Source organism: Talpa europaea (assembly GCF_964194135.1).
Source record: "Talpa europaea genome assembly, chromosome: 5".
Classification (NCBI taxonomy): domain Eukaryota; kingdom Metazoa; phylum Chordata; class Mammalia; order Eulipotyphla; family Talpidae; genus Talpa; species Talpa europaea.
In genome coordinates, this window is record NC_140071.1 from 1,744,966 (window position 1) to 1,813,912 (window position 68,947).

General features: G+C 61.7%; 3 protein-coding genes across 4 annotated transcripts in view; 2 read left to right on the plus strand and 1 right to left on the minus strand.

Moving 5' to 3' along the window:
- Positions 1-13,534: 13,534 nt before the first annotated feature.
- On the minus strand, positions 13,535-27,801 carry NSUN2 (NOP2/Sun RNA methyltransferase 2; the record flags this gene model as incomplete). The annotated part of the gene is made up of 19 exons (XM_084233886.1): positions 13,535-13,793; positions 14,349-14,388; positions 15,208-15,346; positions 15,476-15,556; positions 15,903-16,038; positions 16,490-16,582; positions 16,682-16,863; positions 18,075-18,171; positions 18,488-18,618; positions 19,274-19,347; positions 19,809-19,939; positions 20,598-20,672; positions 22,170-22,362; positions 23,100-23,184; positions 23,767-23,838; positions 24,032-24,137; positions 26,919-27,023; positions 27,462-27,619; positions 27,700-27,801. 19 exons carry the CDS (start codon positions 27,799-27,801, stop codon positions 13,535-13,537), a joined length of 2,259 nt encoding a protein of 752 aa, XP_084090012.1.
- Positions 27,802-28,354: 553 nt separating this feature from the next.
- Positions 28,355-39,444, plus strand: SRD5A1 (steroid 5 alpha-reductase 1; the record flags this gene model as incomplete). Its single annotated transcript, XM_084233522.1, has 5 exons — positions 28,355-28,629; positions 34,298-34,464; positions 37,015-37,116; positions 38,091-38,241; positions 39,378-39,444. The coding sequence occupies 5 exons, from the start codon at positions 28,355-28,357 to the stop codon at positions 39,442-39,444; spliced, it is 762 nt and encodes a 253-aa protein (XP_084089648.1).
- A 26,662-nt stretch (positions 39,445-66,106) lies between these two features.
- TENT4A (terminal nucleotidyltransferase 4A) overlaps positions 66,107-68,947 on the plus strand; it is a gene marked incomplete at both ends in the record, with an annotated part of 26,388 nt that continues 23,547 nt past the window's right edge. For both annotated transcript variants that reach the window (XM_084234141.1, XM_084234142.1), the window contains one exon: positions 66,107-66,756. In XM_084234141.1, the coding sequence (XP_084090267.1) occupies positions 66,107-66,756 (650 nt within the window). The remainder of the gene's footprint in view (positions 66,757-68,947) is intronic.

Below are 68,947 nucleotides of genomic sequence, written 5' to 3' on the forward strand. Positions count from 1 at the left end.
CTGCACAATTAGATTACAGAACGATTAGATACGGCCGTGAAAAGTTATATAAAGTGTGAGTCTGAGCTAAGCCAACATCATGGAGCCTGCCCACAGCGTCTGCACCAGCAGGTAACTCAGGAACTGATTTAATGTGACTCAGCAAAGACATTCCCAGGAACATGGACCCCGGTGTAGGTGTGGAGAATGTGGTGGCGCTCGGGGCTGTGCCCGTGGCTGGCAGCTGTGCCCCTGCTCCCTGCCCTGGAGAGAAGAGCTGGGGTTGCAGGGGGAGGCCCCCGGGCCCCGTAGAGCCCTTAAGTGCCAGACCGCGTGGAGCCCATGATGGAGGCCACAGCTGGAGACCAAGAACTCAGCTGCGGTGAAGTCCATACTGGAGGTGCAGCCGGGAAGGGAGCGCTGGGGGAGGGCAGGCTCCCCGGAGCAGCAGCCAGATGTGCCAGGTGCTGCAGAGAGCCGGACAGACGCCGCAGCAAGAATGATCAAGGCTGGGAAGGGCCTCTGGACGGGCACTCCCACGGCTCAGCAGGAGGGGCCAACAGCAGGCCCCGCAGGGGAAGCCACACACAACACAACCCATCCTGCCTCCAGCGCAGGGGGGCAGAGACAGCCCCAGGGAAGCCTCCGCCTGGCCAGCTCAGCGTGCTGCTGCTGATGGTGATGCTGCTGCTGCTGCTGCTCGTGGTGCTGATGTCACTACGGGTAATGTTGATGCTGTTAATTATGCCAGTGATGCCAGAGGTGCAGGTACAACGCTGGCATGCAGGCAGCCAGCACTCACAAAGGATTCTGGAATCAGTAGTTCTGGTTTTGCCCCCACTTACAAATGAGGTCACTGGGCACAGCCTAAGCTGCTCACCCTCGGTGGCCCAGCTAGAGAATGGCCGGGGGCTCTGAGCTGTTGGGCTCTGGGGTGCGTCTGGGTCTGGAAACCCCCAGAACTGGGCCCCCAGGGCTCCACCCCCCCGCTTGTAGGCAGGAGGCAAAGCAAGGTCCTTGGTGGGCCGGGGCAGGAGCAGTTGGAGGCCCAAAGGCAGGTCTGGTCCCAGCGCTGAGACCGACCTCAGGCAGGACACCCGGTGCTCAGCCGGCTTGTGACCAGCGCGTGCAGGCACATGGGCACCCGCGCCACGCTGGGAAGGGAGTCGGGGCCGCTGTCCTCCCAGGGAGCAGGCGCAGGTGCTGACGGGGGAGGGACAGGGACACCTGCGTCCGGAGCCGCCCAGGGTGTTGGACGGGAGCGGAAGGCCAGCGGAGAAGCCCTGTCTGCTCCCATGGCTCCCGCTCCTGGTGATGAGAAGTTGGCCGCCCCCCACTGTGTCACCGGCGTGCCCACTGTCAGGGCTGTGACCACGAGGCGACAGCGCTGCCGGAGCAGGACCTGCGCTCCCGACAGCCGTGTCCGGCGCTGGGCCCACCTCGTAGGCGGGTGTCAGTGCAGGCCAGCCCGGCTGCCTGTGAACTGGTGTGTCACACACACTCCCCGTCACGCCTGCTTCTGAGCCCCCCGCCCGCCCCTGGGACGTCACTGCCTCCAGCCGAGGGCACTGCGGTCCCTGCTGTTTCACTCCATGCACAGAGACTCCGCGCACGCCACGCACGATCCTGTGCAAGCGTCTCGTGTCTGCAGGGCACACACGTGATTGTGCGTGCATCTGCAGGTGCGTGTGCGCAGGCATGTGTTTACATGGGTGTGTGTCCATACACACACGTGTGCACGCGTGTGTGCACAGAAAGGTCCTTTGTCACCGTTGACCTTGGAAGCCCGTCTGCGTCGTCCTCTTCCAGCGTCGCCATCACACTTCATCACTCGCCCACGCTGGACTGGCCGGGTCAGGGAAGCTCCTCCACGGGGATGCTTTCGTGTCAGCGGACAGCCTCAGGATGTCATCTGTCAGGTGAGACTGTGTGTGCATTCACGTTATTTCACGTTTTTAGTAAATGCTGCTTTCCAAGAAGCAATGGCTTGGATTTTTGGAGATTTGTTTCTCTAATCTTTGCCCACACATAATACTAGATGGTTTTCCTTTCCTTCTGGAATAGATTGCCGAAATTAACATTTTGTCATCTGTATTACAAACATTTCTGCGTTACTAATGCTTTTATAATACCAGCTCTCAACCTAGTATCTTGTTTATGACTTGTGCCATATGTAAATTTTTTAATTGCTGTATTAGCACCAGCTAATTACATTTCCTGATAAGATTCTGTTTCATTTGTGTACATATAAATCTTTATTCTATGTATCATTTACTGCTGAAAGATGAGGTTCTATTGTTATTCCCCCCCCCGCCCCCGTCGTGCTGATGTACATATTAAGAAATCCAGATTTCTTCCACTGAAAGAAACTATCGCATTTCTCAAGTGTTCGCCCCCTCATAAACAGGAATGTAGCCTGGCCCTCGACCCTGACGGTCTGTGACTTCATGGTGTCCCGACGTCGGTCAGGAGAATCTTCAGGCCTTCAGTGTTTTGGCTTTTCTCAGGATTTCATTTTCCCCTAAAATCTCAAGATCATTCTAGTCAATTTCATCAAATGCCCCTGTTGGGATACTAATTGCAATTCAATTAAATTTATAATAATAATTTTAAGATTTGATACTTCAGTGACATTGGACCTTCCCATCTTGCTTTATGTCTTTTAATAAAATTTTATGATTTGCTTCACATGAGCATTGTGCCATGTTAATTTTTTTTTTTTTTTTTAAAGATTCATCCATTTATACAAGCGCTGGGCACAGTCAGAAGCGGGGGAGGGTGAGAGGATTCACCAGAGCCAGAGTGGGGAGCAGAGCAGGCAGAAGGACCGAAGGACACTGCTGAGGGGAGCAGCGGGCGGCAGGCGAGGTCTGCGCGCCATCTGGGACCCTCGCCCGGTGGCCGGGGATCGAGCCGGCACTGCAGAGGCTGCAGGCAGCTTCGCAGCCCAGCGCTCAACCACCGCGCCACCGGGGAGGCCCCATGCCCTGTTAAATTTAATCCTAGCTACTTACAGCTTTTGCTACTATAATCATTTCTGGGAACACACTGCAGGGGTGGAGAGCAGAAGTGGCCACCTCTTATCTTGTACACACAACACTTCAACCCTCGCCTTGTTCAGACAGTGAGTCTCTTGAGTTTTCTAACTATACAGTATCTTTAGCAAAGAGATTCCTATCACCTTTTCCAATTTTCACACATTTTCTTACTGTATTTTAGAGCCTCCAAGATGATGCTGTAAGATATTAAAGAATTAGGCATAGCAAGACAGCAGCCATTTTAAGGAAAACAGTTATTTTGAAGGGCACAGCTATGCCCTAGTTTCGTTTCGGGACAAAAAACCACAAGACTGGGGTAAAAACCACAAGACAAGGGTAAACGAAACCTAGCTTGCACCATGAGAGCTATCCAATCAGGGTGGACCCTGCCCCAGGTGTGAAAAGTCCCCGCATCCTGTCAACAAAGTACAAAACAGCTGGTTGCTCTGGGAGGGGGTCCCTCTCTCAACCTGGTGAGACTGCTGTGTCAGTACTCCAGGCAGAGCTGGGCCCTAGCTTACGCTAGCAATGAAGCCTTTTTGCTTTTGCATCTCTGGCTCCGCGTAGTCTTTGGGAACCCTGGACGGAGTTGAGGCGCCAACTCCTAACAATGCTACATGTAATAGATAAAAGCTTGCTCTTCTGTCTGTATCCCAATTTCAATTACAACAGTTGGGGTACTTTTCAATTTAAAATCACTCTTGATTTTTAGTAAGAGTGGTTAAGCTGTTTCTACCCATCCTTATTTTGCTTACAAAATTGTTCTTAGGAATGGCGGTTAAAATGTTTTCACTGAGTAGACACATTTGACGGCCTGACTTTTCTCCTTTAATAGGTGTTGATATAATGAATTCTGTGCATGGTGGACATCTCCATCAAAGTATTTACATTAGTTATGTAAGTTTTTTGAACCACAGAAAAACAGCCATCTCTTTTTATGACCCAGAAGAATTTTCAGGGGAAATTTTCAAAGGTTTTATAGCCTTTGTAGAGCTCAAGTGAGACCAGGGGTCTCCAACCGCAGTCAGTGTCTAGTATGCAAATGTGTGTTCATTTCCTACTTCTTGTCTTTCTGCGGTTTAGTCTTTGCCCCCAGGCTCCGCCCAGAACCCAAGTCTTCCTTTTCACCCCTCCTTGTGGGCAGAGCCCCGTCTGGCTCCTCAGGGTGGGTCTTTCTTTACTGGCCTTCTGGAGGTCCCCGCGTCGCAGTGCATGACCCTTCCTGCTCTCCACTGTGCAAATTTCCCTCCTCCTTCAGGTGTGCTTTGCTTTGCTTTTTTTAAAATTGTAAAGTGGCTTCTAAGTATGTTTCCTTCTTCTTTAACCAGAAGCACCGGAGATTAAACACTTTGCTGGTGGCTTCCCCCACCGGTGTGGGCAGGAACTGTTCTCCTTGGTGTGGTTTCTAGACAGGCCATAATTCTCCATCAATTCTTTTCTGATCCAAGAGCATCAAAGAACGTGCTGCTTATTCCCAAGACTTTGAGTTGTTTATCATTAATTTTTTGCAACGCCCTTAGTTTATGATCTAGCGCGCGGCCACTGCGCTTTCATTTTTAAAATATCGTAGCATTTTCTTTCAGGCAAAACAGCTGTTTTTACTGGTGCTCCCGGACCTATGAAAAAACGTAAATTGCCCTTCCAAAGTAGGCCCGTGGCTTCCACCTGCTGCCCGAGGCTCCCTGACCGCGTGTTCAGTCCTCCCGGCGCCGGCACGTCTGTTGCCTGTTGACGTAATTCTGACAACGTGGCTGGAAACCCCGAGTCGCCTGCACCGCGCCCCGGCTCTCCTCTCACCCCAGGGCCCGCGGCCCAGCGCCGTCCGCGGCGTGACCGGCCCCGCCCAGGCGAGACCTCTGCGGGCGCGGGTCGGGGGCGGCCCGCGGGCGCCCGGCCCCCCCACCCAGGTCTGCACGGGGCCCGGCCCCCCGCCCCGGCCCGGCCCTCCCTCCGCCCGGCTCCCCCGGCCCGCAGGCGTCTCCGCTCGGGGCGCCGCTCCCCGCCCCGGCCGTCGCTGCCGGCCCCTGCCCCGCGCGTCCTCGGGCCCGCGTCTCCGGGGGGGGGGGGGGGGCACAGGGAGGGCGGGCGGCGGGGCGCGCGGGGCGGGACACGGCACCCGCGGGCCGCCCGGGAGGAGCCGCCCCGCCCCCGCCCCCGCCCCCGCCCCCGCCCGGGACAGCCCCGCAGCCTCGCCCGACGCCCCCCGGACGCCCGCCCCGGCCGCAGGCCTCACTGCGCGCCGCCGCCTCCTCACTGCGCCTGCGCCGCCGCCCCGCGCCTCCTCCTGGGCCGAGGCTCGTGCCCTCTGCCCCCGCGCCGCCGCCCCGCCCCCTGACGCCTGCGCCGACGCCCCCGCCGACGCCGAAGCCCCGCCTACCTCCTGTCCGGCGTCGAAGCCCCGCCCACCCCTGCTCCGGCCCCGACGCCCCGCCCCCTCTACGCCTGCGCCGACGCTCCGCCCCATTCCTGAGCTAAAGCCCCGCCTACTTCTGCTCCGGCCCCGACGCCCCGCCCCGACACCCACGCTGAGGCCCCGCCTACCCCCTACTCCTGCGCCGAAACCCCGCCCCCGACGCTGTGCCGAGGCTCCGCCCGCCCCGTCTCCTGCGCCGACGCCCCGCCCCTCTCCCTGCAGGACGCCCCGCCCGCCCCGCCCGCCCCGCCCCCGCGGACGCCCCTGCGAGCACCCGGCCCTCGGGCCCCGCCGCCGCTCTGGGGTCGGGGCGCCCCCGGGGGTGCGCGGCTCCGCGGGCGCGGGCGGGAGTGAGGCCCGGCCGGTCCCCCGCGCCGCCTGGTCGCGCCCCGGGCCCGCCGCGCCCCGCGGGCCGGCCGGGGGAGGGGGGGACCCCGAGACCCGCTGGAGGCCGGCTGCCGCGGGGCGCCCGGCGCGGGCTCTGCTGGGCGGGGCCGGGGCCGTGCCCGCCGCGGGTGGCCAGGGGCGCCGCCCGAGCGAGGGGCGAGCGCAGAGGTGGCGGGCGGAGGGGGGGGAGGGGGGACCCCAGCTCGCGGAGGAGGCGCCCCTCCCCCAGCCCGTCGCGGGGAGAAGCGGGGCGCCGCCTCCTGCCCGCCCGGCCCTTCGGCTCGGCCACGGGAAGGGCCCTCGCGCCCCCCCTCCCGGAGCACCCCCGCCACCCCGCTGGGGAGCACCCCCCGCCGAGCGCCCCAGTCCTCGCTCGCCCCGGCACCCACCCCTCGCGAGCGAGCCCAGGGCGCAGGCACGGCAGGCTCCGTCCATCCCACCCACCGCACCCCACCGCACCCCACCCACCCCACCCACCCCCAGCCCTCGGTGGATCCTCCGTGTCTCCAGCGCTCCCCGGGGACCAGGCGCTCCCGCGTCCAGGAGGGGGGGAAGGGGGGGGGCCGGCAGCCGAGCCCCCAGGCCCCGCCAGTCTCTGAGCTGCGCTGCGCTGGGCCCTCGGGTGTCTCCGGGTCATCCGGCGCCCCCTCTCCTGCGGGCGCCGCGTCCTTTCAGCCACCCCAGGCTCAGGGGTGCGCGCCCCAAACCCGCGCTCCCGGCCCACGGCCAGGTCCCGCGCCCCCCTGCATCCACGCGCCCCCCTGCATCCACGCAGTCAAGGCTGCAGGCCACGGCCACGGAGGCGGGTGGCGCACAAGCCGAGGAACTCGCCCTCCTGCAGTGAGGCAGCACCAACCCCAGTCTGAGCGCCACAGGGAAGGTGACCCCCAGGAAGAGCCCCCCAGCTCGCCAGTCACGCCCTCAGGGAGGAGCAAGAGGAACAATAATGCAGATAAAAACGATAATGACTTTTTTGCTTTAAGTCACTGAGCTTCCGGACGACGGTTGACTCAGCGTGACAAGCAGGACGGGCGGTCAGTGGTCAGGGCTGCGGCACAGGCAGCAAGCAAGGGCCTCCTGCCCTCAGAGCAGCCCCCCAGCTGCTCCGCGCCCCTGGAGCCGGCCAGAGCGCCTCTCGGCAAAACCACAGTCCTCTGCATGGCTTCCATCACCTCCGGCAGGCGCCACTCGGCCTCCCCAGCGCGAGCCAGAGCGAGGAGCGAGATCAGTTACGGGGCCTTTAAATTGTAAAATATCTGTTCGCTGGGCGGGCCCGGAGGCCACCCCGACGGATGCCCGGGCGAGTCTGTTCAGGCTGCTCGTTACTACAGGATTCTCTGCCAGGTTCGTTCTTTGACCGACGTAAAACTACTCCAGGACCCAGTAGGTGAGCCTGAACAGGCTGCTTTAATAAGTGATAATTAAATAACTTCAATATAGGATACAAGGTAGCGTGAAAAAGCAGGGAGTGCGTGAGTGACATCGAACTCGGCTGATGCGCCACCGAGAGCCGCTGACCAGGCAGCGTCACAGCCTGTGCCAGAGACGTGGCCGCCGCAGCCGAGGGGCCAGGGCGAGGCGCGGGGAGCAAGGAGCGGCAGAGCGCGAGGGAAGCCGCGTCCGTGTTTGCCTTAAATCCTTAAAGTTTTGTCTTGAAGTTTCTGTTTCTGATCAGAGCAGAGCTGACGCGCGTCTGGCCAGGGAGGGGGCTGGTCTCGGTGTCTCCTCCAGGCGGCCAGCGCCAGCAGGCATGGGGCAGGCTCACTGCCAACTTGGGCAGAGGATGAAGAGCTCGGAGCCCCGGTGCTTTTCCGCTTTGGTGCTCTCCCAGGTGCGCCAGCGGGAAGGTGGGCACGGGCTGGGCAAGGGGTGCCGGCAGGCAGGCGGGCGACCGAGCCTTCCCGCCCCCAGGGACCTTTCACGCCTCTGGCTGCTCCCACGTCACCCGTGGCCCTCATCCCCTGCCTTTAGCCCCGCCCCAGGCTCAGGTGTGTGCTCACGTAGGCCCCCACCCACGCTCCAGGTGTCCAGTCGGGCGTGTGTGCCCCGTGCCCATGCGCCTGCTGCCGCAACATGATCAAGGCCACAGGTGATGGCCGTGGAGGCCGGTGACACAAAAGCCTGATTCATTACCCTACAATGGGCCACGGGAAATTTCCAGCTCCATCTGCTGGACCATCTCCCAGGAGCGGTCACCCAGTGACAGCCCGCCAAGCCCTCGGGTGGGGGGCCTTGTCCTGGGGGCCCTGGTCTATCCGGGACTCTGCTCTGAATGCGGCTGACCTGCCAGTGTAGACCAGCTGTGTCTTAGCGACGCAGCCTCACACTGAGACACGGCCTCTGCTCGGGGGGCCTGTGCCCCTCTTCCTTCGGGTCTCGGGCCTCTGCCCCTCTGCCCGTCAGCGTGCAGGCGTCCAGTCCAGAGGGCCCCGTGGCGACTCTGACGGGGACAGGCATCCTCCAGAGAGCTATTTGGGGCAAAGTCACGTCTTTATGAAGTCCACGTCTGAGTGTGAGCAGACTTCCCACCCATGATTTGGGGCCCCTGGCCTTGCACGTGCGGGTTTTCTGTGAAGCAGTTTTACACGTGAGAGCCTCGTAGATTCGTTCCACAGCGCCTCACAGAGGCTTTTTCTATTACATTTTTGCTATTGACATTTGGAGGTCAATTTTATTACACTCCCCTTGCTAAACGCCTATTTTTCTAATCATGTGTATAGGCTTTTGTGTTATCTCTGCAAGAATAATATCGTCTGCAAATAGTGACAAATTTCCCTCTTTTTCTATCATAAGCTATTGATTCCCTTTTCCAACCAATGTTAAAAAGCAGCATGGAAACATCGATATCTTTGTCTCATTGCTGAGTTTGAAGTGGATACATCCATGTTCCATCGCTACAATGACTTGCATATTTTTAGGTACCTTTTAGCAGGTTAAGAACGTTCACTGTGACTCCTAGTTTAGTAAGAAACTTTAATTTTTCACATGAATAATTAACTTTATCAGATGCCTTTTCAACATCCACCGAAATGATTTTCTCTAAAACCAATGACAATTTTCAAATTTTCTAAGAATAAATCTTTCTTGCATTTTGCAGACAGTTCCTGGGTATTGATATTATCATTTTAAACACTCTGGGGTTCAGTTTGCGGACCTGAAACTTGCTCTGTCCCACCGTGGTTTAGCTTTGGCTCCCAGGTCGTCCCCATCTCCCCAAGAAGATGGGGCGGCTTTTGAACCAAAAGGTACTTTGCTGGAAACTTCACTCTTGAATAGCTGAAGTGGTTCTGTTGCATCTGTCTGTCCGTGACAGGTGAGGCTGGGGGAGCCACTTGCCCGGATGGGGGGCGCTGGGCTCACGGGGAAGGCAAGGCCCCCTCCTGGGCCTCATAAGGTGGGAGCGTCCCCTGCAGGACCTGAGCATCCAGCTCCCGGTTCTGCCCCAACTTGACATCTTCGTCCTGGGCTCCGAACGCCCCACACCCACACTCCCCCAGACATCAGGGCTGAGGACGTGGGCTTTTCCTTCTGGCGAAGAAAGGACCTTAAAAACAAGCAGCTACTATGTAAGCATTAGCTTTCGTGTTTTTTTCTTTTCACATGAGAAATTCCCATGCTTTTCGAACAGGCTAGAGGGGGAAACTGGAAAAGCCAGGAGAACAAGCGCTGCTTCAACACAGAGCAAGAAGATGTGGTCCATATACACCATGGAATATTACTCAGCATTCAAAAAAGATAAACACATGCCATTTGCAGCCACATGGATGGCTCTGGAAGGGATCATGCTCAGCGAAATAAGCCAGAAAGAAAAAAAAATCCCGGATGGTCTCACTCATAGCAGGAATCTAGAAAACTTAAATAAGGGACCAGGAAAAAGAATAACCATAAGAAAGTGAAAATCAAAATCAACAAACAACTATGAACCAGAGACACTTTTAGGGGGGCGGGGGCGGGAGGGGAGGGATTGGGGTCAGAATGGGGGGGCTGCAATTGTATGGGGAATATAAAAATAAAATTTATTATTTAAAAAATAAATAAATAAATAAACTTTCAATATATCTATTAAAAAAAAAAAAAAGCCGCCCCGCAAATGTTCACTGCCAAAGAGTAAATGTTCTCGCTTTGGGGGAGTCCGTTAAGCCATGGGGCGTCCCAGGGCCGAGGACCCCCAGCATGGGCCGCCGTGCTGCTAGGGCAAGCCAGAGGGAGGGGCTGCGAGGACAGGCCCTTGGGAGCCAGCAGAGGGACCAGAGGTGGAACACGCCAGCAGGGTGGGGTGAGACGCCCTCGCGGGGTCCCTGCAGATGAGGACAGCCCTGGAGACTGGAGCGGGCCCTGCTCCCAGCTCTGCAGAAAGCAGCCCCGGCCACAGGCAGGCCGAGGGTCTCTGGGCCCAATGACCCTCTGAGGCCACCGTCGTCCCCTTACAGGTGAGGCGCAGGGGGCATGGAAGTGGGGACACATCCTCAAATTCACTGTACCCCATGTGCACCCCTGGGCCCTCGCTCAAACCCACGCACCTCCAGGATTCCACCTGCGGGCACTGCCACCCTGCTTCCCCACCCCACCACCTGCACACCTGGCCCCTACCCTCTCCCCTCTCCCGCCAGCACCTCTCCAAGCCTCTTCTGAAGGCCGGCACTGACGTCCGACCCCCCCCCCCCAGCCTCGGCCCATGCCATCCAAATAGCCACAGGCGGTTCTGCAGCCCCCGCCCCGGCCGCCTGCCCCTGCTCGGAACCGCTGCCTGGCTCCCCGAGACTGCAGCTCACATGTCGTTCTCAGAAGACTCTTCCCCAGAGCTCCTTGGGTGGGACGCAGCTTGGGGACGGCGGCGCCAGCTGCCCTTCTGGGGCGGGACCCATGGAGCTCATCCAGGCGCTGAACTGAGCGCAGAAACAGGCGTGGTTGTTTGAACTCAGTTTCCCCCTTGCGTGGTAGCCCCAGGGTGGCAAGCCCCGTGGCTTGAGTCTCTCCAGCCCGGCCCTGCCCACCTGGTCCACATTCAGACATCCCTCTCAGCAGCTCCTAAGAGCTCCCGAAATGCGTGGGGCGCTCTCCACCCCGGCCTGCCGGCCCCCAGTGAATCTTTACTCCGTCTGGGTCGGCTCTGCCATTCTCTCGTGTTCTCCCCGCACGCTGTCCTCTGCCGCCCGTATAGCCTCACCCTCCAGGCCCAGGTGCGCCCACCCACGCAGGCCCACCTCACACCCAGGTGTCCACCATCAGGCTGCGAGCCCCGTCTAGCTTCCCAGCGCCTCCCGCGTTCAAGGCCTCAGGTGACTCCAGAAGCCAGCGGCGCAGAGGCCTGAGCGTCTTCACTTACCGGAACACGGAACATCTTCATTTTCACAGATGCTTCTGGAGGCCTGGCTACTCCGAAGATGCCAGGAGCCCCTGCAAGGTGCAGGCAGCAGAAAGGGCCGTGCCAGAGCCCAGTCCTAAGGGAAAGGTCCCCGGAGCCTTCACAACCTGGCTCCAGTTGCTGCCTTCACTTGAACATCAAAAACTGGGTCAAACAAACAATTCCAGGCATCCGGAGCTGCTCTTTCTAATGCGCCTGTCTGTCCCGGACACCCCCAGCACTTGGGGCCGGGAGGCCAGTGGCCTGCACCCAGCTGCCAGAAGAACCACCGGGCCCACACCGAGCCCACCGGATCCCCTGGGGGAAGGCCGCTCAGGTGATTCTAGTGGGCGGCTGCGCTGGAGACCCGCTGGGTTGGGTAATCATTGGGGGAACTAGTTTAATGACGTACCAGCTGGAATTCAGGGGGTTTCATTGAAGGGGTGTTCAGGAGTGGAGCGGAGCCCTGCAGGGAGCGGGACGCATTTTGGAGACATTGGTCGAATGCAAGAGGGGAAGGGCGTGGCCGGCTCCCAGCACAGGGTCACCAGGTGAGGGTTTAGGCGCCGGGCTCCCAGGGGCAGGGGCTGGAGCAGCAGCATGGTGCAGAGCTGCGCGTGGGCTGCCCAGCAGGGCCTCCCCCCAGCTCCTGGGCACACGGCAGCGACGCGGGGTGTCCTGGAAGCTGCAGTCTTTCTTTCTGAGGCACCACAGGATTCAACTCTGTGACCTCGCACCCTCTCAGGTGAGAAAATCCTGTCGTGGTTGTGTTAAGAGAATGAGCATCTCTTTTTTCCCCTGGAAATTTATGAATGAAGTGATAGAATGTCTTGGGTCTGCTTTAAAATCGTCTGGGGCACGTGTGTGCCTGGGCCTACGTGCGTGTCTGCAGGCGGGCCGGGGGCGCGGGGGCGCAGCCTTAGCCAGGTTGCTTGTGGGGCGGTGGGAACTGGGCTGCGTGAGGCTCACGGCCCCATTCTCCCCACTTCCATATGCTGAAAGTGTGTTCCTACAAAAATCCTGAATCAATCAAAAGCCCGAGGGTGACGGAACTCAGAGCGAAGGATGAACAGCCGCGCTCCGCCCGCGAGGGGCAGGAGTGGGGTGAGAAGGCGCCTGGCGGGGCCAGCCTTGGGCCGGCGCGCTGGACTCTAAGCAGAAATCCGGGAGGTGGGGGAGGGGGACGGGCGAGGCGCGGGGCCCGCTAGTCTGCTGTCGTCTGCTCCGGTGCTCACAGACACGTCGACCCAAGGCCGGGATCATCCTTTTGCCGGAGACCGCGGCGGAGGAGCCCCTGGGGCTGAGCGCGGCCGATGAGCGCTCACCCCCGACGCCCGCTGGCCACAGGGATGTCTTCTTTGGGAAAATGTCTATTTAGGGTCCTTTGCCCATTTTTCATGGGATATTTGGTTCTTTGCTATCGCGCCAGGTCCTGACGTGCTGGATTTGAAGCCCTCGTCAGATACTGGGGTTTAGGTGTTTTCTCCCGCCCCAAGGGTCACCTTTTCATCTTGCTGACTTGCTGAGGTTTTTGATTTGATGCTTGATTTTATTTTGGCTTTTGTTACCTTTGCTTTTGATGTCAAATCTAGAAAGCCGCCCAGGCTGACGGAGTTGGCTGCGGTTTCCTTTCGCCTCACGGTTTCGGGGCTTACACACGTGTCGTCATCCTTCGGGGCTCGTTTCTGCGTCGGGTGTGAGAGTCACGCCTCATCCCTGCGCCTGCGGCAACGCCATCTCCCCGAGACCATTTCATGAGACTTTGCTTCCCTCTGGAGCACCTTGGCTTGCCGAAAGCCCCGCCAGCTGAGATGCAAAAGCCCCACGGGCATGTCCTCTGCACTGGCCCCAAAGCAGGCCGGTCCTCCTGCCTCCCAAGGCGAAACATGAGCCTCGCACAGGTGTCTCATGAATAACTCTTTATTTAAACTTTCCAAGGATCCCAAACCCCATTTAAAAATTAAAATTGCAAAGCACCCCTGTAAAAGCAGAACACCCTCAGCATTAGTATCCCACGTCAAGAGACAGCTCTTCCTCGAGAAAGCGCGTTTCTCCCTTTCCCACAAGGCACAGAAGTCCGCGGAGGCCCCGCGTGGAGCCCCCCACCGCCCGCCGCGCAGCTGACCATGACAGCAAGCGGTATGTTTCCCGACGACTCACAGGAGTTATAGATTCTCTCTATAAATAAAGACCGATATAGGCAATAACAGAAGGGACCTGAAAGCCAGGAGCAGGCCCTCGACGGCCAGGCCCAGCCCGGGGACGGCACGACCAGCGTCCCCAGCACGCGTGCCTGCCCCGCCCGCCGCTCTAAGACACGTCCTGTGAGGCCAGGGCCCTGCGTCTGGCTCTGGACACCAGGGTGGCTTGGCCTCACCGGGCCGGCGTGGCTGGGTCCCTGCCCGGGCTGGCATCCGGCTCAGCCTCGTGCAGGGCCTGCTCCTCCCCGGTCCCGGCGTCAGCCGTGCTCCCGTCGGCCGGCTCAGGCGCTTCCTTCTTCTTTTCGGCTAGCGCCTCGAGCCCCATCATCCTGAGGTAGTGGAACCGCTCATTCTTGGGCACAAAGGTCCGGACAGAGGCCTTTCCCCGCCATCCGCACATCACGATGGGGCACTGGAGGGTGTCGGGCTGCCTGCGACAGACGCCCTGGTGAGCCCCCTGCCCCTAGACGTCCACGCGAGCACCTCGAATGGACGTTAGCCCCTCCCTGGTCTCCCCTTTGCAGACAGCACCTGCTCAGCTCAAACCCCAGCAGCCGCTGCAGCTGCGCCCGCCCTCCGGCCACAACCCCCACCAGGCACAGCCTGCGGGCCACCCGGGGCGCTCCACCCCTGCTCTGCCCTCGGACAATGGGGCTGCTCCTCCCAGGAGGCCCAGGTGGGCGTGGTCACCTGCTGGCTGTCCCTGACCCCCAGTTGGGCACCTGTCCCCCTATCCAGCAGGGCACCCCACAGCGGGGTGGAGGCCAGCCCCCTTTGGTGGCCCAGCGCTGCACTCCTGCCCAGGCGGGAAGCAGAACCAGGTCTCCAAGCTCCGTAGGGCAGGGACTGGGCATTTCCGGCTCTGGCCGGCTGGGCCTAGTGGTATTTCACAACCACTGCGCGAACAGCACTCCAGCCCTGCGCCCTTCCCCAGAATGCTCCCAGGGCGCCCGCCACCCGCAGGGCCAGCGCAGGGCGCCACTCACGTGGGGTCCGGCTCATACTTCAGGACGATGCTGCCCTTCGCTGGAAGAAAAGCAGATGCGCGTTTGCCAGGCCCCGCCTGTGACGAGCCGCCCTCACGCACCCCAGGAAGGGAGCCCGCACGTAGCACTGGGGTGGGGAGGAGCCTGGGGCCGGTGCCCAGTGATCTGCCCAGGGCAGGACAGAGCGTCCAGGGGCTCAGGGGTGCCACGCAGCAAGGGCCTCGGCCGCGGGGGTGGACCAGCGACAGGCTGATTCTCAAAGTCAAGATTCAAGGAACAGGCTCCGTAAACCCCAGACGGCAAGAGCGAGGAACTGTCAGAGGTGCCGCAACCATCCGAGTGTAGGATTTGGCGGCAAAGCTGAGGAGTCGCAGTCACGGGTCCCTGCCCTGAGGCTGACGGCCACGCACATCGTGCCCGAGAGGCGGCAGGAGCGCGGGCAAAGGCGAGGGAGCCCGCCCACTCGGCTGCAGGCACGGGCTTGCCAGGTTCCTGCCCGCCCAGCCCAGAGCACACGGATGAGACCGAAACGAAGCTCCTGGCGGGAGACTCATGTTGCCAGGGTGGCCCGACCTCGTGGGGTGACCCAGTGGGGATCGTGAGACCCGTGGCCCGCGTGGCTGGCTAGGAGCCCCGAGGGGTGGCTGGGGGAGCAGAGAAGCCCCAATGGCCAAGCCGTGCAGGCTCAGCAGCGAGCCCGAGCTGCCCCGGGCCGGGCTGTGGCCACCAGAGGTGCAAGACCCTTAGTGTGCTCAGGGCCCGGGGTCCTTGGGAGTGGCCACAGGCAGCAGGGGAGACCCGGGGCCAGAGGTGCCTGCGGACGAGGGAGGGAGGCCGGGCTGCACGCGGGGCTACTCACCCAGGTCCTTCACCTGGCTGAACGTCTCGCTGCTCAGTTTTCTGAAGAACGGGTTCTCTTGGGTTAACAGAACTTTCACGTCTTCCATGGTGACGGTGACAATTCTCGAGTTGATGAACGGGTACAGTGTATAGATTCCCTGCGCAGACAAAGAAAAGGTCGGCATTAGGAGGTCGACTGCCGCCCCGCCCGGACCCCGACACACCCCACCAGCCAGCCCCGGCGGCTGCGAGCCCCCGCCCCTCCCGCCGGGCCTGGCTGCAGTCACCTCCTGGGCCAGGCGGAAGGCACAGTCGAACTCCTCGCCGCTGCTGTTCCGGCACCAGACTTTTATCCCCGTGTTAATAACCTGGAGCAAGCGCCGGAGGACACGTGAGTCAGAGTCTGGGCCGGGGGGTCCAGGGGGAGGGGACGGGGACACATGAGACCCTCGCTAAACTGGGTCCCGGCCCGTCGGGGAAAGGGTTTTGGTTCAAGCGGCTCCCAAGCGGTGACTCCGACCAGGCACCCCGAGCACCTGCCAGTCCCTACCAGAGCCGGGAGGAGCCAAGAGGAACGGAGGCGGGACAGCGAAACAGTAGACGCGGGGCCCCGAGCAGCACCTCGACCCTCCCGGGGTCCCACCCCGTGCACGGAGGGGTGGGAAGGATGGGTGCTCAGCCTGCACCAGCCCGCGCAGGTGGGGCCCAGCGCACCTTCATCCGCTCGCTGTTGTTCAGCAGCACATTCCTCAGCTCCTTGGACACCATGTACAGCTGCCTCTTCTTGCCCTCCGCGGTCCGGGTCAGCAAGTTCGTCTTCGGGAACGAGGGATCCAGAGCGTAGAACTTCCTGCGCACCAGGCAGTGCGTTACACGCCCCACCCAGAGCGTGGCCCTGGCGGCCCAGCGCCCTGTGGCAGCCCCCTCCCCGCCGGGGCAGGGGCTGGAACAGGAACAGCCCCTCCCGCAGCTGCCGAACGCTCCCCGCCCCCATCAGCAGGCAGAGCTAGTCACCCACACGCCAGCAGGTGACTGGGGGGCAGGCAGGCGCCAGCGCTCCAGGACCAGCACCTGAGCACCCTCTCCTCCACCTCCGTCCTGCCCGGAGCCGAGGCCACGGCCTGGCCTACGATCTGAGGGCTCCTGGGTCCTGCCCGCAGTCGGGCAGCTCCCATGGGACTGCGGCTCAGATTCACATGCAGCTCAGGAGAGAACCCCCAAAGCGCCCCAGCTCCAGCACACAGCTAAACCAACCAAAAGCCGCAGCTGCAGAGCCCCCCTCCCGGCTGCAGTGCGCGTACTGAATGGGCGGGAACAGGGGGTCGTCCTCGGGAATAAACACGAACGGGTCTTCCTTAAATCCGAACAGCCTCATTTTCTTAGATGGCGGAGGGCTAGGAGGGAATCGGGGTGCAGTAACGTTAGGCACCGGGAGCTGAGCCCGTGTGCTGATGCCCCCCGCCCTGGCAGGTGACGCTGGCACCAGGACGCACCCACACACGCCATCCTTCCGGTTTCCGTTACTCTCTGTGTCCTCGGTTCTTCCGGTCACGTCAGCGTCCAGCTGGGCGGCTGGCTGGCCATCGGGCGCCGAGGTGGGGGCAGCGCTTCCTTCTGTGGCCTCCGCTGTGCTGGGCGGCCGGGGGGCTCTGGACTCCGCAGACTCGCTGGGCAGCTGTCAGGGGAGCAAGCTCACTTGGGCTCCGCAGTCGACTGGGCATGGCTGGCACCCCACAAACACTTGCCCACCATTGACCACTCGTGAGGACACTCGCCTGCGAGATGTCCCCCACCAGCACCGCACGGCGTCCACTGCACAAGAAGAGCCGTGGGCACCGCCTCCCCCAGGCTAAAGCCCCAGCCAAGGACTTGCAGGCTGTTCCTCAGCAGCGCCCCAGCCTGAGCGGGCCTTGATTCAGGACGAGGGCGGGGGATGTGTGGGGACGCAGCTGCACTAGCGCGGCCCCTGACGCCAGCAAGGGCCAAAGAGACAGCGCAGAGACAGTGCGTGGTCAGGAGGGCTGTTCCAGGGCACCCGGCGGAGCGGCCAGAGAGAAGACGAGGAGCCAGACAGAGCACCCCCTGGGCTGAGGGATCCTGCCAAACACACCTCAGAAGCTGGGACAGGACACGCAGGCCCTGCGGAGCTCCTGTACAAGGAGACACCCCGCAACAGCGCCCGGGCCAGAACTGGACAGCTCGCCTCCAGACGGAGGCAAAGTCCAGCAGGTAACGCCAGGAGAGGACTCCCGGGCCCGGGTCTGGAAATTCGGCTGGACGGCCAAGGCTCCGCCGACCAAGCTGGTGGTGGCGGGTGTAGACCGCTCGCCCAGACAGCAGGCCGGGCCTGGCCTGCCGGACTCCCGGCTCTTGTACCGTAGGCCCTGACAGTGTATCTAGCCGAGCCGCGGGGACAGCCAGCCTGCGCCTCAGCACCCCTGGCCCTCGGAGGCGATGCGCTCTGGGAGCGTGACAGCTTTCAACTGAACAGCTCACCAGCTCTTTGCTCCCCAGATCCCGGAAACCCGCCAGCTCTCCCTCTGCCAGTCACCGGGTTGTCCATGACGACACAGGAGACTGGTCAGTGCCTGGACAAGCGTGCCCAGCAGCCTCCATCCTGCCAGCAAGAGCCAGTGTGGCACAACCGCACACCCGTCGCCTGGCAGTCTTGAGTGCCTGCCTGGCGCATCCCAGCAGCACGGCCTTGGGGCCCAGGGACCCTGGTGGGTCACCCAAACACTGCCTGTCCCACTTCCCAGCCTCGAAAGGAGGCTGCCTCTCAGACAGCCCACAGTGTAGATGGACACCCCACAGTCACACTCAGCCCAGCCCTCCCTCCACACGTCCCAATGACCCTGCGGGCCGCGCTGCGTCTGGAGCCGTCACCTTGGGTGGGCGTTTATTCCACGGCATTGAAGACTTCTTCACCAGCACAGCCACAAAGAACCCGCCGGTGTTCTGATGATGCGGTAATATTCTAAGACTTGAGAACAAAAATATGATTCACACATTCTAACTGACCCAACAGTTAACGGATCTTCTCGTATGAAGATAAAGACTGGGAGGGGTCAGTGATCGGGACAGTGCCGTCCTAGTGCGAGTTTCCACAGCACTCACTCCCAGATGGGCCAGCACGTGCAGGGGCGAAGCTGATGGTGCACCCAGAGCACTGCCAGCCGGGGTCTGGCCACGCAGGGCTACCTGTGCTCCACGCTTGCAGGAGCAGTCCCCCAAGGTCCTGCAGTGTTGAGCAGAGCCCCAAGGGCCCAGCAGGAGGGCAGGGCTGTCCCCAGGCTCACCAGCGCTCGAGGTGCATGGCCTGAAGCCTCTCGGGGTCCTTGGGCGGGAACATGGTGGGCCGGATCTGGGTGTGTCGGCTGTGGGGGACATCACTCCAGTCTGCAAACCACTGGCCATCCTTGGTCATCACCTGCAACACGAGGGCAGGACTGGACGCCAGCAGCAGAGGCCCAGGGCGGACACGTACATGCCCTCAGGCCTGGAGACAGGACGCTCCTTCCCCTCAGAGCAAGGAAGATGATTTGCAAAGATGAAAATGAGATGATCTTCTATCAACAAGGCCAAGCTCTTGTAAAGAGCACTTTTCATGTGAGTCTTTTACCATTTATACATGCATTCATTTTTGAGGAAATAACAGTGTGTGATGTACATGCACGGAGGTCACACCCTTCAGGTGCATGACACCCCACCCCCCACCATCAAGGCACCCCAAGTTCTCCCCACAGTCTGTCTGGACCCCACACCCTGCTCCACTCCACCCTACTCTGACAACCTACTCTGGGTCTTTTTATTAAAAAAGCTTCCAATTGTTTCTGGATTGAAATGATGAGACTGTTTCATGTGGCAAATGAAGCTTGAACACCAGACAAAAACCGTCTCCGTAACACAGAGCAGCAGTGGGGGCTGAGGGTAAAGGAAGCTGGCGTCCCGGGGTAGGACACAGGCAGGAAACCTGGTCTGTGCTGCCAGAAGAGGGTGTCTGTCTCCATACCTGACCTTGAACTTGACCCTGGGCTGCACGGGGGTCCCTAACTTCCCAGGACCGCAAAGCCCGCTGGGCTCACCTTCCAGTGCGCAAGGCCAGGCATCCACTTGAGCCCCGGCAGCTCGGAGGACACGTCAGCCAGCTCCAGAGCTCCTAGGGCAACAGCAGCTGGGCTCACGCACCGCCGGGCGGGAAGGCGCGCACACGCGGCCGCACAGGGCAGGCTGGGGGCCATGATTGCTGGCCAGTGCTGAGGCCACACGGCCCGCACCTGCGCCAGCTGTCCCTGCATGACTGACGGCGGGGTGTGGCGGGATGGAGCTGCGCCAGTCGGACAGGGCGGGGGGAGGGGGGTCACGCTGTACTGCTTCACCTCCCGGGACCTACAGCAGCGTGTAAGATGAACGTGGACATTTTCCGGCCAAGCCACTTTTCTGAAACACTTGGGTTCCCAAAGTGCTGTTTACGCAGCAGCGGAATGAGAACTGGCCCAACAGGCCAACCCAGAGACCACGGGAGCAAACACCCGTGACATGCCCACCCCAGAAGCACCATGGGCGGCTGCAGGCTGCACAGGGGCAGGGACGGCCGATGCCCACGCAGGCCGCGCTCACCTTCACTCTTCTCCAGCAGCGCTGCGATGACGGCCTCATCCTCGATGGGGTTCAGCGAGCAGGTGGAGTACACCATCCGGCCGCCTTCTGCCAGCTGCTCGGCGCCCCGCGTGGCGATCCGTAGCTGTAAGCTAAGGGCCAGAGGTCACCCGGGCCGGCGGCCAAACGGGCAGCCTCATCGGCCTCCACGTGGGGCGCGGCCAGCAGCAGAGCGACAGACAGGCTGCAGCCCGACTGAATGCCTCTGGGCCGGGAGGGGTGTGGCTGTTCTGTCTGGGCCACCGACCTGTCAGGACACCCCAACCAGACGAGCGCCAGGGACACAGCAGCCCCAGGCGGTGGACGCTGCACCCCCACCCCCCCCAGGCCGCGACCCACAGCAGAGGCGCCACGCCCCCGTTAGGGGACAAGCACGAGCCCTGCAGCTGGAGGACGGCGCAGTCAGGCCACGGGCCAGGCCTCCTTCCCTCCACTTGCAAGAATTTCTCCTGTTTTCTTTAATGAACACTTTTCCCACATGAAAGAGGCCAATCAAAACACACCTTTCAAGAGATTAAACTGTCAGGCAAAACAGTTCAGCACAAAAGACAGAAAATGGACAAAGCTTAGCAAGACAGCGGGGGCTGGGCAGCCCAACCACGGGCAACGTGTACTAAGCATGTCCTGGTTTCATGAAAAGTGCTTTGAAGAAGCGCGTGCCCGGGATGGACTCGATCTCGCGGTGAGACCCCCACAAGCCCCTGCTTCTCACAAGCAAGCGAGCTGCAGCCCTCGCCCCGGTGCCCTCACCCGTGCAGCTGCAAGCTGTTCAGGGTGCTCCACTTCTTCCAGACGTCGATGTTCTTCCTCATGGTGCCGTCTCCACTGCAGAGAGATCCCAGAACTCAGAACCTCGCTGAAGCTGAGCGAGCGTCCCAGCCGAGCCAGATCGCGAAACCACGGGGAGCATCTGGACTCATGGAAATTCCCCCGAACTGCAGCCAGCTTTCCATTTTGGGGACAACTGTCCGCTCAATAAAAAAACAGGTCTCACAAGAAACCACACCGAATATTTGGAAGCGAGAGTAATTTGCTTCCCTTTCAGAGAAACACTAGCAGAGGGAGGTTTCAGAGCCGGGACGGGGAACCGGGGGTACAGGACAGCAGACCCTGCTCCTCAGAAAGGGAGCTCACCAGCAGCGGCATCTGAATCGGAATGACCTGAGTAACACCCAACCTACACTCCAAGGGGATCCCACAGCAAATTCAATGAAGCCAATTCCATCTCTACGCCAGGACCTCCCCGCACCACAGCTGGGCGCCGCCTACTCCCCGCTGCTTGGCAGGAGTGACCCCGCGGACGCCAGGGACAGGCGCCCTCCGCTAGCTTCTGCCCATTCCCCAGCTCCTCCCCCCATTTTCCCTGGGCAACTCCAGAGCATGCGGCTTTCTCAGTCACGTTTTGTTTTCCTGGCGGCCTGGCCATGCCCTGCAGGGCGAGGGGCTGCGGGAGGGAGAGACCCTGAGACAGGCCGGCCCCCGGCGCTCACACGGGTCCTCACTGTACTCAGCAAAGGAAGACGGGGGGGGGGGGGGGTTCTGATCCAAAGTAAAATCAGAGAACTACACACTGAGGAGAAAGGGGCCCAATGGGGCCTGTGTCACTTTACTTCAGAAGGAAGCTCCTTCGGGAATTCTGAAGCAGCTGCAGTCGGGGCCACCAGCTGCGATTTTCACCAAGTCCTGCCGCAGCAGGGAGACCCCAGAGGGGCGAGGCGCAGGCAGGTGCCGCCCTTAGACCCACGCTGTGGGGCCGTCCTGCGGCAGCTCTGGGCCCCGGTGCCGCCCAGTCCACGCTCTGGTGGAGAAGTTCAGTGAGGGTGTGACCCTCACCCATCACCACCTCCGGGAGCTCAGCGACGCCTTTGGTTTTGCTTTATTTCTTCCGGAAAGACTCAGGCAATTTGCTGTCGTGCCACGAAGTTCACAAATTAAACACCCACCACTTACAGCTACGACTCAGAGGGAGGGGCGCGCAGACACAGATGCGGGAGCTGCCCTGACCCGCTCTCTACTTCCGGGCTGAACCATGGGCCTCGCGCCCACCACAAGGGCCCGTGCTCTGCTGCGGGGGAGGGGACCGCCCTGCACGTCCACCACACGCTCAGGCGGTCGAGCAAGACCCTCGGTGCCCCCAGAGGGCTCATGCTGCCCCTTCTCCAGCGCCTCCGTGAGAGCCCTGTCCAAAGTGCCTCCGCATATCCTGGGTCTGCCCTGACCCGGGCCCCGACACTGTCTCCCATGCCAGCCCCACGCGAGCGGCCTCAAGGCGCCCTGGTTTCCTGGGGACAGGCTGGCTCTGGCCCCACCCACTGCACACACCTGCAGGGGACATCGCACAGGATGCGGTCGTAGAAGAGGATCTCCTTGCGCCCGTCCACATCGATCTGCAGCCGCGGGATGCTGGACGCGTCATGGTTGACCACCATAATGCAGGGGCTGCCCAGCCGCTTGGCCTGGTGCACCAGCAGGTAGCAGCGCTTGTTGTCCACGTCGTTGGCGATGACAAAGCCCTCTGGGGACAGAAGACGGCGGCGGTCAAGGGGGCTGATCCCCAAACACCAGGCTGGTGGGCGAGCGGCACACGCCAACTGACCCGAGACGGGACCTGGGCTTGGGAGCTGCCGCGTGACGGACGCAGCCCTGATATGGGGTTCGGTCACCTGAGACCCCCAAACACTAAGGCCCGTTTGCTCATCGAGGACTCATGCGCACCAGCTACCAGGCCAGCGTGTCCGCGACGGGGAGCAGAAGCGCCTCGGAAGCCGCGTCTGGCTGGCTATGGGCTTGCTCCCGGGAAATTCTGAACGTCATTCCCAGAACCCCGCTGCAGCGCCGCTGGGGACCCCGCCTCCAGTAAAGAGGCAAACCGCCCGACGACATCAACTGATCAGTGTCGCTCTTCACAACCGTGACAAGCGTGAATCAGGGGGCGGGAGGGGGAGGGCCTGGCCTGCAGGTGGACTCTGGGGGGGAAAACTAAAGCTGGGGAAGCACCGAGAAAGCTTCTCAGCTACCCGGGCGGCTACCCGGCAGGGGTGGGGAGGGTGGGGGGGAAGCAGACTGCAGCCAAGACCACCCATCCCGCCTGCCCACTGTCACCGGGAGCCCTGCAACCTTTGCAGCCCATCCACCTGCCATGGCTGGTCACCAGAAGCCCGGGCCGCTGTGACCGCCAAGCCCTCCAGAGGCCCGGCTGGAGGCTACCAGCACACCGCGCCCCCCACCCACCACTCCGGCCGCCCCGCGCACCTGGGAAGGGCACATTCATGTCCGCGTGCAGCATCTCGATCAGCTGCGTGGTCTTGGACCCCGGCGCCGCGCACATGTCCAGGATCTGGGCAGAGAGCCAGGACGCGATCGTGTTCTTACGACACCAAACAGCCACGTTCACCTGACGACAGGCTTCGGGCCAGTCTGGTACCTCAGTTTCTGCTCCAAGAGCTAAACTTACTTCTTTACAGAATGACCCCCACATGGTGTACTGAGCTCACAGGGGGTCCCCGACACACAGCGCCCCGGCACAGCACGGGTGGCGGGAGCAGAAGGCTCTGGCGGCAGGTGGGGGTGAGAGCGCCGCCGGGCCACCACGTGGGCCACCACCCGGGCTCTCTGCCTCCTCCTCATCATCGGGAAAGTGCGAACAGCAGCAGCGTGTACCCTCCCCGGGCAGCCATGACGAGGGAGCAGGCCAGAGTGCAGCACGGAGCTCTCGGGACACGTCCCAAGGAGCCTCCATCCGAGCCCGCGTCCCGGAAGACGACCCATGCGGTGACTGAGTCTCGGGACCCGCCGGCACAGGAGGGGACAGCGGCTCAAACTGGAAACCCCACAGGGCGACACCGCCGCACCGGAGCCTAGACCACAACACGCCCAAGCACCCTCCTCCCAGCCGCGACGAGGGCCGGCGCGGGCGCACCTTGTGCTGGGGGCGGGCGCCGAGCAGCAACGGCGGGATCATGCTCACGGCCTCCTGCCGGCTGATGTTCCCCTGTGGGCAGAGACGACTGGCGTCAGCCGGGGCATGCCTCCCGCTGGGGACGAGACCCCATGCAGTCTGCAGAACGCAGGAAGCGGAAGGCAAGGCACACCTGGGGACACCCTTTCCCCCACGGGCGTGGCTGGGACACAGCACAGGACGCCAGGACTTTGAGGAAGCAGCGAATCTAAAGAAATCTACTTACAGACTCGGTTTCGCTAACCAGAAACTGGTGAAACTTTTCCAGTTGAGGAGACTTCCTCAGGATTTTCCGACTCAAGTTCGTGTGCCACGCCAGCTCCTCGGGGTACCTGACCGAAGGAGAGGAAGCCCTGTGGTCAAGCCTGTCACGTGCTAATGCGTCTCGCTGCCAGGAGTGCCCTGCAGGCCCCGCCCCCGCCAGCACAGCCAGCAGCGCCCCACGCACAGGGGGTGCATGCACACAGGATGAACACGCTCGTGGCCGGGTGAGGAACAGGGAACCGGCGCTGGATGCGGGAGTGAACAGAGCCAGGGCCTGTCAGGAGAGGCCATCTCAGGGACAGCCACACCGCTTTGCAATCTGAGCGAATGGGCAGCAGAAGACGACTCGGGGCCTGAGGTTTCTGGATACGGCCGACTGCCCAGCCCAGGGACTCGCGGCTGCACTTGCTCCCACCTGTGCCCGGCCTGTTTCTATTGCCTGCTCCATTCCCTCTCCCACCCACGCCCTCACTATCGCTCCCCCAGACACAACACTGAGAGCAGGTCAACGACGCAGTGATTAAAAGCTATGAGAATCTTTTGATCAAAACCCTAAAATGAGTCAGTTTAGCAAGACAGGAAGGCCGAGAGGCCACAGACTGAACACGGAGCTGCTGCGGCTGCCCAGTGAGTCTTCTCGAGCCCGGGCGGACCAAGCTCCTGGGGTGAAGCCACACGCCAGCTGCCACTGGGAACAAGGCTCCGTCAGAGTGAAGCAGAAAATGTCAGGCTGACCTGTTGATGAGCCGATGCCAGGACAGAGCCCGAAGACAGACAGTTTCAGGAACAGCTGAGAAACCTCTCAAGGATCAGCTGGCTGTGCCCCTTGCTCCAGACAACAAATACTCTGCTGCCTAAGTACCTGGGGCCGGACTTCCAAGTGCAATATCCTCGGGGCCCCAGTGCCCAGAGAGAGCCTCCCTCCTCCTCCGAGCGCCGCTGCTTCCCTAGGGAAAACCTGCCGCAGCAAGGTCAAGACCATGACGGGCAGGAGCTTGGAAAGAGATTCCAACCCTCGTGGGTGACTTCAGCTGGTGGAAATGGCAAAACCAATCAGAAGTGGAGCCTGGAGATGTGAGCCACGCCACCCCTACAGGGACGTCTCGGGGTGACCCCGTCCAGCTCCGAAGGTGTGGAGAGCGAGGGAAAGATGATCTGCGCACAGAGTCCTCTGTGTAACACCCTTGCAGAAGACACGGCACCCAGGCCAGAGGCACCTGCCTCTCCCAAGCTACACCTCACCATGCTGCAGGGGTTCATAATGTGTGACCCACTTCTGTATTCTGTGCGATCTAGAAAACCAGCAGGAGCCATGGGGGTTGCCTGGCCCCCCGACCTGCTGAGATTCACGGGTGCCCCAGCCTTGACATGTGCCTTTGAGCAGGCGGTGGCCCCACGCCACCATCCTGGGTAATGGGAGACGGCGATTATCAGTGCCCCAAATCTCAGCACGCGGCTCACACCCCTCACCCGTGTGCTGGAAAACCAGAGCACACCACAGCGTGGAGAAGGACGGCCAGAGCCGGAGTGATCGCCTGTCCCTCAGCCACACAGCCCTGGGTGGGGCGGCGCCGTGCAGGCACCTGTGCCCAAAGCCGCGCAGTGAAACAGGAGGCGGCGGGGGAGCGTTCCAGGGCCAACCAGACGAGAGCGTAACCATAGCAAGACGGATTCTCCTACTGGCTGGAAACCACAAGGCTGTGCCTGAGCACCTCTGGCCCTGGGACTGCACGTTCCTGCTGGCCACAGCGCGGGGGTCAGCCTGACCCTCTGAAAAGCAACACATCTACGCACCAGGCCCAAGACCTTCCCAGTGTGAGGAAGAGGCGAGCAGGACACCTTGGGGACAGAAAGGGGACAGATGACCGACTTCGGGCAGCGGTCCTGAGAGTGGGCCCACACCTGTCCACGGGGGGAGACTGCCTAGCCTCGGGGTCACCCCTCAGTACAGTGGCTGGAGACCCCCTGCCTTCCCACACTGCCAGCACGGGTCTGTGTGACCCAGGATGGCCGTCTAGAAAGAGAGTTGCTTTTCTAGTGCCCCATGTCTATATCACTCAAGCTTTTAAAACCAGGCCAAAAAAACTTAATTAAAAAAGACAGGAAATGTCTCAACTCAGACGTGTCCTCGTACCCCAGAAACACATTCTCTAATGGCGGCTTCGGCTCTGCTCAGGCCAGGTTCTGATTTCATCATTTGGTCATTTAACGCCGACTCAAGAAGCATATGCTATGTCTACCCCTGAGCTGGACACTAAACTTCCAGGTGGCCAATGTGAGGCAAGCAGTCAAACCTGGCCTTAGTTTGCGATCACTAGGAAGGACCCAAGCAGCAAAGAGCACACGAGACAAAAGTGAAAACCTCAACAGCTGCAGGAAATGCCGGTGAAGCTCAGTCTTTATAGTCATTTAAAAATATACGTGCTCATTTTATGAGCCGCCTCAATGTCTCAAAGCTGCTGGTGTGAAGTGTGCAAGTGAAACAGTGTCACAGTTTCTATTTCTAAATTAGCCCAGGGCCTGGTATGCGAGTGTGGCTGGGCACAAACTGGGCACCCTGGCATTCCACAGGCCCTCCCTATGGCAATCCTGACGCGAGAAAACAAAGCAGGGAAAAACTTAATTCAGGGAGTCAAGGGCACTGCAAGTCTCGTGAGCAAGATCATACAACTCCACGCTGCAGCATCGGGAAGAACACCGGAAAAAGGGCAGGAGACTGTCAAGTAAGTTCCGGGTCTTTCATGCCAACAGCAAAGGCATCGCCAAGAATCGTACTCAAGTGACAAAGGCCAACATCCCAGAAGCGTCCTCGGGACCAAGCCTGGCCATGCCCGCCTGGCCATACCCACCAGCTCAGAGGCTGCGGCATGTCCACCTTCTGCCCGTCCACCTCCAGGTCCTCCAACTCCTTGAAGTACTTGTTCTTCAAACAATGGAGAATCTCCTTTGCGTGGCTAGTTAAAAACAAAAAAACAAATTCCACACCGACCTGGGAAACGGATTCCATTCCACGGCCTGTGGGCTGCAGCCTGCAGGCGCATCACACCCACGACGCCGTGGAGGAGAGGGGCCGTCCTTCCCACGCGGCCCCTGCAGAGTTTCAACAGCCCCCCTGCTCGATCCCGGAAGGCGGCGACGAGCTGAGCGCAGCACCTGCACCCCCAAAACATTAGCCCCCAGTTGCATTTTTTATTGGCCCCACCTCGCAGAGCCAGGAGGACACACGCAGCCCGGCGGGCAGCGGCTCGCGCGCAGCCTCGGCCGCGCCAGACTCCCCCGCGCGCCGGAGCGCAGTGTCCGCGGCCCCAGCCCGGGAGCCGACCCTTCCCGGGCCCTCGGGCGCCGGGCCCCGGGCCCCGGCCAGGCCCCGCCCGGGCCCGCCGCGGCCGCACCTCTTGTAGCCGGTGATCCTCAGGGTGGCCGGGAGCGGCTCGCGGAGCGCGCCCATGAACTGGTCCCACTCGCCGTCGGGCACGATCCTGAGCTCCTGGTAGTAGTGCTCGAACAGCTTGTTCTCCTTGACGATCTCGGGGTACCCGCCTTCCCAGCCCTGCGCGGGGAGCGAGTGCGTGAGCGGGCCCGGGCCCGCCGCGGGGGGGGGGGGGGGCGCGCGGGGCCGCCGGCTCCTACCGCGTCCTGGCGCGTCCTGCCCGCCGCGGCGCCGCGCTCCGCGCCCGGGGGTCGCTGCTGCTGCTGCTGCTGGAGCCGCCGGCCCCGCGCCCGCCGCCCCATGGCCCCCGCGGCCGCGCACGCCGCCCGCGCCCCGCGCCCCGCCGCCGCCACTTCCGGGCGCGCAGGCCCCCGCGCGCCCGCCGCCCGCCTGCGAGCGCCGCCGCCCGCCCGCGAGCCCGCCGCCGACCCCGCGGCCACGCGGGCTCCGGGGCGCACGAGCACGAGCCGGCGCGCGGCGGAGACGTGGCTCCGCGGGGCCCCCCGAAAGCCTCGGCGCCCACCCCGCTTCCGCGCCGGCACCGGCAGCTCCGCGGACAGCCCCCGGCCGCGCGTGCGCACAGCGGGGAGGGCGGCCCTCGGCAGCTCCGCCCCCGACGCGGCCCCGCCCACGCGCCCGCCCCGCCCCCGTCCAGGCCCCGCCCCCGACGCGGCCCCGCCCCGCCCCGCCCCGCCCGGCCGCGCGGGCAGGTGACTGGACCTGTTGGTCGCCCCCGCGAGCGCTGAACCCCGCGGGCGGCGCCCCCCCGGGGAGCCGCGCCTCCCGCCGCGTCGCCGCCGCCCTACTTGTGGCGGGCCGCGCCCCCGGCCATGGAGTGCGCCCGCCGCGCCAGCCATGGAGCTGGCCGAGCCGCAGCTGCTGGACGCGCTGGCCGCGCTGCTGGGCGCCCTGGGCGTCCTGGTCTTCGGGCTGCTGCGCCTCGTGGGCTCGCCCTACGGGCGCTACGCCCCGCCCGGCGCCCTCTGCCCGGTGCCCGCGCGCCTCGCCTGGGCGCTGCAGGAGCTGCCCGCGCTGGCCGTGCCGCTCTGCCTGTGCGCGCGCGCCGAGCGCCTGCACTGCTGGCCCAACCGCCTGCTGCTGGCCATGTTCCTCGTCCACTACGCGCACAGGTGAGGCGGGCCCGCCCGCGCCCCGGCCCGAGCCGCGCCCCCCGACCCGCGCCCCGGCCCGCGCCCCGGCCCGCGCCCCAACCCGCGCCCCGGCCCGCGCCCGACCCGCGCCCCCACACGCGCCCCGGCCCGCGCCCCAACCCGCGCCCCCACACGCGCCCCGACCCGCGCCCCAACCCGGGCCCCAACCCGCGCCCCGGCCCGCGCCCGACCCCCGCCCCGACCCGCGCCCCCACACGCGCCCCGACCCGCGCCCCGGCCCGCGCCCAGACCCCCGCCCCGACCCGCGCCCCGACCCCCGCCCCGACCCGCGCCCCGGCCCGCGCCCCGACCCGCGCCCCGACCCGCGCCCCAACCCGCGCCCCGGCCCGCGCCCGACCCGCGCCCCCACACGCGCCCCGACCCGCGCCCGACCCGCGCCCCCACACGCGCCCCGACCCGCGCCCCAACCCGCGCCCCGGCCCGAGCCGCGCCCCCCGACCCGCGCCCCCACACGCGCCCCGACCCGCGCCCCAACCCGCGCCCCGGCCCGCGCCCGACCCCCGCCCCGACCCGCGCCTGACCCGCGCCCCGACCCGCGCCTGACCCGCGCCCCGACCCGCGCCCCCACAGGCGCCCCGACCCGCGCCCGACCCCCGCCCCGACCCGCGCCTGACCCCCGCCCCGACCCGCGCCTGACCCGCGCCCCCACACGCGCCCCGACCCGCGCCCGACCCGCGCCCCCACACGCGCCCCAACCGGCGCCCCGGCCCGCGCCCGACCCGCGCCCCCACACGCGCCCCGACACGCGCCCGACCCGCGCCCCGACCTGCGCCCCCACACGCGCCCCGGCCCGCCCGCCCCTCTCCTCACTCTGCCCCGCGCCCCCACCGGCCGCCTCTGGAGCACCCCGACTCAGCCTGCACCTCCTGAACACCCCTCACCTGCTGCCCTTCCCGCACCTCTCCTAGACCCCGCGCCCCCCGCGCCCTCCCCCTGCGTCCTCGCCCAGCCGGCTTACCGGCGCCCTCTCACCCCAACTCTGTGCCCTGTCCCTGCGCCTCAGGGGCACCCCGACCCTGTGCCCTCTCCCTGCACCTCCCGTTCCGGTCTCGGTCTCGGCACCAGCTCCTGCGGGAACCCGAGCCGGCGCCGCGGGAACCCGAGCCGGCGCCGCGGTGAGCAGCTCCGGGCTAGCTGCTGTGCAGCGCGCACCCCACGTGCGCTCGGGGCTCCGAGCTCCCGGCCACCAGCCGCGAGGGCCAGGGGCGCCTTCTGAAGATACGGGGGATGCACAAAAGGGGGATGCACAAAAGGCCGGCGGAAAGAGTTTGGCCTGGATGCCGCCTGGGGGTCTAAGCTTTTTAGCTTCAACCACCCTGTGACTGTTTCCCGGGCTGCAGAGGGGAAGGAGCCCAGCCCACGGGGAAGGTCCCCTGCGGGGGAGACTGGAGGGGACGGGCCCTCCGGGGAGGCCCTGAGACAGGGAAAGCGGGTGTCTTGCTCGGAGGGCTCAGATCGGAGGAAGATGTGCCACTTCCCCCGGGGGCACGGGCCTTGGTCAGGCTCTCAAGAAAGCAGCCCCCCAACTGCCTAGCAGAGTGAAGACTCGGGGACTTGCCTGGTATTGGGGTTGGTGCCGCGGGGCCTTTCTATGGCCAGGTGAGCACCTGATGACAGCGTCCAGTCTCTGTCCTCTGAGCCCCTCCTTGCAACCCCAGGCCGCGTTGGCATTCTGCTGGCCAGCACGTGTACCCCCATTTTGCCTCAGTCTTCGGATTCTGATGAGGGTGTAGATGCCTCCCCCACAAAGCCATCTGATACTAACTTGATTATTCATCCCTGTTGAGGAAACTACAGACGGGGAGGGGACATGTCCCCTCCTCCCAGGCATAGGCAAGGCGTGGGGGCGGTGACTGGGCGAGACCCCTGGCTGCTAGGCTGGTGGCTAGAAAAGCTCCGCTCCAGGGGGTTCGCTGGCTCTGGGGTGGTCTTCAAAGGACGAGTCCACTTTCTCACTTGGAATGTGCCGCTGTGCGCACGGGCCGTGTGGTGTGGGGACAGTTAACTTTTCACATTGGAAGAGATAAAGAGTTTCCTTTCTTCCCCGGCAGCTAATTTATTAAAGGGTTACCCGACCCAAGTAGGTGAGCTCTCCGAGGAGCAGAGCCGCCTCCAGCCGGGCAACGCTGAGCCCTGCTCTGTCCTGGGCGTCTGGGGCTGCCAGGCCAGAGAGGAGACCGGCCCGGGCAGGGAGAGCCGAGGCCAGGGCACACCTCGGGAGTGCGGACCCCGGCAGGTGTCTCCGTCTGGGGCCGGAGGGTGTCCTTCGTGGGGTCCACGCAGGTGTGGGGCTGTGGGAGACCGCCAGGCCCGGCCGCGGTGACTGAGCCTCCTGAGGGAGTGACGAGGCCGATGCCCAGGGCGGTGGCAAGGAGACCTGAGTCCCCAGGAGGCTGATCCAGGGGCGAGGGTGGGCCAGACCGCCCGCGGCCGAGGAGTGAGGAAGACGGTGTGTGCATTTTGACTGGTGCATTTGGCAAACTGTTACCGAGAGTGGCCTTACGTGCCTGGCACTGCTCTCGTGATGGCAACGTAGGCACAAGATGGAGACCTAAGGTAGGAGCCAGACAGCACTTTGGCACAAAGCCTGGGGAGGAGGAGGACCTGGCCGCGGGTGAGCGCCCCGCCGGCCACAGGCAGGTGTTTGACCTCTGACCAGCCGACCTCTGGCCAGCAGACCTGGGACTCCAGGGTGCTCCCACCTCTCATCCTGCCGCCACATTTTCACCCCCTTCCCCAAGCCTCGCCCTTGCGCCTCCCTGCTACCCCGCCTCCCCGAGGTCTCCTGGATGCCCCGATGGCTCCTCTTGGTCACGGCGGCCCCTGCCCTGCTCATTCAGCCTGTCTCTACCGGGCCCACCTCTGCCGTTCCTCACTCCGGGCCGCCACCCCCACCTGGCTTGTCACCCCCTCTGCTTCCTGGCGGGCTGTCTTCACCCGTCCCTCCACGGCCTTGACGTGACCATGAAATCACGCTCCTCAGGCGGACCCCACCTCCGGTCCATGTGCCCTCAGCCCTGACCCCGACTGTCATGGTCCCCAGATATTTCTGCCGTCGGACCTTGAGTCTGGCTCAAGGATTTTCTGTTTCTGTTTTTCCCAACTCCTGACCTGTCGCCCTTGCTCAGAGCCGGGCGGGGTCTCCCAGTTCCTGCATGGAGGGGGCTTCTGGGTCCCTGTCCTGGCTAAGGGGCTGCTGCTTGGCTCCGGCGGGCCCTCAGCCCACCTTCCCAGCCCCTCTCCTGCCCACCCCCCTGAGTGCCCCTGGGCCCCACGTGCTGCCTGGGGTCCACGGCGGGCTGCTGCTCCGGTCCTCCAGGGTTCAGTCGCAGCTCAGAGTGGCCAGGGCTGCTCCCTGGTGCCCGGGGAAAGGCGGGCCTTTCCTGCCACAGCTGCGCAGGACTCCTGGGGAGGAGGGTGAGTCTAAAGGGAAAAGCCAAGTGGAGAGTGAGCCAGGAGGGGCACAGTCCCCCAGGAAGCCCAACTGTGTGGGGCCAAGCTTGCCAAGGCCCTGCTGATGTGCCCCCAGAGCTGGGGCGCTTGGGGTGCCTGGACCATGCGGGGGGCCACCTACTGGGGAGGAAGCTCTTAGCTCTGCCCCAAAGAGCCGGTGTGGTCTGCTGGTCGGTGGTTTCGGGGTCTGTCTCCCCTTCCAGGTGGGGCACAGCTGCGGAGACTGTCACTGTGAGGAGGCCTTTCCTCCGGCGTGTCTCTGAGTCCAGGGGAGCCCCCCGCCCACCCAGCTCCTCCATGAAGTCTCCAGGTGCCCCTGGGGGCAAAAGTCAGGGACTCTGCTTTCATCTGCCCGTCTCGGGGTGCAGGCGCAGTGCTGGGGCGCTGGGCCCCGCTGCCTGCCATCACGGTGCCGGCCGGGGGGCTTTGCGCAGGGGTCAGCGTGCAGGCCCCACATGATGGTCGCGTTAATCTGGACCCAGGACTGCGACCGTCCATTTCAGCTCCAGCCGCCACATAAACAGATCGAGCGCGCCTAATGCTCCTCCCACGGGGTCGGAGAGCTTCACGGAGGCCTCAGGACCGCGCTGAGGGGTCATAAAATCTCCTCTGTTCAAACAAAAGATCACCACTTTTTTCCTAATTTAGATTTCTGGGAAGTTTTGTCAAAAATGTTAGGGGGAAAGCCATTTAAAGCTCGGACTCAACGTGCCTGCTCGCTTCCAGCCAAGCTGCAGCCTTTGATTGGACTCCATAGTTGGGGTTTTTAACCTTCAAAAAAATACCCTTAAGTTTCCAACTCCCATTTTACCTGGCGTTAAAGATGTAACCAGCTCACCTGGTGGCTCCTCTGTACCACATGCCCAGCGCCGGTGCCAGGTAGGACAGAAAAACCCATGCTCCCCACCCGGATGTGCGGCGCACGCATTTCAGATCAACCCATTCATTCAGTTCCAAATTAGTTTCCATGAACTACGATTTACTGCAGACAACGCTACCTAGAAGCACTTAGACCAGCAGCTTATACCATTTCTGTAGGCGCCGTCCACACCCATGGTTATTTATTCTCGGAGGCAAAATAATCAGACGCAGAGGGGTGGACGGACAGACAGCACAGATGGACACACACCGCGCCCCGACTTCTCATGTCAGCCTCGTGGAACGTCCTGCACCGCTGCACTTTGCCTTATGTTTGCAGAGACACGGTGCTTCCTCCTGGCTTCCGTAGGAGGACAAACACCAGCTTCAGGAGGCTGAGCTTTCCCCCCCGGCCTGCGGGAAAGGCAGTTCTGCTCACACAGACTAGCATGTCGGTGTGACGTGTCCCTGCAAAAGCTGCCTGCAGAGACAGAAGGGACATCAGGACATGGACCCATAAACCAAAAAAGAGAGCAAAACTCCTGCAGCTTTTTCCATCCTCATGGGAAATCCTTCCACCCACCCGAGCCCATGTCCACAGAGGCAAAAAAACCGCGTCATCGCCAGTGCCCCGGGAGACCATTTACCCTGATACTGTGCCCCAGTAGCTTTAGGTAGGAGTCAGTCCTGGGGGTATGCTTGGCTCCAAAGTGTCAACCTTGGGTGATCTGTTGAGCCCTCCTATGCAGTCAGTGTTTGTTGTTACCTCTTACCTTGAGGGAGTCCTAGGGCAGGGCAGGGCTATCAATTTGTCTTCTGTGCTGACATCCCTGCGGGGATGACTTGGCTTCTTTGGTGGCCCGGAGTGTCAAGGCTGTGTGTGCTGCACATCAGTAGCTCAGTTCCGTGAAGCACATTTGTAAACACTTCCACTCTGAGCTGGCAGGGAGGGTCAGGCCTGCTGGTCAGCTGGCGTAGCTGGGGTGGTGGCTCCCAGACAGGTTTGATTATTCCATCCTCAAGGCTCTCTGTACTGCCCTGGGAGCAAGGGAGCTGCATTTGGAGAACCAGTAACGTGGAGCTGCACATCGGGGTTCTCCAGTCGAGCAGCTGGATCTGCCATCCCCAGGCGCCCAGGAATCTGTTAGAGTGATGGCAAACTGGGTGTGCTGCGTTCACTGCCGTGCGCTGACCGGCGTGTGGGTCACGGCGGCGGTGCAGCTGCGGCATGGGCTGTGTGGAGGGCTGCCCTTCCGGCCCCAGCGACTGGATTGGCCTCGCTTCACGGTTTGGCTTCGGTCTCTCGTGCCCTCAGGTGCTTGGTCTACCCGCTTCTGATCCGCGGGGGGAAGCCCTCCCCCTTGTACCTGTGCCTGGTGGCCTTCCTGTTCTGCGCCTGCAACGGCTACTTACAGAGCCGGTACCTGAGCCGCTACGCGGTGTACGCGGACGACTGGGTCACTGACCCCCGGTTCCTCGCAGGTGAGTGTCCTGGCCGGGCCCCGCCTGGCTGAGCTTCACGTTGACAGTTGCTTCCCGGCAGTCTCCAGTTAGAAAGCCCAGGCGCCTCAGGACACTGCGGTGGCCGTGACTGGGCCACAGGGCTCCCGGGGGGCCCCGGGTCAGGCCAGGCTGTCCCTGAGACCCCCAAGGCAGAGCTGCTCACTCAGAGGCCAAAGCCAAATAGCTGACCATAGGGCGAGCCTCTAACTAGCCACAGGCAGCAGACAGTGGCCCAAGACCCTGCCTGTCCCTGCATCGTGACTGTCCCCGACCCGCCCAGTCTGCTGCACACGAGGAAGAGCTCGGCTGGGTGATCTCCAACAGGCAATTTGACTTTGGTGGCCGTGCAGGCCTGAGCAAAGAGCGGGCGTGTGAGGTGACTTGGGGAATGTTCGCATTGTTACCAGATATATGTGCGTTTTCACATCGCAACTGCAGCCTCGCAAGTCCCAAGCAAAAACGGCCGTGAAACCCGAGCCATGGGAGTGCTGGCGAGAGTGTGGGCCACAGGGCCGGGCAAGAGTGTGGGCCGGTGAGCGCGTGCTGGCGAGGGTGAAGCAGGCGAGGGTGCAGGCAGGCGAGAGTGCGCGCGCGTAGCCGCAGCCCTGCCCGGGCCCCGCGGGTCTCAGCATCCCAGGTGAGGGCTGCTCGCTTGCTGGCTGGCGCTCTCGGGCCATCACCCCCTGTGCGCGGCCGCACACTTCCCGGGAACAGTCCTGAGTGCCGCGGGCACACCTGTCACTTCAAGTCGCTGCAGCCCTGTCACCTGGTCTACAGCTGAATCACATCCCACCTCTGGCTCCTCTGCACTAAATGGAAGGGCGGGCAGGTGGAAAAGCCATCTGGGAAACACCACGTGTCCCTCGTTAGGGGGTGTGTTTATGTGTAAAGCGCGTAGATTTGTAAGGAGGACAGGTGGAGTCGGCGGCCCACTCACCTCCAGAAGAGCTGAGCGAGCTGCCGACAGCCCCCGGTGGGCTGGAGCCTGGAACGGCCACTCAAAAGGCTTTTATGCAGATCTTAAGTTCCTAAAAAGTGGAATAAATGTTTGACCTAGGTAGGCGCAAATATTAGTTTTCTTACCAATCTCAGCAATAGAGGAGGTTTATGTCTTAGAAGAAAAAGAACATAGAATTCTGATGGCGGGGCTCTTTCTGGAATCAATTTGGGGCCACATCACGTGTAGGTGATGTAAACTGAGAGCAAGGGAGGTAGAGACTCACTGTCGTGTCCAGCAGCCCAGTAAGTGACTTGTGCAACTTACTACAAAATTCAGTGCAAACTGCTTGGATAAGAAGCTGCCACGTGGTGGGATCCCAGGGGCTTGAGACTCTTTCTGTCAACCGGATGCATCCATGGCCTGCGCTGACCATGGACCAGTCCTTTGTGCCGCTGTGGCGGTGGGTGGACAGTCAGTCCTAGAGTTGCCCAGCGCAGGTCTCTGACAGCGCATGGAATGCCAGTGTGAGGTACCACCTGCCTCTCAGATTTTGTGAAATATCTCAGAATAATCTGAATAATCAAGGTAACCTTTTTTTTTTTAAGATTTAGTTTTTATTTATATAAGAGCTGGGGTGCAGGCCAGCGATGCGGGGAATGAGAGGATCCACCAGAGACAGAGTGGGGAGCAGAACAGGCAGACCGACTGAAGTACACTGCTGAGGGGAGCCGCAGGCGAGGCAGGAGAGGTCTGCTGCGCCATGTGGGAATCTCCCTGGCCGGCCGGGAATCGAACCCGCGCTGCAGAGGCTGCTGACAGCTTCACAACGCTACACTCAACCCGCTGCACCAACGGGGAGGGCCCAAGTTAACTTTTTTTTAAAAATCAAACTGAGTCCCCCCCCCCCGCCCCGCATCGCACACCATTGTAGTGTTGCCGTTGCTAGGATTTCCCGGTGCCTCAGCAATAGGCCTCCTGGAGGAGGTGACTGCAGCGTGGCGAGGACCGCTGGGCACCGTGGGGTGTGCAGACAGAGGTCAACCCGAGGGCTGGGGACACAGAGACCCCCAGCAAGGCTGAGTGAGCTGTGAGCAAGAAGGAGCCGCCGGGAAGCTTGTCCAGCAGTTTGCAAAGAGAGAAGAGAAAAGATTAGCTGCCAGCAGGAGCCCTCAGCCCCAAAGGGGCCTGGACACTGTCCCCCTGTGGCGTGCTGCAGAGCAGGGAGGCAGTCTGCGCCTGTACTCTCTCGGGCTGCCGGATGCCGCAGGTAGGCACACCTGGGAGTGCACGCCGGTGCTCGGAATGCAGCCCTGTGCCCGTCACATTCCCAGCCGCAGCTGTCACCCTCCCCCTGGGCTGCGGCCATCGGTCAGTGTCCCAGTGCACAAGGCTGTTGATTCGTATTAGATAAGCTCTGCCCGGCACCAGCAGCCATGCTGGTACCGCGGGTGGGGGGCAGCGGCAGTGACCTTGGAAGCTGGCCAAGGGCCACTCGGCGCCATGACAGGTGGCCCTGTGGAGTCCGGGTCGGCCGGGCTCGCTCCTAGGTTTTGTCTTCATCAAACCTAACAGTCCCGCACCCCACACAGGCTCGGCGCTGTGGCTGGCCGGCATGCTGATCAACATCCACTCGGACCATATCCTCAGGTGCCTCAGGAAGCCGGGGGAGACCGGCTACGGGATACCACGAGGTGCGTGGGGGCTGCTTCCAGCTGCAGTGCACGGCCCCTGGCCGCTCTGGTCGCCCCGAGACCTGGTGCCCGGGGCCCGCTGTCCGGGGAGCTGCTGTTCCCGGTCACTGCGGGCTGTTTTATTGGGATGGAAGAAAGAGCCAGTTCTGCATAACTGACTGGTCACCGAGCAAGAGGACACTTGTTCTGCCGGTGTTTGGAAGAGAACGTGGGAGGATTCACGGGAGTGGGGGCTGGACCCCTGGGGCCTGTGACACAGCAGGGCCGGGTGGTCCCTGGGCCCCGTGGCTGCGAAGCCTGGAAGGCAGGCCTGGCTGCTGTGCTGCCCTGGCCCATGGCTGCCGTGCCCCACCCACCCGCCCCCTCCTTGGCCCTGGGTTCATCCCCAGCTCCCTCTACTGTGGAGTAGGAGGTGTGGCCCCTCCCCGCAGTGGCCGCTGGGTGCCCTTGGCAAGCCCTGCTCCACTGTGTCCATGGAGGCAGCGTCCCCCTTTACAGCCTGGAAGCAGGTGCACAGAATGGCGAGCGGGATCAGACCTGCTGTCCACAGGGCACGGCTTTGTGCAGCTGGCCCTCTGCAGGCTCCTGAGGAGTTGGTACCACACGGTGGGTCCAGCGTGGACACTTCCAGAAGTTCCAGGACCAGATGCTGGCCTGTCCCGGCCTCCACCCCCGGGCCTGGCCGGGCTGGCTGCCCGCTGACCTCCCTCCCAGGAGGCCGGCTCCCAGGCCCTCCGGCTTCCCTCCGGCCTCCGTGCCATGGCGTCAGTCTCCCCCAGCCGGCGTGATGTGGGAGCTGACGCCCCCGCGCCCAGGCGAGGTAGTTCCGTCAGTCTGTCAGCTGGACCGGCTGCCAGAGCGAAACCCCTCCTCTCAGAGGCTGCTCCAGTTCATGCTTAGGGGCCGGGGTGCTGCTGTTCGAGCACCCCGGGGCCCAGGCCCTGTTTTCACGGGAGCTCTGCCTTGTCTTCCAGGAGGCTTGTTCGAGCTCGTCACCGCCGCCAACTACTTCGGGGAGCTGGTGGAGTGGGGCGGCTTCGCGCTGGCCAGCTGGTCGGTGCAGGCCGGGGTCTTCGTCTTCTTCACCTGCTGTAACCTGGTCCCCCGGGCCCAGGCACATCACCAGTGAGTGTGTGACGCTGTCGCTTTTCATTTGTCCCCTGACAAGACTTGGTGGCAGCTTTAACATGTGAACATGGATTCAAATGGTCAGGTCCCAGGTGACCCCAGGCCTTGACCACATGAGGACGGGGGCCAACAAAGGTGCACACACTGGCCGCCGGGAAGTCACCCTTCACGTCGGCTGAGCCTCTGAATTTATGTGCTGGACTCCAAGGTCAAATTCAGTGTCAACCGGGGCCTAGGGATCTGACCTGGACCAAACATGGGGCCCCGACTGCACAGTCACATAACCACAGGGCACCCCTTTACAGGGGAACCCCTCCCACATGCAGCCCCTCAGCTGTGAGGACTTGGGTCCCCTGGGGGCCGCTGGGCTCCGCACCCACCCCAAAGTCACACAGTCCTTCAAAGCGCAGGGTCAGCTTCTATTGGGGTCCTCAGAGGGCAGAGGTCCTTGCATCCATTTGGCAGGAGTCCCAAACAGTCATGCGAGATGCCAGAGCTCGAGTGAGCCTCAGGGCATCTGCCCAGTCCAGCAGGGGGAGAAACTGAGGCCCTAGGCGGAGACCTTGGAGGAGGGTTCCCCGCCAGGTGAGGCCGGGGCTGCAGTGATAATGGCGCCTCCTTGCCACGAGGGGGTCACCTTCCCAGCCAGCTACAACCCCTCAGCCACCGTGCCAGTGTCTGCTGAGACCATGCATGGCGGGACGGAAAATCCAAATTATGACCAACCAGCTGAGTGCCCCAGCTCTGTCTGCAGGCACCTGGCATGTGGCTGTCTGGACCACAGTTCCGTCCTGGGCCTGGAGAAAACCTTGGGTCACAGCGTGACATTTGCAGGCGTGCCTGCTCGTCCCAGGCCAGGAAAGGCAGCCCCAGCAGCAGGGCGGCAGGTTCTGGGGCCGCAGATTCCTGGCCCATCTCAAGGTGAAGTATGTGGTCACTGCTCAATGCATCAGGCCTTATCATCCGATACCTTTCATCCTTTATGATAAGGGCAAAACCAAATATGAATCTGAGATGCCGGTTCTTGCTCTTTTGCACAAGTTCAGTATCCCTCTCGGGTGACAAGGAGGCCCTTTTGCTGGCATGTGGCGAGCGTGTTTCTTGCTGGTAATGTTCTTTTTTTCTCATTTTAGGTGGTACCTGGAGAAGTTTGAAGATTATCCAAAGTTCAGAAAAATTATAATTCCATATTTGTTTTAAGTTCACAGTCAAATCCCTTGAATTTGAAGCTTCTGGCACTTCTCTAGGGTTTTAGAAACGGACTCTCCCTCCCCTGCTGCTTCGTCACTGTCAGGATCTGCTCTCTGGCCCTCTTCCTTGGGGGCTGTAAGCTGTGACGCCAAGGGTGCCAAAGTGCATATGGAAGCCTCACTCTGGACACCAGGTCGTGACTGGCCACTTCTCTCTGGGACTGGCTCTGGATGAGTGTGCGAAGGTCTCTAGGCTGCCGAGTCCAGCCCCTGCCTGGTTGCAGGTCGCAAGTGACTGGCCTCCGCCCTCCCCGGTGATGTGCTATCTCAGGGCCCCCCCATCCCCCAGGTTAGAGGCCTGGGTACCCCAGTACAGTCCTGGTCTCAGATGACCTCTTGGGCTCCCCATGGAACCCAGGATAGAGAGAGGCGAGGCCTGGACTCAGGACAGCACTGACCCCTCAGAAGGGGCTCGAGGGGCCTGCTGCGTCCTGGGCTCCGAGGACTCCTGGGGATCCACAATGTCTGCTCAGTTGCCATAAGACATCACTCTCTGGGCTAAGAAGGCTTTTCCTGTTGCCTTCTAGGTACAACTAGAATTTTCCGAGACACTGTTAAGTACCTCTCAGTCTCGCAAAGCAATACCTTGACCCATTCCTCATTTAGACGCCTTACGAGGTCGCAGGGGCACGCCAGCCGCCGGTCTTAGCAGGCCTGCGAGTTTCCGATGAGTGGAAGCCGGGGGCCCGCTGTCCGAGAGGGCTGTCTGGACATCTGGTCACCTCCGGGGATGGTGCCACGTGGTGGTTTTACACGGGCACACGTGGTGGACCGCAGCTCAGTGTCAGCATCACGTCAGGCCAGAGGCCTGTGTGGCTGGCTCCTTGGCCACGCTGGGTTTGTTGGTGCCATCTGACCCAGCCTGCAGTACCCCTGAGCTGACCTGGGTGGAGAGGGAACCCCAGTTGGAAGCTGTGGGATCCCGTGGCCACTCTGTGGACGTCTCCCGAGCAGGCCTCCAGGCAAAACAGCTTGATGGAGGATAATGTGGTGTCTGCAGTTTGAGAAGCACTCTGTGCCCTCTGGAGCCAGGGAAACGCAGGCAAACAAGCGTGGCTTGGACACGCCCACGCGGGGTTGTCCAGAGAGCCTGGAATCGGGGAATGCGGCGCCTGTCGGGGAACGTGAAGCCGGACACCGGGGCTGGGAGGGAGGGTGCCCGGGGGAAGGCAGGTGCTGCTGCAGCACCGCACTGGGCCACAGCACCACGGACAGCGCCACTGCCTGCCAGCGGCCTTCCAGGGCCACCCAGCGGGGAGTTCCTGTGGGGCTGACCAGGTGTTAGGGGAGGACACCTGATCCGCAGCCCCCGCCCTCGGGGTTAGGTGACTCACATCTCTCTAGTCCAGATGCCTCAGGCCTTGTCTGGTGGACTGCAGCCTGCTGGGGGGACAGGCCGCCTACCTTCGCAGCACACCGTGTGCCGTGAGTGTCCGGGAGGCCCAAGGGCGGAGGACATCACCAGAGGAGGGGCTCAGCTCTGTCAGAGATGAGAAAGCAGTTTTACCCCTTGGGGAGTCCTCAGGAACAGAGGCCGCCCCTGTAGCCCTGGATGTTTGGGGAAGTCAGGAGGGGCGGAGCGCCTGGGATGGAGCCAGCAGGTGCGGTGGGGCCGAGCAGAGCAGCCACGGAGCAGGGGAGGCCTGGGCATGGCAGGAGGGAGGGAGGCAGCGCTGGGGCTGGCGAGGGGGCCCAGTGAGAGGAGGTGAGGATCTGAGCGAGGGGAGAGCAGGGAGGGAGGGGTGAAGGCGAGTCTCCCGGATGCCAGGGCTGTGTTGTTCAGGGAATAAAAGACTTGAGCAGTTGTCAGGCAAGGAGAAACATCTGGGCCGGGGAGCCCTGACCCTCTCACACACCCTACCCCGGGTGTGGACGTGCAAGGCAGCGTGGCCCTCGCTGCAGTCAGGGCAGGACTGAGGGGCCTGCGGGCCGGCAGGGGGCACCGGCAGGCACGGGGGCAGGGCGTTGTGCCAGTCACAGCAGAACAGAAGGAGCTCAAGGGGGCGATCCAAGGTGACGAGGCCAGAAAGAAAAACTTAATCAGAGTGCCGCGGACCAGCACAGCAGTAGACGATGAGGCCGTCTCAGGGTTGAGAGACTGCGCAGGTTAAAGAAATGACAACCAGACACACTTCAAGAAAGTGTAAATGTGAGTGCAACTTTATTTGAGTCAGTGGTCAGTATATATATGTTTTCTAAAAGCATAGACCAGTGAACATCAAAGAAACCAGCTTGCTCATAGGTTTAGCTTATCATTGACAGGGCAGGGATCTATGTCCAAAATACATCTGGACCTGGCCGCATTCCTAAGGAGACAGGCTAGTAACTCTTTACATTCTTGTTCTACATAATTATATTCTTGTTGTACTTACTACTACTACTACTACCTGCTCATGGTTACTCATAATTAATTGTCATGGGTGAATTTACATTACAATGCAGTTAATATCAAAGGTACTAAAGTCAAGCACATAACAGAAAGATTCTGTTATAACAATTCTATTATAACACAGTGTTTAGTAATGTTTCATTTGCATTAGCCTAATTATTAAATTACGTATGCTTTTTAATTAGCAATCAATGACCAGAAAAAGGAAAGATTTTAGAGAGACAGTTGTAGCAGAATAAAGTGTGTGGGCCTTGAGAAAGCGAGATGAGGTTCCAGGTGGTCAGCATTTCTTTTAACCATCTCTGTGGCGGCTTCTGGTGGTCGTTATCTCTGGGCAGGCATTCGGCTTCTCTGCATCTTAGGGAGTTTGCTGTTCTCCCCCTGCGCGCATGGTCCTTGCCCACGCCGGGCCTCAGGGACCATGGCAAGAGCCATGAGCCCTGAGGGTCACTGCAGGGGGAGGTGCAGCATCAGAGGATTTCACGCATGGCCACCAATCTAAGAGGAAGCAGAATTATAATTCGCGGACGCTGACAACCAGACAGGTTTCTGAGGCCGGAGGTGGGCAGGGAGGAAACGTAGGAAAAAAGAAACCTAAGAATTCTCTTCCCCGTGTTCTCTTCCTGTCGCCTTCCTCCCTCTCTGCAGCGTCTCTTCCTTTGTCTCGTCCACACGGGCTCCGGGTCAGGCTTGCCACGCTGCTCTCTAAGGGGGGCTGGGCCCGACCACGGCAGGCGCCCGCTGGGGGTGCTGCCGAGTGCAGAGCCGGGGAGGATGCGGGCCGGTGCTGTGGGTGGAGACTGGTGAGATGCAGGGGGCCTCAGGGAGGTCCATCCGGCCCGGGATGGAGTGTTCGGGATGGAGCCGCTGAGCGCTCCGTGTGTGGAGTCAGCGTTCGGGATTCCAGCGTTTTCAGATCTCCAGGATGCCGGGTCAGCGCTTTCAGCCCCCACCATGCCCCTCTCCCAGGAGGCTGGCGCGGGCTCTGAAGGCCGTGGAGAGGCTGCCGGCAGCCAACCCCAGAGAGGAAAAGTTTGGAAACTTTGCCGGTAGCCGAGCGACACACTGCTCCTGGCTTGGCTGCTCTCACAGCCTGGCGGGGAGGGGCAGGCCTGGGGCCGTTGGGCCGCTGCAGCTGCCCTTTGAGTGCTGCTTGTTGGGCCTTCGCAGCTCCGGGAGTGTCTCCTGCTGTGTCTCCTGCTGTCTCGCGAGTTGGATCCCGATCTGTGTCCTTAGTGGCTGGAAGACGTCGTCTTGGGAGCCTTTGTGTTTAGGACTTTAAAACACTGGGCACTGCTCTGGGTGAGGTGAACGGCCCCTTGTGGCCTCACTGACTTTGCTTTCCCTGCTTTGTTAAATAAATCCCATTAACGTTGTTCTCTGACCCTGAGTGGTCTGGCAATTGTGCGTGTGGGTGAAGAACTCAGTGACCGGTGAGCTATTTGGGCATGTCCTTGGCCAGTTTTAGTCACCACCCCCCGCCCCCCGCTGCCTGTTCTCAGTTCCTAACAGAGAACACCGTCCCCTGACACGAACATCCAGCATTCGGGGGGCAGCTCTTCCTCCAGCTCTCTGCCCTCCCATCCGGAGCATGCTTGTGGCCCCCGAACCCTGGCATCTCCCCGAGTTACTGTCTGAACAGCCAGCTGGCATCTGTCCTCGGGAGCAGACTTCAGCCGGGGGGCAGGGTGGAGCCAAGACCCCTCCCCACAGTTTTCTCTGAGCTCAAACCCAACCCTGGGACCGGGCTCAGTTGCCCTCTCTCTGCCCGCGAGTTCCCAGGGGCCGCCTTGCTACGCCCCCTCCCGCCTGGGGCTGCCCCCTGACCTCAGCCTCCAGTTCTGCCCTGATGAGGCACAGGGCAGCTGAGCAGGAGGGGCTGTGGGCGGCCTGTCTGCAGGAGTGGCCACCTTCCTCCAGTGACCCCCGGTGACCCCTGTCAGCCCCTATCGGCCTTTCCTTTGTTGACTCAGAATCCCCTGTGGCCCCCGGGGCCCTGTCCCACAGCCTCTCTCTGCCGGACTTGAGCGGGGCCCACACCCCCCGCTTCCCACCACAGCACCTGCTTCCCGGGGTCCCCCCATGGACAGCCCAGTCCCCTTCCCCCGCCCCGCGCCCCCACCGTGCCCGGGAAGCAGCGGGGCCCAGGGGAGCTCATGTGTCAGCCCGAGGACAGCGGGGGAGCCACGTCTTTTCCGCTCAGCCTTTTGTCCTGTTCACACCCTCAACTGTGGGACCAGGCCACCCACGGGGCGGGGCTGTCTGCCTGACTCGGTCTAGACAAGGGGCTCCTCCAGAAACAGCCTGTAAGGGGCAGGAATGGGCACAGGGCAGGGTCTCTATGACCCGAGCAGACGAGGAAGGAGGAGAGTCCTGGAGCCCGCGGTGGCGTTTCAGGCTTTTATTGGGATTGACCAGGCACGCGGCAGGCAGGGGTGCCGGGGGGCCAGAGGCTGGCAGGCTCCCAGCCCCCAGCAGGTCTTCACTCTGTCTGGGCTCTCCGGCCTTCTCTCGTGTTCTCTCTCCTTCTCTGCTCTCATGATTCCTCCGTTTGTTCTTCTCTCGTGGTTCTGCTCCTGCTGGCGTCCCCGTGACGCAGCCCTTAAAAGCCTAGCCTTAGCCCGGGTGAACCCCATCTACCCAGGCCCACACCCCCCTCCAGGGGCCGCCATCAGGCGTGACTCAGGACCGCAGGGTCCATCATCCGTCCTCACGGCGGGAGGGCAGAGAAGCCTGATATCATTTACTTGCCTACACAGCCTCATGGACACACCCAGAACCGTGTTAAGCCAAACACCCGGACCCCCACAGTCCGGGGAGGGTAACACATAATGAACCACGAGGGCCCCCTGGAAAAGGTGGGCAGGTGCAAGATGCTGACACGGCGCCTCGCAGGGGGGACAGCCATGCCCACGAGTGTCCCGCCCACCTCCCTGCCCGCCCCCGCGGCTCACTCACACTGTCCTGCCCGCTCAGGTCACTCCAATCCCGACTGCCAGAAGAAAATGGGTGGAACTGCCGGGTCAGCAAAACCCCTTTCCTGGCTGCCAGGCCTCGCCCACGCCGTGACGGCGCTAATTAGCACCATCCGTCAAGCGCGCCCCAGCTCGGGGCCTGCTGAAAGCCGACCACGCTCTCAGATTTGATTTTGTTTCAATGACATTCTCCACTTTTCCCTGAAGAAAATGGGGCCGGAAAGTCATTTACATCACGGCTGACTAGCGGAATCCAAGGGTGATATTTCAGAACATTCACCTTTCGCTGATAAAACCCCATCTCTGTCAAGTCTAACGCAAATGAAACATGACATTGCTGCCTCTGCCATCCCGGCCTCCTCAAGCTCTGGGCTTGCGTGAAATCCACGGCAGGATTCCTCCGGTTCAGCCGTGGGACTGGGTGCGGGCAGCTGCCTTTTACCGGGGTGAACACAAAGGGTTAAATTCCATTCTCCCGGATTCTGGGGGGCGGGGGGCTCTCCACCTGCCAGTGATGAGCAAGAGAGACCAACTGCTCTGGAGCCTGCAGGGTGAAGGGGTCTCCGCACGAGGCTGAGGTTGGGGTGCCCCGTCTCCGGTGAGCCTCACAACAGGGGCTGCTGTGTCTGCCCGCCACGGAGGGTGTGGCAGCCTCCGGGTAGTAGGAACCCCCCACGGGCACCCCTGGTTTAGAAGCTCTTGTTAGCCTTTCCTCTGAGACGATGCTGGAAAACAGGTGCTTCGCGGATCCCAGGAAGAGGGGTGCTTCAGGAGCGTCACCTGAGCCGGCTGGAGGTGGCATGGCCACCGCCGTCAGAGCAGCTGGGGCGGGGGGCGGGCACTTGGAAAGGTCAGGGGACCCAAGGGCTGGGCGAGAGCAGGGCATGAAGGGCCCAGCCTGGCCCCAAAGACAGAGGCTCTCGCCACCCCAGGGCACCTCGCTTCCGCCTGCTCCTGTGGGTCCCTCTGCAGAGCTTGGGGGGCGGGTGGCGGCGGCGGAGTTCAGAGTCCAGCGCACAGGCTGGAGCCTGGAGTGGCCGCAGGCAGGGGCAGGAGCTCTGGATCTGGGCAGACGGGCAAAGGAGACTCCTGGAGTCCTCAGTGGCTTTTTTTTTAGGCATTTAATGATCTTTCTACACCACTTGTAGTGCGGCAACCAGGGCCAGGGTGGGCGGGGGTGTGGGGGGGCAGGAAGCGGGCAGGGCTCCCAGCCCTGGGCAAACCTTTTGCTATTTGGGCTCGCTCTTCCGTTCTCTCATTCTCTCGTCATCTCCCCGGCACACTTCACCGCACCAGCCGCTGCCACCCTCACAGCCTCAGCCTAAGGCTCAGGCGCGCCCACCCACGCACGCCCGCTGTAGGGTAAGGGAAAAAGTATCAGGTTTTCTGCCCTCCCGCCATGAGGATGGAAGATGGGTCCCTGCGGTCCTGAATCATGCCTGATGGCTGCCCCTGGAGTGGGGCGTGGGCCTCTGTAGATGGGATTCACCTGGGCTGAGACTGGGCTTTCAAGGGCGGCATCACAGGGACGCCAGCAGAAGCCGAGGAAGAAGCAGAGGAGCAGAGAAGCTGAGAGAAAAGCAGAACCATGAGAAGAGCAGAGAGAACGCGAGAGAAGGCTGGAGAGCCCAGAGTGAAGACTTGCTGGGGGCTGGGAGACCTGCCAGCCTCCCAGCTCCCCAGTACCCCTTCCTGCTGTGTACCTGGTGATCCTAATAAAAGTCTGAGAAGCCACCGAGGGCTCCAGGACTCCTCCTTCACCCCGTCTGCTGGATCAGAAAACCTGCTCAGTGCCCCTTCCTGCCCACTACACCCGCACATGCCCAGGTGTCCCGCACGGTGCCCGTGCCCAGCTCCACTGCGCCTCCTGCATTCAAGGCCACAAGTGACGGCTACAGAGGCCAGTGGCGCAGAGGCCTGAGCATCTTCATTTACCCCTCAGAGCCCCTAGGAAGCCTGGAGATTGGGACTTCACAGACATTTCAGAACATGGGAGGCGCACCATTTCCTAATCGAGGAGGGGAATAATCTAAGCTGAGAGTGGGGAGGTGCCCAGGCACTCAGCATGCGGATGCCCGTTCAAGAGCTCGGACGCCGGCTCTGTGCTGTGTCCCAGCACCCGCAGCAATTTCCCTGCGGTGGTGAAGTCCCACCCCAGCCAGAGCAGACAGTCCCAGGGGTCAAGGTCAACCAGAGCCTGAAGCCGCCGTGGAAACTCCCACTGTCCCCCTCTCACCTGTGGGTGCTCCCTGTGCTCGGCTGTCCTCCTACCTGCCCTGCCCCTCATCACGACAGGGAATGCGCCCGGCTGTGGGCACCCCGAGGCGGCAGGCATGGTGGTCCTGAGCAGATTTGTGTTGTCTTGATGCATACCGGCTGATGGGGAATTTGTTGCAGCGAGCGCAGACATCAAACTTAACTTTCCCATGAGACAGCACTGAAAACAAGCTGGTCCTTCTCAAGGAGATTACGAGATTTCTCTCAAATCTACCTGGTCTGGCCGAATATATGCATGTGGGAGGCAGAATTGTAGAAATATGTCAAATTAATCAGCGCTGAGATCTTTGCAAAGTCTTCTACAGCCTGGGTCGGTGGCTTCCCCACTGCCGAGCTGCAAAATCTAGTCTCCCAGCCTCCACTTCCAAACCACTCCAGCTCACGTCCCGGAGGGCATCAATTATCCTTATTGTTCAGCGCTGATTTTGCTCTCTAATTGACAGCACCCAAAAAAGGACATGTTAATTGGCATTGGTCTCTTCCCCAACAACATCAAAAGCTGCGTTAAGGGAATGTTGGGCCCTATCGGCTTAGAAACATATTCATTCCGTAGTTGGAAGCCAAGTTCTTTCTGCTTTGAGTAGGAAATATCTCCAGTAGGCCCATGGGGGGGGGGAGTGTCACAAATACCGAGTGACAAACATATGAATAAATAAAAGCTCATCATATGTCATTGGGGAATTGCAAATTAAAAACAACCAGGAGGGCCTCCCCAGTGGGGCAGTGGGTTGAGAGCAGCACTGTGAAGTTGTCCGCAGCCTCTGCAGTGCCAGTTCGATTCCCGGCCTGCCAGGGAGACACCCACATGGCGGGACAGACCTCTCCTGTCTTGCCCGCTGCTCCCCTCAGCAGTGTACTTCGGTCCGTCTGCCTGTTCTGCTCCCCACTCTGTCTCTGGTGAATCCTCTCACCCTCCTGCGCCACTGGCCTGTACCCCAGCTCTTGTATAAAAATAAATCTTTAAAAAAATAAATAAAAACAACCAGGAGACACCCCACCATGTTGTACTCAAATGGCCCAAATCCAAATTACCGACAGCACCAAATGCTGGTGAAGATGTGGAACAAAGGCGCTGGTGGGAATGCCAAATGGTACAGCCGCCGCTTCAGACGCCAGAGTGGCGGTTTCTTAGAAACTAAAATAACTTTTACCACAGATCCAGCAATCATGCTCCTAGCTAGTTACTTAAATGGCAAAATGACTTGAAAACTTGCAACAATCAAATACAATTTTTTATATATTTTTAGATTTATTTATTTATGCATACAAGAGCTGGGGCACAGGCCAGAGATGCAGAGATGAGGGGGTGAGAGGACCCACCAGAGACAGAGTGGGGAGCAGAACAGGCAGACTGACTGAAATCCACTGCTGAGGGGAGCAGCAGGGAGACAGGAGAGGTCTGCCGCGCCATGTGGGTTGCTCCCTGGCCGGCCGGGGATCGAACTCGTGCTGCAGAGGCTGTGGATTGCCTCATAGTTCGGTGCTTAGCCCCTGTACCACCTATCCCCAGCCACTGTGTCCTGAGTTCGATCCCCGGCCAGGGAACTGACCCACAGGGTGCAGCAGACCTCTCCTGTCTCCCGCTGCTCCCTCAGCAGTGGATTTCAGTCAGTCTGCCTGTTCTGCTCCCCACTCTTCCCCTGGTGAATCCTCTCACCTCCCCTGCCCAGACATCTCTGGTCTACACCCCAGTTCTCGTATACATAAATAAAATAAATCTTTAAAAAATGCAATTTCACATAGAATCACCCAAAACTCAGAAGCAACCAAGATGCCCTTCACTGGATGAACAGATGAGGAAACAGTCCATCCAGACAATGGATGAGATAAAATGTTAAAAAGAAACAAGGTAGCAAACCAGAAAGAGACAAGAAACAAACTTAAAACCCCCCATCTCTGAGTGAACGGAGTCATGGAAAGGCATATCCCATGGTTCCCTACCCCGTCCTGGGAAGCCAGAGACAGGGTCCTGCTCATTATTGTATTATGATTATTTTAATCTGTTTATAGAGTTCAAATGTTCATTATCAATTTAAATGCATTTTCTATTTTACTCTAATTTCCAGTGTATCTGAACATCGTCAGCAGCAGCACAGGTGCTACAAGGATGCGCGACGCGGGTGATGGGGCTTCAGGGAGGGAGGGGGGCGTGGAAACTCTACTTTCCACTCCATCTTCCTCTGGAATTGTTCTAAAAAAAAAAAAAAGGAAGAAAAAGCACAGCTTGTGAGTTCGAGGGAATCCAGGTGAGTGGGGAGAGCAGGCTTTTCCCCATGCGCGACACTGTTCACCAGGGTGACAGCCTGGGGGTCGGCCCTGGAGGGGGAGGGGCCCTGCCCCCCTGGGCTCTACGCTGATTTGCTGATTTTCCTGGGACTGTTGCGTCCCAGAGCACACGCTAGGGTGATTGGGCTGCTGTTAGGCTGAGAGGGAGAGTCAGGGCAGGAGGAGGCAGGAAACAAAGAAGATTCCAGAACCGTGTCCAGGAAAGGTCCTTGGGTGTGGCCCTGGCACATGGGATGGACGAAACCATGAGGTTTCGGAGATGACCGCACTGCCAAGGCCCGTGAGCCTGACCAAGCCCCTCTGTGTGGAACTTGACCCCGAGCTATGAGTCCCCGACTTGCCTGGACGGGAGTGAGCCCCAAAGCTGCAATGGCCTAGGGAGGCCGCAACCCCCAGGCATTTCTCACGAGGCCACAGACAGCGAGGAGCAGCCTACAGGGTGAAGTCTGGGCCCAGAGCCTTGGGGGCGCGGGCAGCAAATGCAGGGGCTGATCGGTGCTCCCCCACACCCAAAGCAGGGACCAGGGCCAGGGCTGGGGTGAGGCTTCCATGCACCCCTTCTCCAGATGGGACTGTTGTTCCCCGTGAAATTATAAGTCATGTCGCCGACATCCAGCGATTGGGTCCTGAGAGGTCGCAAATAGAATTTCAACTTGTCCACCCTTCAAGCCTTTACCCAGGGAACAGCCGTCACGGCCGCCTGTTGTTCCACAGTGAACGTTTCGGTTCTGAGAAGGCCCTTCCTTGGAGGGCGGTTGTGTTTGCTCCAGGCATTTTGCAAACAAGACGCTTTTGGGACGGAGCTCTCCGGCTCTCTTGAGAAGGGCCCCAAGCTCTGTCACTGCATCGCGTCTCGTAGGAACGGCTCGGGCAGCGGCCTCTGCGCCGCCAGGATGACGCCCGTCATGTCAGCGCGAGCTTGCCTGGGACTCCTCGCGTTGCACAGCCTCGCTCCTAGAGAGCAGCGGTGGCAAGGGTGAGTGTCTCCGTCTTCCCCGGCGCCGACCCGGGGCTGAGCAAGCAGGTGCTTGTCCCCCAAGAAGCCAGCTTCTCCGGAAAGACCCGGCCGGGCCTCTCGGACGTGGGGCTGAACGGCAGGGTGCGGGCGAGACGCGAACGCTCCGTCTCAGAGGCGAGCTTCGGAAAGGCCACGCGACGCGGGACACAGTGCCCGAACATCTTCACTTCCTCAGACAGTTTTGGCATCCGGGTAACCGGAGACACCCTCCCTCTGCCTCCCTCGCTCCCCCCGCCCCTCCCGCCTCCACGTTGATGTCTTCTGGACAGAGGCTGGCTCAGAGCCTGGAACCCTTGGCATAAAGTGGTTCCTCCTTAAATATTTACGGATTCAAATGCTTTTTGTCCTCAGACTCCCCTGAGCTGTCTGGAGCATCTGGAGGTGAAGAACGTCTGTCTCTGGTTTGGGACTCAGGCAGCTCTGGAAAGCCCTACACGCGTGGCTCTGGGAAGGTTTCTCCCCGTGATGCCTGTTACCATCTTAGGGTGGCCTTGCCCGCCCTGAGGCTGGAGGCACGAGGAACCCTGGCGCGATAGGGAGAGCGAGGGTGCCGGGTGCCGGCCAGCGGGCCACCCCCCGGAGCCAGGCCAGAGGCCAGGAAGCCTGCCCCGGGAGAAGCCTGCAGGCCTCCCAAAGGCATCGCTGGCAGCTTCTATCCACCCGGGTCTGGGAGGCTGGGGTAGCACTGGGACAGGCAAAGACAAGGTTGAGGGAAACCTCCAGAACCACCGTAGACCCTGCTCAGTGGAACCTGCTGGAAGGATCTGCCAGCTCACAGGGGCAGTAACTCCCCTGCACTGCACCCCACACCCATGGAGGTGGAGGCCGGTGTCTGATGAGAGGCAGGGTCCCTGCAGTGTCCCCCATGGTCTGGCCCAGCCCCTGGGAGAAGGCGCCCAGGCCACGCCCCGCGTGCTGAAATGCCCCGAGGGACGGACGCAGACAGCAAAGCCTGGTCCTTTTGAAAAGTCTTTTTCTTGTTTCCAGACACGTCAGGTCAGGACGTGACCGAGCTGTCTCAAGTGTTCGTGTGAAGCAGCGACGGCCGCCCTGGCTGGTGGCAGCAGACAGCGTCGCAGTCCCTCTGGGAGGCGCCCTCTGGGGCCGGTGGGGGCGGGCCGTGGGGACAGCAGGTGCACTGGCCGGGCGGCCGCCTCTGCACGGGGTTATCCAGGGGGCAGGGCTGGCGTGTCCTGGGGTCTTCCCCACCCTGCTCTGTCTGAGGCCCCCGTCCCCTGGCTCGCGGAGTCCCCCGGCGGGGCTTGGGCCTGTGATCTGTGCAACATCACCACACCCGGGGGGTCCGGAGAGGGTTGGTGGGCCCTGCTTGGACTGAGACCCCAAGGGGAGAAGGCAGGGGGGCGGCCCCACGTTGAGGAGCCGCCCACAGGAAGGGCGTGCCCTTACACCCCCACCCCCGACCCGCGTGGGCCCACGGGTGAAGGGACTCCATGTTGTGGGGACGGCTGTGCTCCCTCTGACGTGAGCACCGGCCCCCAGCGGCTGTGACCTCCTGCTTGCCGGGCGGCACCTTCCACCACCCCCTGAAGGCACTGACCCCTTCCAAGTGTGGTGGGCCGAGCACCTCGAGGCCCCCAGGCTGGAGCCGCCTCTTCCAGCTCTTGTGGGTGGGGGGATCCACTTACCCAGACCACCTCCCTCTCACCCCAAATTCCCGAAACCCCATTGTAAACTGGAGTGGTGGAGGGTAAGGTAAAAATCTGTCAGGCTTTTCCGTCTCCGGCCATGAGGACGATGATGGACCCTGCGGTCCTGAGTCACGCCTGATGGCGGCCCCTGCGGGGGGTGTGGGCCTGTGTAGATGGGGTTCACCTGGGCTAAGGCTGGGCCTATAAGGGCGGCTTCACGGGGAAGCCAGTAGAATCACCAGAAGAGGGGAGAGCCGCGAGAGGAGCAGAGAGAAGGCCGGGGAGCCCACACAGAGTGAAGGCTTGCTGGGGGCTGGGAGCCTGCCGGCCTCCCGCTGCCCACCCTCCACCCCCCCGGCCCCCCCCTTCCCCGGCCTGCTGTGCCCCTCGTAAATCCCAATAAAGCCTGCAAAAGCCACCGAGGGCTCCAGGACTCCTCCTTTGCCCCTGGGGTGACAACATCCTGGCGGCACAGTCACTTCCAGCGTAAAGGCAGCCACTCCTCCGGCTGCCCTCGCCGCACCCCCGGTTCCTGGGAAAGTGCGGCTTAAAGCAAAACATGGCTCTGGCGGGGGGGTGGGGGGGGTGGGGGGGGTGGGGGTGGTGGTGGTTCTGGGCCAGCCCTGGCTGCGCTCCTGTTGGCCGGGACGGGCTTTCTCGTCCCACCGTGCCTAAGGACGTGCTGTTGAGCTCCAGGAACTGCACTGAGTGCCGGGCTCCAGCGCCGGGGCCTCCCCCTGCGTTCTCCGCAGCGGCCCCTTTTCTGCATCTGGGAAACCTCTTGCCCCCGAGGGGTCTGTCAGGGAGCCCGGGAGCATCTTGGGCGTGATTCAAACCCTCAGGCAGGGGTTTCGGGGTTGCAAGGCTGGTGGTCAGGGCTCTCGGCCGCCCTGCCCTCCTCCGCTGCCCGAATGTCTCTGTTGTTGCCCGTCCCCGTGGGGGCTCCGACCTCCGCGTGGGGGCTCCGAGTCGGAAGAAGGAAGCCGAGCTGCCGGGAGCACCCTTCCGCAGAGCAGCCGGCCGGCGGGCCGGGAGCCCAGCGCCGCCCCCCTCTGTCCCGGCGGCATGGAGTCCTCAGGGAGAGCCTGCCAGCAAGTGCCCGTGCCCGCCTGCCTGTGCCTCTGAGGGGGCCGTGTCCCCCGGCTGCCGACCCGTGAGGCTCACTGTCAGGGGAAAAGAATCCACAGGCCTGTGAACTTCTGTTCTGGGGCCTCGGTGGACGTGAGCCCGTTTCCCCAGCACAGCGATTACCCAGATATTGTATTGAACAGGGCCTTGAAAAAATTACAGCCCACATCTTAAATCAACTTGAAAATTTAAACCGATTTTAAAAACCATGCAGCTAATTCACCAAGACAAATGACCAGCTCCTGGCCGGCGCTCTCAGGCCGTCCCGCCCCGCGGCTGGGCCGCGTCCTACACACCATCCTCGGCTGAGTCACCGCGGGGCCGCGGCCAGCAGAGACGTGCCACTCCCAGGGCCCCTTTCCAGGCCAACTTGTCTGCTGGGGCCTCCCGCTGCCTCCTGGGCATCTCCTGGGGCGGGTGTCAGGGCCTCCCGAGGGCTCTGGCCGGGGAGGGAGACCCTGAAGGACTGGTCCACCCAGCAGGTGCTCCTCTCTCTGCCTCCCTCCCAGTTGGTCCTGACACCTGTCTTCAAGCCCTGCGCTGACTCTTCCGCAGGGCGCCCAGCCTCACCCCCCTGGCACCTGTGCGCACGTCCCTTCACTGGGCTCAGAACCCCTCACTCCTTCGCGCGGTCGCCCGGCTGGGAGGGAGAACACGGCGGTCGCTGGTTGGTGACTGTCATGGACAGCTGCTCACGCCCCAAGTGAAGGGCCTCGTAATGGCTGGACACAGATGCCCCGGCCCCGGCTGGCACAATGGAGCGGAGCAGACACCGGGTTCGCTGGGACAGGGGACAGCTGGAAATAGCAACAACCAGCTTTAGAGTTGGAGAGCAGCTTAGGCGTCTCCCCAGCGCAGGGAGAGCATCCTGAGCCTGAACCCAGAGCGGGAAGCAGCTCCTGGCCTCAGTGCCCAGAGGAGCCAGAGGTGGGAGCTGCCTTAAGAATCTCAGAGAGGGGCCTCCCCTGGTGGCGCAGCGGCTGAGCGCTGGGCTTGAGGCTGCCCGCAGCCCCTGCAGCGCTGGTTCGTTCCCCGGCCACCGGCGAGGGTCCCACGGAAAAAAAAAAAAAAAAGGAATCTCAGAGAAATGACAGGAATGCTCGAGGCAGGCGCGTGAGGGGCTTGTCGCGCCGACAAGCGCTGGGTGGGGAGGACCCTTCTCGCCACATGCCCTGCCCAGTGGTGACCGGATGCCCCCAGTCTGCAGGGGAGCCAGCTGGGCCGGAGGAGGCCGGCAGGTGGGGAGGCCCCATGGCCCGGGAAGGGCAGCGCCCTCGCCAGGTAACCACCCTCGGCCCGTCTTAACTGGAACAAGACCCGAGCTTGGAAGGGCTGTTTGCCCGTGAAGTCCTCGGCAGGGCAGCGTGGCAGACGGTCCGTGAGGCGGGCAGTGGGTGCCTTTCCCACGGCTGGTGCCGAGTCCCAGCTCACCCAGCCTGTGCGTGGGCCTGGCTGGTCCCGTGTCTTCCGCTGCCCAGGGTGACCCCAGCCAGGGACGCGTCTGGGGTGGGCGCGTCTGCAGAGGACGTGGACGCTTCTTGTCCCGGCCAGGGAGCGAGGACAGCGGGAAGCGGGGCCTCCACGAGGTGTGTATGGGCAGCTGACCAGCAAGGACTTTCCTAGTTCATGTTTGGCCGTTTGCCCTTTTCCTTGTTGGCTCGGGCCTCGGCATGCAGACACGGCAGAGGATCCCCAGGGCGGGACGGGCACAGGCAGGAGCCGGTGCACACGGACGCCCGGAGCTGCTGGCAGAACAGGTGCGTGGCCTCCGTGGCTATGGAGCTGCGGCGGGGCTGCCCCCTGGCCAGGGCCTGCGTAGGAGCTCCAGTCCCCGCCCTGCCCTGCCCCACGTGGAGTCAATTACGGAGCACTGATAATAGTGCTTCTGGAATTTTCTGTGACATCAGTCTTGGTTGCGTGCCAGACCCGCTTCCTCTCTGGCCTGGGCTCTGGGCTGCGCTACCTTTTCTAGACATTCCCAAACTAGGTGGGGCCTAGGCCTGAGGCCAACGGGAGGTGGGGAACCGTGTCTTGGGGTGCCCCAGCGCCTGTGCTCTGCCAACTCCCCCAAACAGACGGTGGGGCTGGCAGCCGAGCAACTGCAGTTCCGCCCAGAGAGCGGGAACCCCACTGCCTGTTTGAGGTGGATATTTCCCGCCCGTCCTGAGACCCTGGCAGCCCCACGCTGGCGGGGATGTGAATCAGAAATAACCTTGAACATGCCCTGCCCCAGATTCAGGGTTTTTGTTATAGCAGCTGCAGCAACTTAGTCTGATTTATCTTCTAAATAGTCTTTTCCAGACTCGATGCTGTGGCCATTCCTGACTTCTGCTTCCTTCCCCAGGCCATGCCCCCCAACCTCTGACCTTCATCACAACTCCACCTGCCAAGGCAGAGCAAGCCTCTCCTGTCTGCCCCCCACCGCTCCTCCCTGGAACCTTCCAGCGAGGGCTAAAGTGCTGTGAGCGCATGTCTGGGTCTCTCCTTGCAGACGTTGGTCTCCAGCGCCAGTCTTGGGCCCTGGCACGTCTGTCTCAGGCCACTTCTCCCCCAAGCCTCTCGCTGGACCACACATCTGTGCTCCCGCCTCCTCCCTCGTCTGCGTCCTGCCCTCTGAGCTCACGGCCCCTGCGCGGCACTGTGCTGTGATCGACCTGTGACCTGGGGCCGAGTCTTGCCGGGCTCCCGAGCGCTCCACAGGCCCAGGGGGCCACACGCTCTCCTGATAAGAGTCACAGGCCGCAGCCTCCCACACCTCCTTTCACCCTTGACCGTGGACACGAGGGCCATGGAGCAAAGTCAGGGGGCACAGGCGGCTGAGCATGGCCCTGCACCCCCTCATCTCTTACTATGGGAGGAAAATAACTGCTTCTGGGTAAGGCCCAGAGCAGGGCGGGCAGTGTCCTCCCCAAATCCACGTCCACCTGGAATCTCAGGGGATGACCTAATTGGAAGCAGGGGCTTTACAGAGGTCCCTGGATACGTGGGTCCTGCGTCCAGTGATTGGAGACCCTGAAAGAGGAGAGCAGAGTCCCTGGGGAGAAGCGGAGAAGGCTAAGGGGGATCTCCGGGGAGCAGCCACAGCCAGGGAGCCGAGCCCCAGGAGCAGGCAAGGAGGAACGGGCCCTCCCTGGCCTGGGGACTTGCCCTGCCTCGCCTGGGGCGCAGCCCTGTCTCCATCAGGGGCGTCTGCAGTTTCCAGAGCCCTGGGAAACTGCTGCAGCCAGGCAGCGAGCTTTCTGTTCCTTAGAGAGATAACGCAAACTGATACCCCAAGACACAGCCCCGGCTGCTACATGGACCCCGGCTTGGAACTCAGGGGGGGACCTTGTTTCCAGGCACCTCCCCCGGGGGAGGGCAACCGGGCCCAGCTCGGCTCCAGCCATTGCTCCAAATCCAAGGGCAGGCTCCTCTTTTTCTTTTTCAGTTTGGCTCCAAATCTTGCCCCCCTTTTTTTAATTTATCACAGTCATGCGGCTCTATCACGAGGAAGTAACTTTCCGTGTCAATTAAAGTCACTCAAGTCCAAAAGTTGCCTTTTTTCCTTTACAGACTTTCTCCTACTGTTTTCTTTTGTTTATTTAATATTGATTTTGAAGCATTTTGAAACATGTATCTTCTTCTTTCTCAAAACCAAGCGGTCTGGACATCTATATGAGCTTTAAAAAATTCCATCTCATTGTTTATTTTTTAAATAAAAATTGTACAGCGTAGGGTGTGCGACAGGTGATCTGCAATACACCTCTACATAGTGCAGTGATTACCGGCCAAGCCCGTTAACATATTCTTCTCATCTATGTACCTTTGTGTTTGCAATCCTCCGCTGGGGACACCCCCGTGCACCCCTGGGTAGGGTCCCAGGCATAGGCCCCCCCCCACAGGCGTGCCCTGGCACTGCTGCCCAACCCTCCTGCTGGAATGTTCTACTCTGCCACAGTCCACGGGGCAGCGTGGAGGCGGTTTCTATAGGGTCCAATTATAGGGTTGGCTTGGCTGAGCCACTGCTCTGCTCTCGTGACCTGTTTCAGCCCACCTGGGACTGCTCCTCTGGGAAGGGAGTAGTCGGCCTGCCCAGCTGCAGGGAGGCACCTGCTTCTCAAGTGACAGGAGACTGAGTAGTCCTGGGACCCCTGGGACCGCTGCGCAGTTGGAATGTGATGACCCAGTCCCGCTGGACCAGGGACCTAGGGCTTCAGGGGTGCTCGGCCAAAGTGCCAACTCCAGAGAGTGCCAGACCCGGGAGGCTCCAGGGTGCACAGCCCCACAGGTGTGGTCAGCTTGCAAAGAAGAGACCGAACCGTGTTCAGGGAAGACTCTGGGGCTCGCGGCCGATTTACAGAAAACCGAGACGACAGAACATGTTCACGATGCCACAGGGCGGTGCCCCCAGCAGAGCCCAGACCGGGGGTCAGATGGCGCAGCTGTTGACAGCAAAGGAGAAAGACAGGTTCAAAGACAGAAAGGGTCAAAGTCCTTGGGAGATACAAGTCAACCAAATGCAATTTATTGACCTGTTTTGGGAAAAATTGAAAAATGTATAGGAAAATCAAAGCTCTTATTGTGGAGTAGGTATTTGATGACATAATGCAACACAGTGGTAGAAGTACAGCAGCCTTAATGTGATAGCAGGGTCGGCATTTCAGACGAGGACGCATGCGGCTCAGTATGGATGTGGTGGCGCGTCATCCGGGCCCTGCTCACAGCGATGACAGGGAGCGGGAGGGCAGTGCAGGAGTTTGGCCACGTGGAGACAATCATGTGGGAGCTGGGTCAGCGGCCAGCGGGGGCGGGAGGTTGCTGTATCTACTCTCTCTCCCGTTGGGTACATCTGGGACTTTTCATAACTAAAGATAAAAGGAGGCTCGGTGCCCATCGATGGATAAGTGGGTAAAGAAACAAAAATAAGAAGATGTGGGCTATGGCGCACCGAGGAATACTCCTCAGCCAGGAAAAAGATGAAACCGTGCCATTTGTGGCAACAAGGGGGCACCTACAGGATATTGTGCCTTAGTGAAACAAGCCAGATTATAAAAGAGAAATCATACAGGATTTCAATCCTATGGAAGTTAAAGAGACTAAGCAAATCATAAGCAAAACAAAAAAAACCAAACTCTTAGATAATAATAACAAAACATAAGGAAAAAAGAGGATGGGGTGTGGGGCAGGGGAATGGCATCAAAGGGGTCTCGACTCTAGAGGTGGGTGAGGCCCATAATGTGGACACACATCCTTCCTTTCTAGGGCTGTGCCTGAAACTTATAGAATGTGAAAAGTCAACATTACTTCCATTAAAAAAAGGCAAACCTAAAAAGAGAGATGACTTGTTCGTGGGATTCACTCTCAAGATGTCCTTTAATGAGCAGCTCTGGAGCTGAAGAACTTTCCAAAAGCTCAGCATCTGCCTTCGCAGGATCTTGTCTCGCTGGAGAGAGCCCTTCGGGGGCACGGAGCACCGGGGCAGTGTGGGTGGAGCCCCCTCACGCCTCTCTTCTCCACCACGCATCATTTGCTTCCCAGGGAGGGGCCAGAGATTCCTCCCAAACTAGCTGTCTCCTAGGACTCTCATCGCCTGGTTCTCGTGATAGATCGTGACTGCCCCAGCGAGCTGCCGTATGAAGATGCTTTCTGCAGCCAATGAGAATGTGACTGGTTCGGGAAAAGCCTCAGTAGTCAGGGAGGTGATACCTGAAATACCAAGGTGGCGGGGGAGCTGTGGCGTGGCAAACTCTGCTGTCCGGGCACCTTCCTCCCGTCCTTCCGCTCGGCTCCAGGGCGTGGCCTCTGGAGGCTCCAGCGGGGCCGGGCATCCTCCAACTGTGTCCACTGGAGAAAAGGGGCGTTTCCTCTTCCTACTCACATGGAAGAACTTCCCCTGGAGGGCCCCAGCCCTTCGCCAGCCTGTGCCCACCTCTCTGACGCGTCCACTGAGCAGCAGCACCACACCGGCCGGAGGCTGAGCAACACCAAACACTTCCTGTAAGCTCTGGGTCTGGCCGGTGTCGTGCTCGGCGCTGGCTGGCAACGTACGTTACCTGCTCATTTCCCGTGAACAACTGAGTTTGGCAACCCTGGATTAGGCGGAGGTTGTCAAACTTAGAGTTTCCCAGGAGTGCAGTGAGGTGGCAGCTGGAAGGACGCAAGGCTCGCCCCCTCCGCGCAGTCACTGCGAAGTGGCAAAGGAGCAGAGCCAGGCCTGAGAGTAAACGTGGCCGCCGCACACACCTGCAGCAGCGGTGACGTGGAAAGGGGCTGGGGAAATGGTAACCGAGCCGTTTGCCATAATCGGGGCGGGGGGGGGGCGGTCCACAGCCCACAAGAATGCTGGGCCAGGGAGCGCCTCTGCCGTGGTCATCTCCGGGTCCACGCCACGCACAACAGGACTGCGCGGGGCAGGGGGGTGCGGAGCTGGCTGCAGGGTGCAGGGCGTGCCGCTGGAGAACCTCGCAGGAGGGGTGATGGCCGCCTGCTTGAGCTGGAGCTTCCAAATCTGAACAACTGGAGCCCAAACCAGAGGGGAGAGCCAGTTGGGATCACCTGTGTCTCCTCCTAGGGAAGCTGTTTGCGGCCTGAGGCTGCGGCATCCAAACGCAGGCTCCACCCCACCCAGCACCCAAACAGAGACAACTGACTAAACACGCTCACAAATGCGCTCACGGACCAGGACACGGCACCTGGATCCTCACACACCCCAGGCTGAGCCTTTGTTCTTGAAAAGCAGAGGGAACAAACCTGGACCCCTGGTCTGCTGCAGTTCTAGTCCCAGGGCCATATCTGGTGCACGACCGCGCCCTGTAAGCTGAGGCCAGGATGAGACGACACGAGCTGCCTGGGCGGGGGGTTGCCAGGAGGAGGGCAACACCGGGGCTCACACCACACGCCTCAGGCTCCCACGGGACACTAGGATGCCCGAGCCCGCAGGCTCACTGGGGGCAAACTTTCATGCCCCGCTGCCCCGACTCCTTCCTCCCTGTCACCCCTCGCTGGCACCCGCGCCCCAGCCACTGGCCTGCTACAGAGATTGAGTCTGGGAAATTATAGATACCCAGAGAACCCGGGCAAGAAACCAAGGGCTATACCCAGCTTTTTGTAGGCGGGGTATGAAGCCAACCTATTAAGAAAGGAAACTCCCTGTTACAACCCATAAAATTAAAAACGAAAAAACAGAAGACACTATCACCAAGGCCGGCAAGGGGGCCGTGGAGAAGCCTCCATCCAGCAGAGCTGTGCGCGACGCCTGCACAGGAGCTGACAGCGACAGGCACAGCCATGCCTGCTGGATTACGGAAAACAGCGGAAGATGTAAGACGGGCACAGTAAGACGGGCACAGCAGAGACGAAGGAACGTGAGACTGCGCCAACGGGAACTAATGGATCTAAAAACACTGTAATCATATTAAAATATAATAGACGCCCCCACAGCAGACAAGCACTGGGATGGAGAGGCTTGGTGAGCTTGCGAGCACAGTGGTGGTGAACACACGAACAGAACAACACAGAGAAAACAGAATTAAAAAATGCAAACAGTGTGAGACTTCTTTGGGATAACAGAAAGAGAAACAGGCTCCAAATGACTGGGATTCCAGAAGGAGAAGAGAAAAAGAGAGGCAAAGGAAACACGTTTAAAGAAATAATTGCTGAGAATCATCTCAATCTGGGAAATGAAGTAGATTTTCTGATCCAAGAGACCGAAAGTTCCAAACAAAATAATGCCAGACGGGCTGAAATACTCCAAGATGTCTTATAATAAAACTGTTGAAAGCCAGTGACAAGGACAGCGTATGAAAAGCATCGAGGGAAAGAACCGTCAGGGAACCCAATTAGACGCCACAGCCTTCTTAGTAGACACCTGACAGTCGAGAAGGGAATGACAGGAGGTACTTAAAGTACCCACAGGCAAAGATTTCCAGCCCGGAATCCTTTGCCTTGCAAGATTATCATTCAAGAGAGAAGGATAAGAAACTTCACTGGAAAACAGAAACTAAAATAATTTATCAACCCCAGCTGCACAGGACAGGAGCGTGAAGACGCGACCATAAACAAACCAAACACAGGCTGAGGTTACAGACACCGAACCGGGCGGGAGAAGGAGACTGAAAACGTCGGCGAGCAGACCACCCAATGGGACACAGAGATAGCCCATCGCGCGCTAACGTCAGCAGGCAAAAGTCAACAGAAATAATGTACAAGACAACGGAAATAGAACCTAAACAGAGCATAAAAGAGACAAAGACAAATATAAGTGTGTGTGCGTGTGTGCGTGCGTGTGTGCAACAAAATGGCTATAAGCGCTATGTCTCAGTAATCACCTGAAGTGTAAGCGGCTTGAACGCGGCAGTTAAAAGGCAGAGAGGGGCTGAGCGGATCTCAAAACAAAGGGCGACATTCTGCTACTTACAGGAAACCCGCCTTACCCACAAATGACAAGCTCAGACTTAGATTTAAAGGTTGAAGGACAATCCTACAAGCAAGTAGTAGTTAAAAAAATCAGGAACAGTTATATTTATACCAGATAAAATAGATTTCCAATTTGAGACGGTAACGAGAGATAGAAATGGACATGACACGGTGCTTAAGGGTCTACCACACCAAGAAGAAACAGCACAAAAATAGACATGCACCAACGCAGGGGGCAAGATACAAAAAAAAACAAACAAAAAAAAAAAAACAATTAATAGGACTGATAGACATTGACACCACCACAATAATTGCAGAGGATTTAAATACTCTTAACTATGGACAGGTAACAAGACAAAGAATAAATAAGCACTGCCCCTAAATGAGGAGCTGATACTAACTTACACAATTTAACCCTAAAGAACCCAACTAGCACGTGGGCAGCAGATCTGAGCATCGCAGAAGGATGCATAGAAACTAAACATGGAAAAATGTTCATCCTTACTTTTAATAAGAGATACAGGTCACAGGTACAACGAGATAATTCTCTTACCCCTGAGAGAATGCACGGGAGGGGGCATCACAATGACCCCAACAACCAGTGCTGGAGAGGACGTGGAGGAAGGGAACCCTGACCACACTGCGGGGGATGTGAACTGGGGCGGGCACTTTGGAGAACGATGTGGATTTAGCTTCAAGAACTGAAAATATCACATGGCAGCCACCCCGCTCTTGGGCATCTCGTCAAAGAATGTGAAACCATCAACTCAAAAAACTACATGTTCTGTGATGTCACGCAGCACTATTCATGACAGCTAGCAAGGGAGGCAGGCAAGCGCTCACAGAGACAGCGTGGACCAGGAAGCTGTGGCCCATCCACACGAGGAATATTATCTAGCCATGAGGAAAGTCAAAATGTGGCCATGTACAGCAAACTGGAAGGAGTTCCAGGGGCCACCTGGCGTAACCAAGTCAGAATGACAGTCAGCGCAGATGATTTCACAAACCAAAATACTTATTAAAAAACCATCAGCCATTAATAAATGAAGTGAGATTCTGAGGTTAAGAGGGAGAGGAAGGGCCTCCCTGGTGGCGCAGGTGGTTGAGTGTTGTGCTGTAAAACTGTCCGGCCGGCAGGCGAGGGTCCCACATGGCGCGGCAGACCTCTCCTGTCGTGCCCGCTGCTTCCCTCAGCAGTGTATTTCGGTTGTCTGCCTGTTCTGCTCCCCGCTGTCTCTGGTGAATCCTCTCACCCTCCTGTGCCTCTGGCCTGTACCCTAGCTCTGGTATAAAAATAAATCTTTAAAAAAAAAATAAGAGGGAGAGGAAGCAGTCAAACGGGCATAAGGGATGTGATGGGGAATAAAATAAAAGTATATTTACATGTAAAAGAACTGTCCAGGGAACTTCTTTGACACAAGGAATCCTGGCACTCCTTCCTGAAAAGTTTTTTTTTTTTAAAGTCTCTTTTTTTTTTTAGATTTATTATTATTTATTTATACAAGCACTGGGTACAGCCAGAAGCGCGGGAGGGTGAGAGAATTCACCAGAGCCAGAGCGGGGAGCAGAGCAGGCAGAAGGACCGAGGTACACTGCTGAGGGGAGCAGCGGGTGGCAGGAGAGGTCTGCGCGCCATGTGGGACCCTCCTCCGGTGGCTGGGGAGAAGCTGGGGATCGAACCGGCGCTGCAGAGACTGCAGGCAGCTTTGCAACCCGGCGCTCTACCGCTGTGCCACCGGGGAGGCCCCCTCCTGGAAAGTTTTAGTCAAGTGGGTGAGGCCCAGAGATGCACAACTCACTCAGCACAGCTGATTCTGGCACAGGTAGCCGTGGCGGCCACATGAGAACAAGTCCCCAAGATCATGTGTAATTTCTAACATCCCTCCTCCATCAGCAGGAAAGACGAAGAGGGTTTTGGGCAGGTTGCTGAGTTAACAATAAAGGCCTTGTCTGCCCTGGTCTCGAGGATGCATTTTTCTGTCAAAACTGTTTCTTAATCTGTGCTAGGAACATGGTGCTTCTAATTTACCTAAACAAAGTCCCAGACCTCGTTACAAGAAGGTGACTGCTGGCTGATGAGCACAGAAGGGAGGGGAGCTGGAGGCAAACAGCAGAGGCAGAGCAAGGGGGTGGGGGGGGGGAGTGCAAAAGAAGGGAAAAGACCTTCACGGCAGCATCCTGCAGAGCGGACCCTGGACAGCAGGCAAGGGGCTGCGCTCTCCTTCCCCAGGGCCGCCCACTGTGGGTCATCCCACCCCTGCTCCTTGAGGACCCGCCAGGTCCAGCCTTGGAGCTGGTTCCCAGCTGGGAAAAGGACAGATACAATTCCTCCGCATGTGGACTGGGAATCTTACGGGGCGAGGGAAAACTGGATGATAAATAAGAAAATTCACGTTAGATGTTGTAGCGGCTGCAAGTATTTCCATCCCCACCCCCAACGATGTACTTGGGTCCTAACCTGGACACCCACATGTAACAGGTCCCCTAATTTGGTAAGTGGGGTCTTTGCAGATGGAATCGCGGTGTCATTAGGGTGGGCTCTGGTCTAGCCGAACGGTGTTCTTGCAAGAAGGGACACAGATACAGGATCAGCCCGAGGCAGCAGCAGCCCAGGAATGCTGACAACTGCTGGCAACCCCGCAAGGTCAGAGAACGGGCATGGAACACACGCTGCTGTGGCACCCAGGCAGGGAGCAGGGTCCCGGGCACACTGCGATTTGGGACCTTCAGCCTCCCACGGGAGACGACACGCGGTTGCTGTCAGCCTCCGGGCTTGTGCCGCTCCGCCCAAGGGCCCGAGGGCCTGGAGAAGGTGCGCGGAGAGAAAAGGCGGGCAGGGATGCGGGCGTGCGGGGCTGGATCTGCAGCTCAGACAGAGCCTCCGGGAGGTCTTAGAGGTGAGCCTGGGGGGGAAGGGACTGTGGCTCCGGGGAGCAGAGCCCAGGGACAGCCGCGCCAAGGCCCCGAGACGGGCGAGTCTGGTGCGGGCCGAGCGCGGGCCGGGAGGGCCGCGGACTAACAGCGCGGCGAGCAAGCGCCGGGTTCCAGCAGCAGCGAGGCCCCCTGACTCTCAGGGGCGGTCAGGAGCCCCAGGCTGCTGCGGGGGAAGCGCCCAGGGGGGCGGCGCGGCAGGGAGGGCAGGCGCGGCTGGACTTTCTGGCGCGCAGGGTCTGGAGGCGGCTTGGGCCGGGGGGAGCCGCGGGGCCGGGGTGACTCGGGGGCTCAGGCCCGCGTGACGCGAAGCCAAGACTCCCAGAGGCGACGGCGGGCGGGGCGCGACCCGGCGCCCCTTCTCACCCAGGGGCAGCCCCGGCGGCGCCTCAGCACGCGCGGGCCGCCCGGGTGTGGGAGCAGCAGCCGGGAGGGCGCGTCTGCGCCGCCCTTGAATCAGCCGCGCCCCAGTTCCACAGCAACGGCGCCCCCCGGGCCCCAGACCCCACCCCCAGCACCCTCGGCCCCTCCGCCTCAGCCGAGCGCGCCGGGGTCCCGGGGCGCGGCCGGCCCCGCCTCCCCGCGACGCCCCGGCAGTCCCGGGCGCCGCACCCCGGTCCGCGAGCCGCCGGCCTCCTGGGCCCCGCGCCCGGCAGCGCCCCCCTCGCCGCGGCGACGGCCCCCCGGGGCCTCGGCTCCGGGCTCCTGCGCGCTCGCGGGCCCCGCTCCCGGCTGGGCGCGGCGGCCGCCCTGGGCGAGCGGGACGGCGTCCGGCGCGGGCCTCGCTCCGCCGCGCGCCCCGTCGGGCCGGGCCCTGACGTCATGAGCGCGAGTCCCGGGGCGGCGGCCTCCGCGCACGCGCAGCGCGGCCCGGCGGGGGGCCCGGCCCCAGGGCGCAGGTCCCGGCGCCCCGGCCCGCGGCGGCCGCGGGGGGGGGTCCCCCCGCGGGACCCCGGCGACTCGCGGACGCCCCGCCGCCCCTCGCCCCCCCCCGCGGCGTCCGCGCCCCACGGGCCCCCGCCCCGAGCGGCGCCTCAGGGCGCAGGCGCGGTCACCGGGGCGGCCGAGTCGAGCGAGGATTTGAAATCGGCCGCGCGTGCGCACTGGCGCCGCGGCCCGCGAGGGAGGCCGCGCGTCCTCCCGCCCCCGCCCCTCATTGGCGCGCCGGCCGCGGCGCCCCCGCCCCCGCCCGCCCCCGCCCGCGCCCCGCCCGCCCCCCGCCCGCGCCCCGCCCCGCCCGCACCCCCGCTCCCGCCCCCGCCCCGCCGCCCCCGCCCGCCGCCCCCGCCCCCGCCCGCCGCCGCCGCAGCCCGCACGAGCGGCGCGCGCGTGACGGAGGCCGGCGCCCCCGCGCCCCGCCGCCCCCGCCCATGGCCGCGCCCCGCCGCCCGCGCGCCACGCCGCGGCCCCCGCGCCCGGCCCGCGCCGCCCGCGCCGCCTGAGCCGCCCCGCCCCCCCCCCCGCCGCGCCGCGGAGCGCGCGTCCGTCCGTCGCCGCCTGCGCGTCCGTGCGCCGCGCCGGGCCGGGCCGGGCGGGCCGGGCGGGGCGGCGGCCGCGGCGCGTGGATGGATCCGCGCGTGGCCTGGATCCAGCCCGAGCAGAAGGGCCCGGCCAACGCGCTGTGGATGCAGATCTGGGAGACCTCGCAGGGCGTGGGCCGCGGCGGCGCGGGCTTCGCGTCCCTGCTCTGCCTCAACTCGCCGGCGCTGGGCCCCGCGGCGGGCGCGGCCGGGCGCGGGGGCGCGGGCGGGGGCGCGGGCGGCGGCCGCGGGGGCCCCCCCCCCGCGCCCCCGCCGCCCGCGCCCGCGCCGGGCCCCGCCGCGCCGCCCCCCGCGGCCGAGGGCGCGCGCCGCCCGCACCCGGCGCCGTCGCCGTCCTCGTCGTCGCCGTCGTCGTCCAACGCCGAGTCGGGCGCCGAGAGCCCCGGCGGCGGCTCGTCCTCGTCGTCCGGCGGCGCCGCGCAGGCCCGGGCGGGCGGCCGCCCCGGCGGCCCCGCCGACGGCGCCCCGGCCCGCGCGCCCGCCGCGTCCCCGCCGCCGCCGCGCTTCCACCCGGGCCGCCGGCGGCGCGAGAACAAGGCGAGCACCTACGGCCTCAACTACCTGCTGTCCGGCAGCCGCGGCGCCGCGCCCGGCGCGGGGGGCGGCCCCGGGCCCCGCGCGCCCTGGCCGGGCACGCCGTGGAAGAGCCGCGCCTACAGCCCGGGCATCCAGGGGTGAGTGCGGCGGGCGGGCGCGGGGCGCGGGCGGGGGCGCTGCCGGCTGTGCGGCTCGGCCGGGGGCCCGCGGCCCGCCCGCCTCCCCGCCTGGCGCGGGCCCTGGACCGGCCCCTCTCTCCGAAGCGGCCCCCTCCCCAGGGGGCCCGGGGGTTGCCGCGGAGGCAGCTTAACCCGCGGCGAATTTGGAAGTGACTTTCGGGGCGCAGGAGGGGTCTAGTGGGGTGCTGGAGTGGACACAAAGGAGGCGCCCGGGCGCGCAGCAGCCGGCGGGCCCCAAAGACCCCGGAGAGCCCCCGGAGAGCCCTCGGCGAGCGCTCGGTCTTGGAAGGTGTCACCTTTGTTCTAGGTGTTTCCGTGGACCTGCCCTGCCGGGCGCTAGAAGTTCAGTTTCCCTTGAGTTCTCTTGCAGAAGACGGGACAGAAATCGGGGCCACAGATCAGCGCCTGGGGGGTGTGGTTGGGCAGCCCAGGTGGGGCGCAGGGGGATGCCCTTCCCCGGCCCTTGGCCTGCTGCGTCGGGTCAGCTGGAAACAAAGTGCGCCCACGTGGGTCTGTCTTCACCTCGGGACCAGGACCGAGAACATCCACCCGCCCTGCGGGGTGTCCTGTTGAGTGAAAGGGCATCAAGGCTTCTGGGGGACTCTTGCAAACACGAGTGCCCTATCCATCCCGCCCCTGCAGGGTACCGGGGTTCTTTCTTAAAAGTCCTCTTGATTTGTGTTTGAACTCTGCTGGGAAACACGCCTCGACACAACTCTGAGGCGTGTGGGACCCGCGCTAGTGAGTGTGTGCTGCGCAGCTGGGCTCGCCTGGCCTGGTTGCAGTGTCGCTCCCTTCCATGCCCTGAAGCCTGACGGCCCCCCCGACGTGAGAGAGGCCTGTGCGCTTCTTCTCCCGCCCACCTCTTGCAGGGCTTGCAGAGAGGAGGCAGGTGGAGCAGTGTCTCAGGGAGCCTGCGGGCTCCTAGTCCGCCGCCTGACTTGAAGGGCCTCGGCTCAGGAAGGGGGTGGAGGTGCGTCCTTGCTTCTGCAGCATCGCTCAGCCCAGGGGCTGGGGTCCCGCCTGCTTTGCCGGGGCACATCACCAGCTCGCGGAGTGGTCTCCTCCCTGGGGGCACCTAGTAAGCCTCGGACAAACGGACCAGGCCACCAGCACGCTAGGTGCTTTGTAGGAATCTGGGGCCGGGATGCCCACGAGGCTCCCGGTCTCATCATCTCGTCTTCTACCAGCTGCGAGAGAGCAGGCCCGCACCTCATCGCGCCTCCTCTCTTCACCTGCGGGCGTCAGTCTGCTGCCAAGATTGCCCAGGGAGTGGTGGTCTTCACACGCTCCTGCCCTTACTCGGCCAGGCCCAGCACTGGCCACGGGGTGGTCTCTGCCAGTGATATAGTCAGGTCCCGTCCCCCGGGCCCCCGTGAGGGCACCCGCTCTTCCCAGTGCCTGAAGTTCTGGGTGCTGCTGCTCTGGGCCCTGCCTCCAGGCCTGCTCCCCCTCTGCCAGGGCGCCCCCTCCAGCTCCTGCCTGCTGCAAGGACTCAGCTCAGAGGCTGTGTGGTTCCGGCTGAGCACCGCATCCCGGCCTGCGTTTGCCCCCACCGAGGCGCCCCTGCTGTCATGCTCAGGTGGTGCCCCCTCTGCCTCCGGCTGGCCGCCTTTCCTGGCTGCCGCTGTGGCCTCCCCCAGGATGCTGGGTTCTCTACTTTGCGTTTCTCCTGCGAGGAGCGCCTGCCCACACGGCCCGGCCTGTGTGGACTCTGCTGCAGGCCCTGCCAGCACTGCCCTTTGAGTGGGACTGCTGGAGGCAGCCACGGGGGTAGCTTGCTTGTGGCCAGAGGAGGTGCCCCAGGAAGCTCTTGCCTGGGACCCACCATCCCTGGGAACGACCTATTGGCATCCAGAACTAGCATCGTGCCGTGGCCGCCGGTGTGCCGGGCTGCGAAAGGCCACCGGAGTCTTGGGAGAGGGAGCCGTGGTGGCCGTGGGGCCCCTGCACCGGGCAGCGGGAAAGGGGTTGGTTGACAAGAAGCTGCTGAGACGGACTGAGTGGTCCCAGCGAAGCCGTTTCTGGAAAGGTGCAGCTGCTGTCCGGAGAGGGGAGGAGCTGGGCCTTGGGTGGGCAGCACCAGCCAGCAATGCTCTGCCTGCCGGCCGGGGCAGCGTGCCCGCCTGTCCCCTCTGGCCGGGCGACT